The sequence below is a fragment of the Rhinopithecus roxellana genome, chromosome 16 (genome assembly GCF_007565055.1).
Source record: "Rhinopithecus roxellana isolate Shanxi Qingling chromosome 16, ASM756505v1, whole genome shotgun sequence".
Taxonomy (NCBI): domain Eukaryota; kingdom Metazoa; phylum Chordata; class Mammalia; order Primates; family Cercopithecidae; genus Rhinopithecus; species Rhinopithecus roxellana.
The window spans coordinates 19,082,676-19,135,682 of record NC_044564.1 but is presented as its reverse complement, the minus strand read 5'-3'; the positions used below and the strand labels follow the sequence as shown (position 1 = coordinate 19,135,682).

The 53,007-nt window shown below is 50.3% G+C and overlaps 1 protein-coding gene across 2 annotated transcripts; it reads left to right on the top strand.

The window, feature by feature from the left end:
- The first annotated feature begins 9,773 nt into the window (after window positions 1–9,773).
- Window positions 9,774–50,524, top strand: PTGES (prostaglandin E synthase). Of its 2 annotated transcripts, none has more exons than XM_010360931.2 (5): window positions 9,774–9,898; window positions 33,183–33,270; window positions 34,402–34,580; window positions 39,004–39,086; window positions 49,041–50,524. In XM_010360931.2, exons 2-5 carry the CDS (start codon window positions 33,264–33,266, stop codon window positions 49,288–49,290), a joined length of 519 nt encoding a protein of 172 aa, XP_010359233.2. In that variant the 5' UTR covers window positions 9,774–9,898; window positions 33,183–33,263; the 3' UTR covers window positions 49,291–50,524. The 2 variants fall into 2 exon arrangements, with proteins under 2 accessions (XP_010359233.2, XP_030776196.1); XM_030920336.1 differs by having other exon boundaries at window positions 9,774–9,905.
- Window positions 50,525–53,007: the final 2,483 nt, after the last annotated feature.

Sequence of the window (53,007 nt, the reverse complement as noted above, 5' to 3'; positions counted from 1 at the left end):
CCATTCCTAATGCAACAATGAAGAAAGACCCTCTTTTTAAGAAAATTGGTAGCACTTTATTTGGGGAATAAAAAGGAATCTACAGAACATTAGAAAGAGTACTATGATAAACAACCACATATCCGTGCCTAGATTCACCAAAAATTAATGCTTTCCCACGTTGGCCCCTCTTTCCTCTTTTTTATTGAGACAAGATCTCACTCTGTCACCCAGGCTGGACTGCAGTGGTGCTATCATGGCTTAATGCAGCCTCAAACTCCCAGGTTCAAGTGATCCTCCCACCTCAGCCTCCCAAGTAGCTAAGACTACAGGCATGCAATACCACACCCAACTAATTTTTGTATTTTTTTTAGAGTTTGGTCTCATTATGTTGACCAGGCTGGTCTTAAACTCCTGGGCTCAAGTGATCCTCCCACCTTGGCCTCCCAGAGTGCTGGTATTACAGGTGTGAGCCACCACATCAGGCCTCTCTTTTTTGTTTTTTTAACTGACCTATTTGAAAGCACTTTGCAGACATTTTAAAATGTCAACCCTACACCCTTCATCATGTATCTCCTAAGATTAAGGACAGCTCTTCCAAAACCATAATACCCATACTGTCTTACTTTGCTTTTCATTTCTTTTTCAAGACGGGGTCTCATTCTGTCGCCCTGACTGGAGTGCAGTGGCGCAATCTCGGCTCACTGCAAACTCCGCCTCCCAGGTTCAAACAATTCTCCTGCCTCAGCCTACTGAGTAGCTGGGATTACAGGCGCTTGCCACCATGTCTAGCTAATTTTTGAATTTTTAGTAGAGACAGGGTTTTGCCATGTTGGCCAGGCTGGTCTCTAACTCCTGACTTCAGATGATCTACCCACCTAGGCCTCCCAACGTGCTGGGATTACAGGCGTGAGCCATCACACCTGGCCTGTTTTGTTTTTTGAATTCAAGATCTAATCAAGGATTAAGCCTTGCATTTTGTTGTCATGGGAAGCCAGAACCCAGGCTGAATTGAATCCAGGTTAATGAATTTTGCTAGCCCGTGTGAGAACTTGCATGGGCCAGGTGCCTGGGGAAAGTGCAGTGCACCCTGAATCTCATTTAATCCTCAGAACAGTCTGCTGGGTGCCACTGCCCACATTTTATGGAGAGAGGTAGTGTCCTTGTTAGAGAGCTGAGCTATCATCATTCGGATTTAGTAGATGAGAAAAACGAGGATAGGGACCAAAAGCGAGGATAGGGACCAAAAGCGAGGATAGGGACCTGATATGTTTTGCCCAGGTCCTCCAATTCGGGAGGAGTGGCAGAGCTGAGATTTGAACCCAAACCCAGCTGATTCTGAGCACCAAGGCGCTCCTGCTCTGCAGACCCCACGCCTCCAGTCTCATCTCGGCCCCTGTCCTGTGCCTGGCCCAGCTCAATGTGCCCCAAATGGCACCCCTGCATTTAATGTCCTGTTCCCGCTAAGCCAGCTTCACTGTGGGGGAAGCACCCCCAGTCCCCAGAGGACCCCCAGCATTTGTTAACACCAGCACCCTTGTAGTGGCTGCACTCAGACTGTGCCAAGCTGTCTGAGTCTGGGAGGCCGCTAGGGGGGTGCCAGAGCTGAGCAAACAACGTGCACTCCCTGCTGGCCCCACTGCTCTGGGTGCACCACTTGTCTGGGCACCCTGCCCCAGTTCCATTTTCCTAGTTGGCTTCTCTACCCCACTGCAGACCTCACATCTGGGTGGAAGCCACGGAGCTATGGAGTGAAAGGCATAAGGGAGGGGTTGTGGGGAACCTTGGGCTGCCGCCCATTGTTTCTTTTGACTTGAGAATTAAGGGAGAACAAAAAGAAGTCCCTATAATGGGTGTGTATATTTTAAGATATATTTTTTTAAATGACAGAAACACAGGACATGTGTTGAAGAAAAGTAGAAAATACAAACAAGCAAAAATAAACAGAAACCTCACATCCCTACTAATGACACCATTTTCCTTTAAATATCAGCGCACAGCCTCCGAATCTTTTTCCAGACATTGCATATCGGGGTTTCATTTTAGTTCGGTTTTCCCAACTGAGATCTTATATGACTGGATCACTGGGTGATGGGAGCTGTGGTTTTATATAAGAATGTTATTGTTCTTAGGAGATGCTGATTAAATAATCTTTTTTTTTTTTTTTTTTTTTTTTTTTTTTTTTTTGAGACAGAGTTTTGCTCTTGTTGCCCCGGCTGGAGTGCAATGGTGCAATCTCAGCTCACTGAACTTCTGCCTCCTGGGTTCAAGAGATTCTCATTCCTCAGCCTCCTGAGTAGCTGGGATTACAGGCATGCACCATCACGCTCAGCCAGTTTTTGTATTTTTAGTAGAGATGAGGTTTCGCCATGTTGTCCAGGCTGGTCTCGAACCCCTGACCTCAGGTGATCCACCCACCTTGGCCTCCCAAAGTGCTGGGATTACAGGCCACCGCATCTGACCCTAAATAATCATTTTTAAAATTAATCAATCTTTCTTTCCTCCCTCCCTCCCTCCTCTCTCTCTTTCTTTCTTTCTCTCTCTTTTCTTCTCTCTTTCTTTTGTTTCTTCTTTCTTTCTTTCTTTCTTTCCCTCTCTCTTTCCTTCCCTCCCTCCCTCCTTCTCTCTCTCTTTCTCTTTCTTTCTTTTCTTTCTCTTTCTTTCTTTCTTTCTTTCTTTCTCTCTCTCTCTTTCTTTCTTTCTTTTTTCTTTCTCTTTCTCTTTTCCTTCCCTCCCTCCCTCCTTTCTTCCTTCCTTCTTTCCTCCCTCTCTCCCTCTCTCTTTCTTGGATGGGTTCTCATTCTATTGCCCAGGCTGGAGTGTAGTGCTTTGACAATGGCTCAGCACAGCCTTGAGCTCCTGGGTTCAAGCAATCGTCCCACTTCAGTCTCCCAAGTAGCTAGGACCACAGGTACACACCGCCACGCCTGGCTAATTTTAAAATTACTTGTAGATAGAGCATCTTTCTATGTTGCCTATCCTGGTCTTGAACTCCTGGGCTTAAGTGATCCTCCCACTTTGGGCTCCCAAAGTGCTGGGATTACAGGCAGGAGCCTGATTAAGTGATCTTCATGTGATTTCATTTGGTGGTAACAAAACAAAATGCACTGTTTTATAACCTGCTTTAGTCAACTGGTAATTTACATTTTCTAAATTTTCATCTGATCTAAAACAAGGTTTTATTAAGATGTTCTCAGTGAACCCAAAAGTATTCTTTTTTTTTTTTTTTTTTTTTTGAGATGGAGTTTTGCTCTTGTCGCCCAGGCTGCAGTGCAATGGTGTGATCTCAGCTCACCGCAACCTCCACCTCCCAGGTTCAAGCGATTCTCGTGCCTCAGCTTCCTGAGTAGCTGGGACTACAGGCGTGACCACCACGCCCAGCTAATTTTTGTATTTTTAGTAGAATGGGGTTTCACCATGTTGGCCAGGCTGGTCTGAAACTCCTGACCTCAGGTGATCCACCTGCCTCGACTTCCCAAAGTGCTGAGATTACAGACATGAGCCGCACCCAAACTTACTTACTTTCTTTCTTCTTTCTTTCTTTCTTTCTTTCTTTCTTTCTTTCTTTCTTTCTTTCTTTCTTTCTTTCTTTCTTTCTTTCTTTCTTTCTTTCTTTCTCTTTCTTTCTTTTCTTTCTTTCTCTCTCTCTCTTTCTTTCTTTCTCTCTCTCTCTCTCCCTTTCTTCCTTTCTTTCTTTTCTTTTTCTTCTTTCTCTTTCTTTCTTCTTCTTTCTCTTTCTTTCTCTCTTTTTTTTTCTCTCTCTCCTTCTCTTTCTCTCTCTCTCTCTTTCTTTCTTTTTTTTGAGACAGAGTATCCTCTGTCGCCCAGGAGTGCAGTGGCTCAATTTCGGCTCACTGCAACCTCTGCCTCCTGGGTTCAAGTGATTCTCCTGCCTCAGTCTCCTCAGTAGCTAGGATTATAGTCAAGTGCCACCTGGCTAATTTTTTTTTTTTTTTTTTGTATTTTTAGTAGAGACGGGCTTTCACCATGTTGTGGCCAGGCTCAAAATTATCTTTTTCTTTCTTTTTTTTTCTCAGAGTCTTGCTTTGTTACCCAGGCTGGAGTGCAGCGGGGCAGTCTCGGCTCATTGCAACCTCTGCCTCCCAGGTTCAAGCAATTCTCCTGTCTCAGCTTCCTGAGTAGCTGGGAATACAGGCGTGTGCCACCTGGGTAATTTTTTTTTTTAATTTTATTTTTAGTAGAGACGGGGTTTCCCCATGTTGGCCAGGCTCAAAATTATCTTTACAGCTGGTTTGTGCTGCTGGTGCAGTGTACTACGTCCGATTGCTGCGTCCTTGAGGTTCAGTCAGGTGTGCCCCTCTCTTGTGACAGTGCCCAAGAGGGAACTGGGACAGATGTCCCATGGGAAGCCCCACCCTCTGGATCTGTTGCTGCTCCTGACATTGTTCAACTCATTCCCTATCCCCTGTATTTCCTCCAAGCTGGAAGTTAAAGTGTGCTGGTGATTTTATGTGTCCACTTGACTGGGCCACGTGATGTCCACACATTTGGTCAGACGTTATTCTGAGTGTGTCCGTGAGAGCATTTCTGGATGAAATTAACATTGGAATCAGTAGGCTGAGTAAGGTGGATTGTCCTCTCTAACGTGGGTGAGCACCATCCAATCAACCCAAGACCTGAAGAGAACAAAAGGCTAGCTAGGAGGGCAGATAGCCTGCCCGAGTGCAGGAGCTGCGGCATCATCTCCTGCCCTCGTGCTGGAACTTGTGTTATCAGCTCTCCTGGTTGTCAGGCCTTCACACTTGGACTGGAACGACTCCATGGCTCTCCTGGGTCTCCAGCTTGCTGAGATCTTGGGACTTAACATGTATAACTGTGTAAGCCAATATCTTTTTTCTTCTATTTTTTTGAGATGGAGTTTCACTCTTATTGCCCAGGCTGGAGTGCAGTGGCATGATCTTGGCTCACTGCAATCTCTGCCTCCCAGGTTCAAGCGATTCTCCTGCCTCAGCCTCCCGAGTAGCTGGGATTACAGGCATGCACCACCACACCCGGCTAATTTTTTGTTTTTGGTAAAGATGGGGCTTCTCCATGTTGGTCAGACTGGTCTCAAACTCCCGACCTCCAGTGATCCGCCTGCCTCGGCCTCCCAAAGTGCTGGGATTACAGGTGTGAACCACCGTGCCCGGCTTCCAATTTCTTATGATAGATCTCTCTTTCTAATATATAGAGAGGATATGTGTATGTGTGTTTATCCTATTGGTTCTGTATTCTCTATATATACATAGAATGTGTGTGTGCATATGTGCGCGTGTGTGTGTGTGTGTGTGTGTGTCTAGGCCAGGCGCAGTGGCTCATGCCTGTAATTCAAGCACTTTGGGAGGCTGAGGTGGGTGGATCACTTGAGGTCAGGAGTTCGAGACCAGGCTGGCCAACATGGCGAAACACTGTTTCTATAAAAATTAGCCAAGTGTGATGGCTCGTGCGCCTGTAATCTCAGCTACTCGGGAGGCTGAGGCACAAGAATCGTTTGAACCCAGGAGTCAGAGGTTGTGGTAAGCCAAGACTGCACCACTGCACCCTGGCCTGGGTGTCTCAAAAAATATGTATTTATATATATATAGTTACAGTTATATATATAATATATAAACTATATATAGTTGTATATAACATATATAGTTTTATATATGGACACACACATATATTCTTTATAACTAGAATTGAAACAGAACCAATAGGAGATAGATATATATGTAGAAACACACACATTTATATATATACACATATATATACACATATATATGTGTGTGTGTGTATATATATTTTTTTTGAGATGGAGTTTCACTCTTGTTGCCCAGGCTGGAGTGCAATGGCACAATCTAGGCTCACCGCAACCTCCGCCTCCTGGGTTCAAGTGATTCTCCTGCCTCAGCCTCCCGAGTAGCTGGGATTACAGGCACCTGCCACCGTGCCCAGCTAATTTTTTATTTTTAGTAAAGATGGAGTTTCTCCATTGTTGGTCAGGCTGGTCTCAAATTCCTGACCTCCCAAAGTGTTGGGATGATAGGTGTGAGCCACCGCGCCTGGCCACATTTATATATTTTTAAATATATATATTTATATATGTGTGTAGTTATATATATAACTACCTCCTCTAGGTTCTGTTTCTATTCTCTGTATATATAAACATATATAGAGGACATATATATGTGTGTGCATGTGTTTCTATAGATAAATCTATCTCCTATTGGTCTGTTTCTATTCTACATATAAACATATATAGACTATATATGTGCGTGTATTTCTATATATCTATCTCCTACTGGTTCTGTTTCTCTGGAGAACACTAATACATAAAGCAAGGCTTCCTGGTGTGAAATGAGCCTGTGAATAGAATTTCTAGTGACACAGACATGTGTCATTGAGGGACGGGAGGTCTCCCACCCTGCCTTTGCCGGTCCTTGTCCTTGAGATGATGAACGCTGTTACTGACTGGGTTTCCTTCTTCAGACCTTTCGCTCTGCTGATATAAACGCACAGCTCTCTCTAGGCCTGGAAATTTGCTTTCGTTTTTACAAAAGAAGAAATTTATACAATAGCTCTTGTTCTTTTAAGAAATGTAACATATTGTACAAAAATTTTACAAGTTAATAAGAAATGTAAGGATGTTTTGGCCATCTGTCCATTTTGCTACATCAAGGTGAACCCTCGGACCACAGGCTAGGTCAGCAGCCCAAGTGGGGGCCTCGGAGTCTCCCATGAAGGGAGACTCCGGCCTCCACTCAATACCAGCAGGAGCAATGGGGAGGGCTAGAAGTGGTGAATTGGATAGAACACACCAATTATTAAATAATCTCAGTCTTAAGAAGTGTTTTGATAACAAAAGCGACTGAAAGCTTATGGAATTAAGTTCTGGTAACTTTAAAGGAAGCAGCTCTCTCCTCACTATCTGGGAAGGGGCTGGAAGGACATTCTGGGGCAGTCACTGGGCAGAAGAAACCTGCTTTGCCTGTGGCTCCAGCTAGTTGTGCCTCGTCCCACGGGCTTTGGGTATGTAGGAGCACAGGTGGGGAGATCCCCAGGCCAGGGACTCCAGCTGCCTTATTCCTAGCTGTTCCCACATCCAATTCCATGCCCAACACACAAGCTCATTCAATGCCTCAATAACCCTTGGAAGTGGCCGGGCACAGTGGCTCACGCCTGTAATCCCAGCAGTTTGGGAGGCTGAGGCGAGCAGATCACCTAAGGTCGGGAGTTCGAGACCAGCCTGACCAACATGGAGAAACCCCGTCTCTACTAAAAATACAAAATTAGCCAGGCACTGTGGCAGGCGACTGTAATCCCAGCTACTTGGGAGGCTGAGGCAGGCGAACTGCTTGAACCCAGGAGGTGGAGGTTGCAGTGAGCCGAGATCGTGCCATTGCACTCCAGCCCGGACAACAAGAGCAAAACTCCATCTCAATAAATAAATAAATAATAAATAAATACTATTGGAAGCTAACATGCAGGTTGCTACCCCCTTTTGCTGGTGTGGGGTTCAGTTCTGAGAGGCAGGGCAGACACCCATTGGGGCCTTTTGCTAAGGACTGAATTATGTCCTCCTAGAATTTGGGTGTCAAACTCCAAATCCCCAATGTGATGGTGTTGGAAATGGGGCCTTTCGGAGGTGATTAGGGTTTGATAAGGTCATGAGGGTGGGGCCCTCAAGATTGGATCAGTGCCCTTGTAAGAAGAGACACCGGGGAACTTGTTTCCCCTCTCTCTTGCCATGTGAGGACACAGTGAGAAGGCACCTGGATCTTGGACTTCCCAGTCTCCACAAATGTAAGAAATAAATTCCTGTTGTTTAAGCAGCCAGTCTGTGGCATTTTATTTATTTATTTATTTGTTTATTTATTTTAGAGCCAAGATCTTGTTTTGTCACCTGGGCTGGAGTGCAGTGGCACCATCATGGCTCCCTGCAGCCTCAAACGGCTGGGCTCAGGGGATCCTCCTGCTTCAGCATTCTGAGTGGCTGAGAATACAGGTGTGTGCCACCATGCTTGGCTATTTGGGTTTTTTTTAAGAGATGGGGTCTTGCTATGTTGTCCAGGCTAGTCCTGAACTCCTGGGCTCGAGCGATCCTTCTGCCTCAGGCTCCCAAAGTGCTGAGATTACAGGTGTGAGTTACCACACCTGGCGATGGCATTTTATTATGGCAGCCTGAGCTAAGGTAGACAGCAAAGAAAGAAGCTTCCATGCATTCCTCTTTGGGGAACTTTCCAAGGCCTGCCTCCCTCCCCTGCAGGACACTGGAACACGTTCAGTGATAGGTGCTCTGGGCCTGAGGCTGTGCATCCCATGTCCCCAGAGCCTCTCTGTTGCTAGAAAATGTTCTTTCTTTCCTTGTGATTAAGGAGAAATCTGCCTTCCTGGGCCTCTCCACCCCTGGGGCCCATCTCTACTACTCTATTACTCTACTATTTGGGTTTCTAGAACCGTCCCATCTCCTTTGGAGACATCCTCTTTCTTTTCTTTTCTTTCTTTCTTTCTTTTTTTTTTTTTTTTTTTTGAGACAGAGGCTCACTCTCTCTCCCAGGCTGGAGTACAGTGGTGCGATCTCGGCTTACTGCAACCTCCGCCTCTCAGGTTCAAGCGATTCTCCTGCCTCAGCCTCCCGAGTAGCTGAGATTACAGGTGCCCGCCACCATGCCCGGCTAATTTTTTGTATTTTTAGTAGAGACGGTTTCACCATGTTGGTCAGGCTGGTCTTGAACTCCTGACCTCATGTGATCTGCCCACCTCGGCCTCCCAAAGTACTGGGATTACAGGCGTGAGCCACCGCTCACAGCCTCAACGTTTCTCCTAATCATCACCTTGCCCTGGGCTGGGTCCTAACTGCTGGGAACCCCCAGCAAGCCTCATCTTAACAAGCCAGAGCCACAGCCCAGATGAGGGGATGGGTGAATGACAGGAAGTCACCAGGCCACGGTTGCAAAGGTGGCAAATGGCAGAGGAGCTGGGACACACCCACAGGGTGTCTGAATGTGATTTTTTTTTTTTTTTTTTTTTTGAGGTGGAGTCTCACTCTGTCGCCCAGGCTGGAGTGCAGTCGTGCAATCTCAGCTCACTGCAAGCTCCGCTTCCCGGGTTCACATCATTCTCCTGCCTCAGCCTCCTGAGTAGCTGGGACTACAGGCGCCCGCACCACACCTGGCTAATTTTTTTGTATTTTTATTAGAGACGGGGTTTCACCATGTTAGTCAGGATGGTCTCGATCTTCTGACCTCGTGATCTACCTGCCTTGGCCTCCCAAAGTGCTGGGATTACAGGCCTGAGCCACCGCGCCCGGCCTCTGCCCGTGATTTTAACTGCTCTTCCATGCCTCCGTGAGTGAAGGAATGAATGAATGAATGAACACCTGTTCTATTACCAGACTTTGTTTTTCAGAAATATAGCAACCCTTTGGAAAAATCATAGGTCCCATCACTAACCAGTTGAATTTAGTTATCAGGTCATTTTCTTGGTTAGAGAAGAGGAAAAGGAAGGAGGAGATGGGAAGAGGAAGAGGAGGAGGGAGGAGGGAGGACGAAGAAACTCTGAGACCCAGTAGTGCAGGGCAGAGGGTGTCCCTGGAGGAAGTTTCTCTTCACTGTGGCAATTTCCTGAGGCTTGGTCTTGGCCTCCCGCAGCAAACAGGGTCTTCATCTGCCCAGCATCTGAACCCTAACCGCAGAGAGTTGAGAGACAGAGGAGAGGGCCCCCACAGGGCCTGTGGTTTGAGTGAGGAAAGCGATTGTGTAAAAGTGGAGAGCCTTTCCGCAGCTCAGGGCCAGTCCCTGCCTGAGTCATGCTTGAGAGAGAGGGAGGAACAGGCAGGATCCCGGAGCCACCTGGATTTCAAGCTGGCCGAGGCCTCCCGAGTGACGTGGCTGCGGTCACTGCCTGATGAGCTCAGGCAGAGGCGCCTGGGGACGGGGTAAGAGGTGAGAGGGAGGGCCACGGCAGTCCTGGGTGAAGCCCAGCCTCCGGTTGGAGACTCTGCTGTGGTGAGAGGTCCACCCCACCCTCCAGCACCATCTGGGGACACTCCAACCTCCCATTCCAATGGCTGTTCTGCCAAGGCCTCACCCTGGCTCTCTGGTCTCAGGCCTGCTGTGTTTGCTTGTCTGGGTGTGTGGGTCAATCTGTGCAGAGCTGGGGAACAAGTGATCACTGGGAGCAAAAACAGCTTTCAGCCAGGAGGGAGAAGCATTTCTCCCCGCTGGGATAATGGCCAATTTAGAGGCCCTAGACCATGCTGTCCCCAGGACCTGGGTGCATTGCTGATGATGAGATCCCAGCCGGGGGTCAGGGCCTCCCAGGACTGTCAAGCTGGGCTGCGTGGGTCCCTGGCTCCAGGGTTGGGGTGGGGCTGGATGGCGAGGGACATAGCTGGTCCATTTCAGGCTCCAACCTCAGAACCCTCTGGGAGTAAGATTACCCAGCCCTGTGCTCTGGGCTGAGCAATCAACTGTCGTGCACACGCTCCTTTACTGTGGTTCTGAGATAGTTAATTGGAATCCAGATACTCTGGGTAAGGTCAGAACATCCAACTGGCCCAGCATGGGAGATCAGCTCGATGAATCTCCCGACCTACTCTGGGCATCAGCAGAGTCAGTTCTCTGAAGAGTCTTTTTCACATCTATCACATAGAGAGGTAGGCAGGTTGGTAGGTGGGTAGATAGGTCAATAGGTAGGTATGTAGGTAAATAGACATAGGGATCTATCTGTCATCTATCTATCTATCTATCTATCCATCTATCTATCTATCTATCATCAATCATCTACCTATCATCTATCTATATCTTACTGTAGTTTAGCACAGACATTGGTTGAGTCATGTCACTCCTCTGAACCTCAATTTTCTCATCTCCAAAATGGGGATATTAGGCCAGGTGAGGTAGCTCACACCTGTAATCTCAGCACTTTGGGAGGCCAAGGCAGGTGGATCACCTGAGGTCAGGAGTTCAAAGCCAGCCTGGCCAACATGGTGAAACCCCACTCTACTAAAAAATACAAAATAATTAGCCAGGTGTGGTGGCACGCACCTGTAGTCCCAGCTACGCAGGAGGCTGAGGCAGGAGAATTGCTTGAGACTGGGAGGCAGAGGTTGCAGTGAGCCAAGATCATGCCATCACACTCCAGCCTGGGTGACAAGAGCAAGACTCCACCTCTAAAAATTATAAAATACAATAAAATAGGGATAATTATAGACCCACTTCCTAGGATTGCTACATGAGGACGATGAGCTGATCCACATAAAGCCCAGTGTCTGGCAGGTAAAGTTGGCCAGTAATGTCATCAACATTGTTATATAATGACAATTATTATCATTAATTTTATTGCCTAGTTGGTGTCCCAGCCTGAGCTGAAGCTCTGTCTCTTGGCCACCCTGTCCAGGAGGTTTTCTTGGGCCAAATCTTCTGCTTGGCTTAAGCCAAACTGTGGCTTCCCAACCTCTGCATCCGGCCCCCTCGCCAGGGTGCTGGTTGGTCTCTCCTCTCAGCTGCTGCAGTAATGTGCTTCACAGTGACAACACACCCACAGCTCCAGTGGCAGTTGATGGGTCTGTGTGGCCAGAATCATGCCCGGAGAACAGCCTGGCAGGACGCACGTGGCAAAGGGCTCGTTTGGGTCAGTGCTATGCTCTCTGTGCCAGGGAAAATCCAGCTCTTGGAGGGAGTGAGAGCAGAGAGGCCTTCATGGTGGTGGAGTTAGGGGTTGGGAGAGACAGGGAAGCAATGAGGGGCTTGCACAGAAAATATCCTTTTACCCTAAGTACCCAGATGACAAGTGAGACCTGAAATGACCTTTGGCAGGGGCCGTGGCTTCTGGTAGACCCCAGCGTTCGACAGAGCAGGTGGCAGAGCCGCGGGAACCAGCTCTAGTGTGTGGCAGTTTGTCAGTTTCATTGCCATTGCTGGGCCAGACACGCACTGAGGACCCCGGGATAAAGGGGTTCACAGTGAGGATGCTGGGGCCCAAGACCTCGTGGGCACAGGACCTAGGTGAAGACCCCAGGGCCGGGGAAGGGCAGAAATGGATTTCACTATAGGGGCTTCTTGTCATCCCCAGGGGTACATATTCTTCTGGCCACTCCTGCTGCTGGTAGCCCAGTCCTTGTCCCCGAGCCCAGCCTCCTCTGGGGAGTGGGTATCAGCCCAGGTCCACATCCACCTTTCTGTCTCTTGCTTGCATCTTCAGTTCACACCTGGGGAGGGCCTGTTTGGGTGGAGCTCTGGCCGGGCTATTGACTTCATCGGCTGCTGGCTGGCCTCACCACTGGCTGCCTGCAGCCAGGTGCTCATCCCTGCCCATCAGCTCTGGCCATGGTGGTGGGAGCTGTGAGAGGAGCATGTGGCTTGCACGTGAGGAGTGGTCGAGGGCTTCTTCCCTGGGGGAGATGTGTCTACCTCAGGGCAATGCGTCTACCTGTGAATGGGGAGGGACCCCTTATAGGGGCCCAGGCAGGTCCACATTCTGGGCCTTGTCCAGTACACCTTCTGGCTTCCAACCAGCCAGCCAGGCTCCTGGGGGACCCACCAACCCTCCCCTTTCTTCTCTGTGCTTCTCTCCTCACCTGGTAGACACACAGGTCTTCATTTTGCTTCTTATGTTGAGAGACAAACCTGTCCTTCCCTTCCCTTCCCTTCCCTTCTCTTTCCTTCCCTCCCCTCCCCTCCCCTCCCCTCCCCCACTTCCTTCCTTCCTTCTTTCTTTTTTTCTCTCTCTCTTTCTTTTCTTTCTTTCTTGCACCTAGGCTGGAGTGCAATGGCATGATCATGGCTCACTGCAGCCTCGACCTCCTAGGCTCAAGCGATCCTCCCACCTCAGCCTCCCAAGTAGCGAGGACCACAGACGTACACCACCATACCTGGCTATTTTTTTTTTTTTTAAACTTTTTGTGGAGACAAGATCTCCCTGTATTGCCCAGGCTGGTCTCAGACTCCTAAGGCTCAAACAATCCTCCTGCCTCAGCCTCCCAAAGTGCTGAGATTACTGGCATGAGCCACTGCACCTGAGACAATGATTTCTCTCCCAGTCTCTACCCCATTGCACTGACAGTCAGTGGAGGGCTACAGACCTTCACATGTGAGTCTCTGGCCCTGGACCTCAGGCAGGGTTTGCTGGGTGTGTGTTTACCCAATAGTTGTGGGAAAGTGAGTGCTGACCTCACCGGGTGTGGAGGACAGGGTATTAGGTGGCTCCCACAAAACACTCCCTCCTCCTCAGGCTATGTTGGCAGGAGCACATCTAACCCTGGCGACCCAGGGTCATAAGGGGGATGAGTTAACTTCCTTGTGTGTCCTAAGTGGCTGCTGCGTATTTGTTGACTGTCTGAGTAAATGTGGTTGGTAGTGCACTCACTTCCTACCCCTTTTAGCTGGTGGGACTGGATAAAAGCTTGTCCTCTGCATAAAAGCTTTGCCTCTGGGTTTAGCCTGGCCTGGTTGAGTCTCAGTTGTTAAAATAACAACAGCAATATCAATAGCAATGAGAGCTTACATGTAACACCAGGTACGATTCCCTACCTGGACTATCTCAGTAATCCGAGAAGGAAGGTCTATTATCATGCCCATTTTAGAGATGGAAGAAGTGAGGCTCAGTATGGTGCTCAGCCAGGAAGCAGTAGTGCCTGGTGGTAACCAGGCGGGGGCTCAGGGCTTCTATCCTTCCTGCTCCTCAGGTGAGTTGGCCTCTCCAGGACTCAGTTTCCCCTTGTCTGCAAGTGGGTTAAGAAGGTTTAATGTCACTGGGTGCAGTGGCTCATGCCTCTAATCCCAGCACTTTGGGAGGCAGAGGTGGGCAAATCATGAGGTCAAGAGATGGAGACCATCCTGGCCAAAATGGTGAAACACTGTCTCTACTAAAAATACAAAAATTAGCCAGGTGTGGTGGCAGTCGCCTGTAGTCCCAGCTACTTAGGAGGCTGAGGGAGGAGAATCACTTGAACCTGGGAAGCGGAGATTGCAGTGAGCCAAGATCGTGCCACTGCACTCCAGCGTAGTGACAGAGCCAGTCTCTGCCTAAAAAAAAAAAAAAAAAAAAAAAAAAAAAAGGAAAAGAAAAATGTTTAATGTGGCCAGGTGCACTGGCTCACGCCTGTAATCCCTGCACTTTGGGAGGCCGAAGTGGGCAGATCATTTGAGGTCAGGAGTTTGAGACTGGCCTGGCCAGCACAGTGAAACCCTGTCTCTCCTGAAAATACAAAAAAGTAGCCGGGCGTGGTGGCAGGCACCTGCAATCCCAGCTACTCCGGAGACTGAGACAGGAGAATCACTTGAACCCAGGAGGCGGAGGTTTCAGTGAGCTGAGATCGCATCACTGCACTCCAGCCTGGACAACAGAGAAAGACTCCGTCTCAGAAAAAAAAAAAAAAAAAGAAAGAAAGTTTAATGCGTGAAGTGCTCACAGAAAATAAGCACTTTTCAAACAGTGAAACTCAGCCCCTGGTTTGGGATTATTATATTGGATGGAAAGGGGAGCTTTTTTATTTTTATTTTTATTTTCCTTTTTTAACATTTCCCATTTCACAGATGGAGGGAAAAGGGATTTTTGCTGCTCTTTCTGCATTAAGTTGGGGTTTGTAGAGGTGACCTTTAAGACCAGTTTGCTCAAAATCAGCCCGTGACTTGGGCACCTCCCTCAAAGGCAGCTTCATCTTGCTTTGTTTGTTTTGTTTTTGAGATGGGCTTTTGCCATGTTGCCCAGGCTGGAGTGCAGTGGCTATTCACAGGCGTGATCATAGCTCACTGCAGCTCGAGCTTCTGGGTTGGAGCAATCCTCCTGCTTCCGCCTCCCAAGAGGCTGGGACTATAGAACCGTGCCACCATGGCCGGCTAATTTTTTGTTTCTTTGTAGAGATGGGGTCTCGAACTCCTGGGTTCTTTCTGCCTCAGCCTCCCAAAGTGCTGGGATTACAGGCGTGAGTCACTATTGCACCTGGCCCTAGAACATTTTATTACATAGTAAAAAGTAAATGACACTTGCCCATCTCTTTTTATAGAACTGTGCTGTCCAGTATGGCAGCTACAAGCCAGGTGTGGTCACGGAGCACCCAAAATGTGGTGAGTCCAAATTGAGTACAACTGACACGTGCAGTGAGTGTAAAATCAACACTGGACCTTGAGACCTAATACGGGAAAAAAAGTTAAATATCTCACTAATAATTTGTCAATATTTGCAGGGCGTGGGGGCTCACACCTGTAATCCCAGCACTTTGGGAGGCTGAGGCAGACAGATTGCCTGAGCTCAGAAATTTGAGACCAGCCTGGGCAACATGGTGAAACCCCATCTTTACTAAAATACAGAAAATTAGCCAGGCATGGCAGTGAGTGCCTGTAGTCTCAGCTACTCAGGAGGCTGAGGCAGGAGAATCGCTTGAACCCAGGAGGCAGAAGTTGTAGTGAGCCAAGATCACGCCACTGCACTCCAGTCTGCGTGACGGGAACGAGGCTCCATCTCAAAACAAAACAAAACAAAACAAAAAGAGTCATGGCCCCTCCATGAATTCTCACACTTGAGACAGTTTATAGACCCAAGACCTCTTGAATGAAGAGGAGGCAAGGTCCCCTTGGCGAAGGACTTTGGTATGCTACTGAAAATTTATACTCTCAATCTTTCTCCCAACCTTCCCCCAAAGAGATCTTTACCAGGGTAACTGCACTGGGAAAGGAAATAATCAGATATCTCAGGGACTACTGGACACTGGCTCTGAACTGATACTGACACCAGGAGACCTCACCTGTCACCGTGGCCCTCTAGTCAAAGCAGGGGCTTATGAAGGTCACGTGACCCACGGGTTTTCACTCAGTTCCTTCTCACAGTGGATCCAGTGGGTCCTCGAGCCCATCCTGTGGCTATTTTCCCAGCTCCAGGTGCATAATTGGAACAGACATACCAGTAGCTGGCAGCATCCCACACTGATTTCCTGATGGTGGGAAAAGTTGAGTGGAAGCAGTGAGAACTGCCTCTACCTAGGAAATCAAAGGCAGCACTTTATTCCTGGAGGGACTGCAGAGATGAATGCCACCATCAAGGACAGGAAAGAGGCAGGGTTGAAGATTCTCCCACATCCCCGTTCAACCCTCTTATTTGTCCTGTGCAGAAAACAGAAGGATCTTGGAGAATGACAGTGGATTATGATACACTTAAACAGGTGGTAACTCCAATTGCAGCTTCTGGTACCAGCCCTGATGACATTATTCTGATTGGACCTTGTGAGCAAGAAGTATTGGTAGCAATAAGTAATCTAGGTCGGGCGCAATGGCTCACATCTGTAATCCCAACACTTTGGGTGGCCGAGGCAGGTGGATCACCTGAGGTCAGGAGTTTGAGACCAGGCTGGCCAACATGGTGAAACCCTGTCTCTACTAAAAATACAAAAATTAGCTGGGCGTGGTGGCTCGTGCCTGTAGTCCCAGCTACTTGGGAGGCCAAGGCAGGAGAATTGCTTGAACCCGGGAGGCAGAGGTTGCAGTGAGCCGAGATCACGCCATTGCACTCCAGCCTGGCAACAGAGCGAGATTCTGTCTCAAAAAAAAACCAACAAACAAAAACAAAACAAAACAAATTAGCTGGGTGTGGTGGCACACTCCTATAGTCCCAGCTACTCGGGAGGCTGAGGCAGGAGAATTGCTTGAACCTGGGAGTCAGAGGTTGTGGTGAGCCGAGATCGCGCCGCTGTACTCCTGCTTGGATGACAGAGCGAGACTACATCTCAAAAAAAAAAAAAAAAAAAAAAAAGGTAATCTAGACTTGTTGGTAAGACATCTGCATGTCAAGGTTAGAAATAAATATGAGGCCGGGCGCGGTGGCTCAAGCCTGTAATCCCAGCACTTTGGGAGGCCGAGACGGGCGGATCACGAGGTCAGGAGATTGAGACCATCCTGGCTAACACGGTGAAACCCCGTCTCTACTAAAAATACAAAAAACTAGCCGGGCGACGTGGCGGGCGCCTGTAGTCCCAGCTACTCGGGAGGCTGAGGCAGGAGAATGGCGTAAACCTGGGAGGTGGAGCTTGCAGTGAGCTGAGATCCGGCCACTGCACTCCCGCCTGGGCAACAGAGCGAGACTCTGTCTCAAAAAAAAAAAAAAAAAAAAGAAATAAATATGAGTAAAATTCAGAGGAGTTCTATATCAGTGAAATTTCTAGGAGTCCAGTGGTGTGGGGCCTGTCCAGATATCTCTTTTAAGGTGAAAGATAAATTGTTGCTTGGCCTCTCCTACAAGCAAAAGAGAGGCACAATGTCCAGTGGGCCTCCTTGGATTGTGAGGCAGCATATTCCTTATCTGGGTGTATTAGTTACTCCAGCCCATTTACCGAGTGACCTAAAAAACTACTAGTTTGGGTAAGGTTCAGAACAGGGCCTTAGTAGAGACTGAACACCTAACCGCGGACGACCAAATTACCACGTGGCGTGAGCTTCTCATCATGAACTGGGTGCGATTTGACCACCAAGCCATAAAGTTGGGTGTGCACAGCAGCACCCCATCATCATGCAGAAGCGGTAGACATATGGCCAGGCCAGAGCAGGCCCTGAAGGCACAAGTAAGTGACATGAAGTGGCCCAAATGCTAAGCGTCCCCTCTCCTGCCACCCTGCCTTCTCTCTTCAAGCATCCACGGCTCACAGGGAGTTCCCTGCTATCAGGTGGCCGAGGAAGAGGAGACTCAGGCCTGGTTTACAGATGGTTCCTCAGGATATGTGGGCATCCTCTGAAGGTGGACAACTGCAGCACTGCAGCTCCCCTCTGGGACACCCCTGAGGGACAGTGGGGAAGAGTAATCCTCCCAGCAGGCAGAAACTTGAGCAGTGTACCTAGTTGTGCACTTTTCTTTTCTTTTTCTTTTTGAGATGGAGTCTCTCTGTTGCCCAGGCTGGAGTGCAGTGGCGCGATCTCGGCTCACTGCAAGCTCTGCCTACCGGGTTCACGCCATTCTTCTGCCTCTAACTGGGACTACAGGCGCTTGCCACCACGCCCGGCTAATATGTTGTAGTTTTAGTAGAGACAGGCTTTCACAGTGTTAGCCAGGATGGTCTCAAACTCCTGACCTCGTGATCCACCCGCCTTGGCCTCCCAAAGTGCCGGGATTACGGGCGTGAGTCACTGCGCCTGGCCTCCTTAAACCATCTCTTAGTATCACCATGTCCTGTGGAAAATGACAATAACCAAATCTAGATCAGACTATGAATGGCCCAGACCCTTCAGGAATGAAAGTTTGGGTCACTCCACCCAGATAAAGAACCACGACTTGGCTGGGTGTGGTGGTTCATGCCTGAAATCCCAGCAGTTTGGAGGCTGAGGCGGGTGCATCACATGAGGTCAGGAGTTTGAGACCAGCCTGGCCAACATGGCGAAACCCTACCTCTACCAAAAATACAAAAACTGCGTGCCTGTTGTCCCAGCTACTTGGGAGACTGAGGTGGCAGGATCACTTGAGCCCAGGAGGTCGAGGCTGAATTGAGCCAAAATCGTACCACTGGCCTCCAGCTTGAGTGACAAAAAGCACCCCAAAACATAACCAGCTGAGGTGCTTGCTGAAGGCAAAGGTTGTACAGAACCGGTAGTGGAAGAAGGTGATTATAAATACCAGCTATAACCACGTGATCAGCCACAGAAACAGAGACTGTGATTGTCATTAGTTTCTCCTCCTTATTTTTCTATACATGTGTGTGTGTGTGTGTGTATATATATATATGTATATATATATATCTTTGTTTCCTTTCCTCTCTTACTCTTTTATCATGTAAAGTAAGATGTATCATAGTATTTAAGCTATGGGATGTCAAGGAGAAGCATAAACATCACTCTTCTCTTCTTCTTACCTCCTCTTCTGGGGAAGGGATGTGTGTGTTTTTGGTGTATGCAGGAGAGTTGCATCGTGTTAGGTGGAATTATGACTTTGCTTTGTCTTTACTTGGAGATTAAGTACGGTTTAGGAAATATCTACGGGGTACCTAGTTGGCAAGGGGTGAACTTGTAACGGTTAGTCTTTTGGGTCAGTTTCACTGGCCAAAGGTGCCCAGATTACACATTGTCTCTGGGTATGTCTGTGAGGCTGTGACTGGCATGTGAATCCACAGACACAATACAGTGCGCTCCCCAGTGGCAGTGGGCATCGTCTAATCTGTTACGGGCTTGAATAAAACAAAACGCAGGTTGGGTGTGGTGGCTCACGCCTGTAATCCCAGCACTTTGGGTAGCTGAGGCAGGTGGATCACTTGAGGTCAGAAGTTCAAGACCAGCGTTGCCAACATGGTGAAACCCCGCCTCTACTAAAAATACAAAAATTTGTCCGGGTGCAGTGGCTCACATCTGTAATCCCAGCACTTTGGGAGGCCGAGGCAGGCAGAGAGCCTGAGCTCAGGAGTTTGAGACCATCCTGGGCAACATGGTAAAACCCGGTCTCTCCTAAAATACAAAAAAATTAGCCAGACGTGATGGTGCACGCTTGTAGCGCCAGCTGCTCAGGAGGCTGAGGCACAAGAATTGCTTGAGCTGGGGAGGCAGAGCTTGCAATGCGCAGAGACCACACCACTGCACTCCAACTTGGGCTACAGAGTGAAACTTCGTCTCAAAAAAGATACACTAAAAAAATAAATAAATATTGGGGCCCAGCACTTTGGGAGGCCGAGATGGGTGGATCATGAGGTCAGGAGATCAAGACCATCCTGGCCAACATGGTGAAACCCCGTCTCTACTAAAAAAATACCAAAAAACTAGCCGGGCGAGGTGGCGGGCGCCTGTAGTTCCAGCTACTCGGGAGGCTGAGGCAGGAGAATGGCGTGAACCCGGGAGGCGGATCTTGCAGTGAGCCGAGATCACGCTATTGCACTCCAGCCTGGGAGACAGAGCGAGACTTCGTCTCAAATAAATAAATAAATAAATAAATAAATAAATAAATAAATAAATACAGTAAATACAATAAATAAATAAAATACAAAAATTAGCTGGGCATGGTGAAAGGCACCTGTAATCCCAGCTACTCAGGAGGCTGAGGCAGGAGAATCACTTGAACCTGGGAGGTGGAGGTTTCAGCGAGCTGAGATTGCACCAGGGCAGTCCAGCCTGGGAGACAGAGTGAGATTCTGTCTCAAATAATAATAATAATAATAAGGCAGAGGAAGAAGGAATTTACCCTTTTTCTCGCCTGCCTGCTTGAGCTGAGACATCTCCTCTCATCTTCTGCCCTTGGACTGAAATTTATACCACTGGCTTCCTGGTTCTCAGGCTTCTGGACTCTGAACTGCATCACCAGCTCTCCTGGGTCTCCAGCTCGCAGACAGCAGTTAATGGTACTTCTCAGCCTCCATAATCACATGAGCCAATTATATGGCATAGTAAATCTATCTATCTATCTATCTATCTATCTATCTAATCTATCTGCATTTCCCTGAGACAGGGAAATGCAGGAGGTTGTCACCCAGGAGGCTGGAGTGCAGCAGTGCAATCACTGCTGCACTGCAGCCTCAACCTTCTGGGCTCAAGTGATCCTCCCATCTCAGCTTCCTGAGTAGCTGGGAACACAGGTGTGAGCCACCACGCCTGGCTAATTTTAAAAAAATTGATTTTAGAAATGAGGTCTCATTATGTTGCCCAGGCTGGTCTTGAACTCCCGGTCTTTAGCAATCCTCCTCCCTCAGCCTCCCAAAGTGCTGGGATTACAGATGTGAACTGCCATGTCTGGTTCCTATTTTTATATAAAAGGATATATTTATGGTCATGTGCCTCATGATGACATTTTGGTTAACAGCTGACTGCATATACGGTGGAGATCCCATAGATGATAATGGACCTGAAGAATTCCTATCACCTAGGGATGTCTTAGCCATTGTACCACTATAAGGTTTATTAAAAAAAAAAAAAAAAAAAAAAAAAAACTTGGCATAGTGGCTCATGCACTTTGGGAGGCCAAGGCAGGAGGATCAATTGAGCCCAGGAGTTGAGGCTGCAGTGTGCCACGATCCCAGCACTGCACTCCAGCCTGCGTGACAGCGTTGTCTCAAAAAAAAAAAAAAATAAAACAAAAAAAAAAGATAACTGTAAAACAACTTCAATTAGGTCCCTCAGGGAGGTTTCCAGAAGAAACATTGTCATCATAGGAGATGACAGCTCCATGCATGTTGTTGCCCCTGAAGTCCTTCCAGTGGGACATGATGTGGAGGTGGAAGACAGTGATATTGATGATTCTACCCCTGTGTAGGCCCAGGCTAACATGTGTGTTTGTGTCTTCATTTTTAAGAAAAAAGTTTAAAAATTAAAAAACAGGCCAGGCGCGGTAACTCGTGCCTCTAATCCCAGAACTTTGGGAGGCCGAGGCGGGAGGACCGCGAGGTCAGGAGTTCGAGAACAGCCTGGCCAACATGGTGAAACCTGTCTCTACTAAAAATACAAAAATTAGCTGGGCGTGGTGGCACATGCCTGTAGTCCCAGCTACTCGGGAGGCTGAGGCAGGAGAATCACATGAACCCGGAAGGCAGAGCTTGCAGTCAGCCGCAATCACGCCACTGCATTCTAGCCTGGCGAGAGAGTGAGACTCTGTCTCAAAAAAAAAAAAAAAAAAAAAAATTGCATCCAGGCCTGGTGGCTCATGCCTGTAATCCTAGCACTTTGGGAGACCGAGGCAGGCAGATACCTTGAGGCCAGGAGTTTGAGACCAGCCTGGCCAACATGACGAAACCCCATCTCTATTAAAAATGCAAAAATTATATGGGTGTGGTGTGGGTGCCTGTAATCCCAGCTACTTGGGAGACTGAGGCATGAGAATTGCTTGAACCCTGGAGGCGGTGGCTGCAGTGAGCTGAGATTTCGCTACTGCACTCCAGCCTGGATGACAGAGCTAGATTTTGTCTCAGAAAAAAAAAAAAAAAAAAAAAATTGTATGTTGCTTGGCTGGGGTTAAGCACAAAAGAATGCTAGCTGCTATTTACTGCTCATGTTATTATTCATAATAACATGTTGGCATTCACTATATCATGAGAGGCCCTATCAAGCTGATTGTGCCTTCAGCTATCTCTGATGTTATCCTTGTGTGGGTTTTGATTAGGACGTGCCTTCCTTACTGGCCCTATGTTGAGTCATCCTGAGCTTGGAACCTGAGCCGGCTTCCTGCAGTCACACAGGGCCCTGCATGAAGAAGGACCCCCCAAGGCTCGCTTTAATGTTTTCTGTCCCTTTCTTGAAATTCTTAACAATTTTTGAACAACGGGCTTTGCATTTTCATTTTGCACTGGACTTCACAAATGATGTGGCCAGACCTGCTTGGAGTCACAATTCTTCCTGTGGTTATAGCAGTGAGGGGGGCCCCGCGAAGGACGGAGGCTCCCTCTAGTCTGAGCTGAGTCAGCAGCACATGGGGTAAGGCCCGTCTAAGAAGGACCTTTACAAACTGCAACCAACTGGTGGTTACAGGGGCTGGAAAACCTGAGATGCAAGGATGAGCTCACGGGGCAGCTCTTATTTTGCCTGGAAGACAAGATTTGGGGTGAACTGGGTGATGTCCTCCAATTTCTGAAGGGCAGTGGAGAGGAAAAGCGAGTGTGTGTGTGTGTGTGTGTGTGTACATGTGTGTGTTCTCTGTGGCCCTAAAAGGCAGATCCAGCTCACTATAAGGAAAGAATCTTGAAGAATTTTGAACAAGGAAAGTTGTGCAAGAAGGGAACAGCTGGCCTGAACTCAAACCTCAGCTCTCTCAGCTCTGCCTGGGGTTCAAGATCATGGGCTCTGGCTGGAGCCAGCCACATCTCTGTCCAGATCTGTTATCTTAGATAAGGTCATTCACTGACTTGATCCTTTATCTCCCTCTGTAACAGGGGCCTGATAATGCTGTACAGTACAAGGTGATGATGCTGGTATAAAATAGAAAGCACCTGGCTGGGTGCGGTGGCTCACGCCTGTAATCCCAGCACTTTGGGAGGCCGAAGCGGGTGGATCACCTGAGGTCAGGTGTTCGAGACCAGCTTGGCCAACATGGTGAAACCCCGTCTCTACTAAAAATGCAAAAATTAGCCAGTGTAGTGGTAGGCGCCTGTAATCCCAGCTACTTGGGGGGCTGAGGCAGGAGAATTGCTTGAACCTGGGAGGCAGAGGTTGCAATGAGCTGAGAGCGCCACTGCCCTCCAGCCTGGGCAACAGAGCAAGACTCCATCTCAAAAAAAAAAAAGAAATATATATATATATGTATATATATAGCACCTAAAGGGTGTTTGGCCATTAGGAGGTGCCTAACAAATGACACCATTGTTTGCTGATTTTTTTTTTTTTTTGGTTGTTTGTTTTGTTTTGTTTTGTTTTGACAAAGTTTCACTCTTGTCGCCCAGGCTGGAGTGCTGTGGTGCAATCTTGGCTCACTGCAATCTCCGCCTCCCAGGTTCAAGCGATTCTCCCGCCTCAGACTCCTAAGTAACTGGGATTACAGGCGCCCGCCACCACGCCCAGCTAATTTTTGTATTTTTAATAGAGATAGGGTTTCGCCATGTTAGCCAGGTTGGTCTCGAACTCCTGACCTCAGGCGAGCCGCCTGCTTTGGCCTCCCAAAGTGCTGGGGTTACAGGCGTGAGCCACCGCGCCCGGCTGTTTGCTGCTGCTATTACTATTACTATAATGAGTTCTCCGTGCCTGGCAAAGTTGCAGTTGGGATGAAACTCAGGAAGTTGCAGAGATGCCTCTCATTATCAGAAGTAAAAGAAGACGCACACATTTCCCCCTTGACAATTGCAGCATCTGGCATATTTGGATGATTAGTAAAAACCAATTGGTCAGGCGTGATGACTCACGCCTGTAATCCCAGCACTTTGGGAGGCCGAGGTGGGCGGATCACTTGCGGTCAGGAGTTCAAGACCAGCCTGGCCAACATGGTGAAACCCCCGTCTCTACTAAACATGTAAAAAAAATTAGCCTGGCATGGTGGTGCACACCTGTAATCCCAGCTACTCGGGAGGCTGAGGCAGGAGAAGTGCTTGAACCTGAGCCAAGATCGTGCCACCGCACTCCAGCCTCCAGCTGGGGCAACAGAGCAAGACTCCATCTCAAAAATAAATAAATAAACAACAAAAACAAAAACAGAAAAAAACACAAACCAGTCATAAAGTGCTGTCCCGTGAGAAAGGCCCTCAGGGAAAGGGGTGGTACTTCTTGTGGAATGGAGGTTGTTTGGGGGCTTGGAGGCTACTCAGAAAGTGGGAGTGGTTTGAAAACTCCAGCCAACTTCCCGGGAGCTAATCACTGGTGGAATCCAATCCGAGGAATGCAGAGCTCCCCACGGGGCTCCTAGGAAATGGGTCCCTGATGTGTCTGAGAGCTGCACACAGGAATTGCCCATCTCCTCTGCAACCCGTGGGAACCGGCATCCATGGGCTGTGTGTGTGTGAGCATGAGACTGTATGTGCCTAGTGAATGCATGGACAGCCAGGCATGGGAGGGTCGTGGCTCCCTCTGACCCCAGAGCCTCCGCCTCGAGCCACACTCAGGGTGACAGCAGCTTCCCTGGAAACGGAAGTGGTTTGTGTTGAGACAAATATTTCTCCTTTTCCTCCTCCCCCATCTGCCTCTCCTGTGAGTTGGGTCCTGTCCCGGAGCTGCAGCCAGGAAATGCTCCTTGTGTGTCCACAGCCCTGCACATCAGCATGGGGATCAGAGGCCCAGAGTCCAAGGAGTAGCAGATGGATTCTGTCAGGGGCTGCTGGACTGTGGTCAGAGCTCAGGCAGTCACAAGTGTGTTTGTCTCTCCAGAGACAGAAGGAGGGCATGGCATCACAATAGGCTCCAGGAATTCCCCCGCGTTTAACGCACACGTTCAGGCCGTCTGTCTTTCCACAAATATTTACTAAGCACAGCTCTGGGCGCACACCATGCTAGGCACTGTAAATTCAGCCATGAACAAGACAGAAGCTCAGTTTTACTTTTTTCTTACCATAAAACTAACCATCTTCAAGTGTGCAATTCCGTGTCATTGGTACAGTCACAATATTTTGCAACCATCTTTACCATCCATTTCCAGAACATTTTCATCATCCCAGAAGAAAACTTTATACGCATGAAGTAGTCACTCCCATTTCCCCACCCTGCCTACCCCCTGGTAACCACAAATCTGCTTTCTCTGTATACATAGATTTGCCCATTCTACACATTTTATATACGTGGAATCATCATAAAACATGTGACTGTGCACCTGTAGTCCCAGTTACTCCAGAGGCTGAGGCAAGAGAATCGCTTGAACCCGGGAAGTGAAGGTTGCAGTGAGCCAAGATGGTGCCACTGCACTCCAGCCTGGGCAACAGAGTGAGACTCCATCTCAAAAAAAAAAAAGTGACCTTTTATATCTGGTTACTCTCCCTTCACATCATGTTTTCCAGGTTCATCCACGTCACAGCATGAGTCAGGATTTCATTTCTTTTTATGGCTGAGTAATGTTCCATTGCATGGATACCCAGTCTTTTCTTTCTTTTCGGGTTTTGTTTTTTGTTTTTTGTTTTTTTTTAACACAGAGTTTCATTCTTGTCACCCAGGCTGGAGTGCAATGGTGTGAGCTCAGTTCACTGCAACCTCTGCCTTCCGGGTTCAAGTGATTCTCCTGCCTCAACCTCCTGAGTAGCTGGAATTACAGGCACCCGCCACCACACCTGGCTAATTTTTTTTGTATTTTTAGTAGAGACGGGGTTTCACCATGTTGGCCAGGCTGGTCTTGAACTCCTGACCTCGTGATCTGCCTGCCTCAGCCTCCCAAAGTGCTGGGATTTCAGGCGTAAGCCACCGCATCCGGCCCATTTTTTTGTTTTGTTTTGTTTTGTTTTTGTTTGTTTTTGAGACAGTCTTGCTCTTTCACCCAGGCAGTGGCAGAATCACAGATGGCTCATTGCAGCCTTGAACACCTGGGGTCAAGTGTAACTGGGACTACAGGTGCACCACCATGGCTGGCTACTTTTTTTTTTTTTTTTTTAGTGGAGACAGGGTCTCACTGTGTTACCCAGGCTGGTCTCACACTTCCGCACTCAAGCGACCCTCCTGCCCTGGCCTCCCAAAGTGTTGGAATGACAGGTGTGAGCTGCCATGCCTAGCCCTCCAATCTTTTCTGACCACTGGAACTTTCTTATCACTGGAGCAGTCCTGCTTTTCCACATTTCTAAGAGGGGAAGAGCTCACTTTCAGTTTTCTGACTCAGGGAAACATAAAGTTAGAGAATGGAGGAACCCTGAAATTGCACATGGAAGGCTGGGTAGTGGGCCAGGTGCGGTGGCTCACGACTGTAATCCCAGCACTTTGGGAGGCCAAGGCGAGCGGATCACAAGGTCAGGAGATTGAGACCATCCTGGCTAACATGATGAAACCCCGTCTCTACTAAAAATACAAAAAATTATGGCGGGCGCCTGTAATCCCAGCTTCTAGGGAGGCTGAGGCAGGAGAATGGCGTTAACGCGGGAGGCGGTGGAGCTTGCAGTGAGCGGAGATCGCGCCACTGCACTCCAGCCTGGGTGACAGAGCCAGACTCTGTCTCAAAAAAAAAAAAAAAAAAAAAAAAAAAAAAGAAAAGCTGAGTAGTAAAATCAGCTGTCTCTTGAGAGCTTACCAGGTACCAGGTGCTATGGGCACGAGCCCACAGCCCCACAGCTAGAACAGGGCTGCCTGTGTGACGAGAACGTCCTCCACTACCAAAGGCCAGCTGTGGGGTCACGTTAAGGACAACCTCTAAGTCAGGACTCAGGCTCCACATCTCTAAAACGGGCCTCCTAAGCATACCTCCCTGAAATCTGATGACCTCTGTGATTAGCCCAGTGTCGAGTGAGAGGACAATGCCCAGTGACCCTGTGGCCATCACCCATCTGACTGCTGTCCTTAAGCAGGGTGGCATCACTCCTGAAAGCCATCTTGGCTCTCTCAGGAATGAACTCCAGGGGCTGGGCTGGGCTTGGCAGCCAGGCAGGCAGCTCCCAATGAGTAGTTCCCTAACAGGGAGCTTCTAGTCCTAACCACTCATACTTGTCGATAAATATCAGCTTCTGCGTTCTTCACTCCTGGATGGGTGTTCATGTGTCAACGTGCAAACTAAATTTAAAATGCACGATCTTTTCCAGTCCAAACGGAATGGTTACCAAAGGTGGGTGTGTTGGGGTAATGCCTCAGTGGCCTTGTTCCAATCCCAGCCTGCCCAGCACCCAGTCCCTCTCAGAGACCAGCCTGCCCAGCACCCAGTCCCTCTCAGAGACCAGCCTGCCCAGCACCCAGGCCCTCTCGGAGACCAGCCTGCCCAGCACCCAGGCCCTCTCGGAGACCAGCCTGCCCAGCACCCAGTCCCTCTCAGGGACTAGCTGGCGCAGCACCCAGTCCCTCTCAGAGACACACAGGCCTCTCTCCTGGCTCTCTCCCCATCAGAAGACAGGCAGCCAAGCTCCCCTGGAGCGTTCTGGGAAGCAGGCGGGCAGGAGTCAGGACCCAGGGCCAAGCTTCAGGACGCAGAGCCAAGCTCCTGGAAGAGAAGTGGAGGTTTTCACTCATGTCAGTGTAGACTTTTTTGTTTATAAGGGAGAGAAATCCAAAACAAATTATTAGCTTAGTTCAATTTAACAAATTGTGGTTGTGGCTGTATATCAGGCACGATACTGGTGCCTGTAGTTCATTAATGAACCAAGAGTCCTGCCTCAGGAGGACAGATGTTAGGCAGTAGGGATAATAAGTTAGATGGTATGAGGCTGGGCATGGAGGCTCATGCCTGTAATCCCAGCACTTTGTGAGGTCAAGGCAGGCAGATCACCGGAGGTCAGGAGTTTAAGACCAGCCTGACCAACATGGCGAAAGCCCGTCTCTACTAAAAAGTACAAAAATTAGCCGGGCATGGCCAGGCACGATGGTTCACACCTGTAATCCCAGAGTTTTGGGAGGCCGAGGCAGGTGGATCACCTGATGTCAGGAGTTTGAGACCAGCCTGGCCAATATGGTGAAACTCCGTCTCTACTAAAAAATACAAAATTGGCTGGGCATAGTGGTGCGTGCCTGTAATCCCAACTACTTGGGAGGCTGAGGCAGGAGAATCACTTAAATCCAGAAGGCGGAGGTTGCAGTGAGTCGAGATCAGGCCACCATACTCCAGCCTGGGTGACAGACCAAGACTGAAGAAAGAAAAGAAAAGAAAAGAAAAGGAAAGGAAAGGAAAGAAAGAAGGAAAGAAGGAAGGAAGGAAGGAAGGAAGGAAGGAAGGAAGGAAGGAAGGAAGGAAGGAAGGAAGGAAGGAAGGAAGGAAAGAAAGAAAACCAGGCTATGGTGGTGGGTGCTACTCAGGAGGCTGAAGCAGGAGAATCGCTTGACCCCAGGAAGCGGAGGTTGCAGTGAGCCTAGATGATCGTGCCACTGTACTCCAGCCTGAGCGACAGAGCAAGACTCCATCTCAAAAAAAAAAAAAAAAAAAGTTAGATGGTGTGTTACCGGGTGATATACGCTATGGAAAGAAAAGTAGAGGCAGGGAAGTGGCCTCAGGAGTGGGGAAGGCAGGGCAGACTGCAGGACAGATAAGGTGTCGGGGGAGCCTTATGGAGAAGGTAAGATTCAAACCACGATTTGAAGGAGATGAGATGTCAGCCTCGTGGAAACCTAGGGGAGAATTCCAGGCAGAGAGATCCGCCATAGCAAGGGCCCAGAGGCAGGGCTGTGTCTGACAGATTCGAGACCAGGACGGAAGGCAGTGTGGCTGGGCTGAGTGAGGGGGGCAGAAGAAAATAGGAGTTCCAAGAGAAATGGGGAGCAGACAGGACAGGACCATGAGATGTTGTCCAGACGTTGGCTATTATTTATTTATTTATTTATTTATTTATTTATTTATTTATTTATTTATTTTGAGACGGCAGAGTCTCACTCTGTCACCAGGCTGGAGTGCAGTGGCGTGATCTCAGCTCACTGCAACCTCCGCCTCCCAGGTTCCAGAGATTTTCCTGCCTTAGTCTCCCAAGTAGCTGGGACTACAGGCTGGCACCACCACACCCAGCTAATTTTTTGTATTTTTAGTAGAGACAGAGTTTCACCATGTTAGCTAGGATGGTCTCAATCTCTTGACCTCATGCTCCTCCCGCCTCAGCCTCCCAAAGTGCTGGGATTACAGGATTGAGCCACTGTGCCCGTCCCAGACAGCTTTACTCTGAGTAAGATTGGGGGCCACTGCGGTATTTGCTGAAAAGGAAGGAAATGATTTGACTTTTTTTTTTTTTTTAAGCAAAAATGAAAAATCCCAGATTTCTAGGTTTAGCTGAGTCAGAGGCAGGTGGATCACCTGAGGTCATGAGTTTAACACCAGCCTGACCAACATGGTGAAACCCCATCTCTACTAAAAATACAAAAATTAGCTGGGCGTGGTGGCGCATGCCTGTAATCCCAGCTACTCTGGAGGCTGAGGCAGGAGAATCACTTGAACCCAGGAGGCGGAGTTTTCCATGAGCCAAGATCACGCCACTGCACTCCAGCCTGGGCAACAAGAGCGAACCTCTGTCTCAAAAAAATAAAATAAAATAGAATAAAAATCACCGTGCATTTATTTCCCCATCACTGGCTACAGAAAGCCTAGCAATACTCCCAAAGGTCAGGAACCAGCAGCCGAGGTGGGGCCACTTCCTCCTCTCTCTAAGCCTCCTCTGATGTTAGGGACAATCAGCCAGCATGAAGAGCTTAGTTTCTGATCCTCAGGAAATGCCAAGGAGGGCGATGGACTAAGTCACAGGATGGCTTTCAGCAGGGCAGTGCCTCTGAGCAGGGTTTCGAGTGGGGATAGGAACAACTTTCACTTTCATGGGTGAAAAAATATATAGTAAAGTAAAAAGGTTTGAAGATACATTCAGTGATTTTTTTCTCTTTTTGAGACAGAGTCTTCCTCTGTCGCCCGGGCTGGAGTGCAGTGGTGCAGTCCTGGCTCAGTGCAACCTCTGCCTCCCAGGTTCAAGTGATTTTCCTGCCTCAGCCTCTTGAGTAGCTGGGATTATAGGCACACGCCACCACACCCAGCTAATTTTTGTATTTTTAGTAGGGATAGGGTTTCACTGTGTTGGCAAGGCTGTTCTCAAACTCTTGACCTCAAGTGATCCGCCTGCCTCAGCCTTGCAAAGTGCTGGAATTACAGACATGAGCCACCGGGCCCAGCCCATCTCATGACTTTTAACATATGCATTCACCTGGGTAATCACCACCCAGGACAAGATGTAAAATATTTCCAGGGGCTGCTGGGCGCGGTGGCTCAAGCCTGTAATCCCAGTACTTTGGGAGGCCGAGACGGGCGGATCATGAGGTCAGGAGATCGAGACCATCCTGGCTAACATAGTGAAACCCCATCTCTACTAAAAAATACAAATAAACTAGCCGGGCAAGGTGGCGGGCGCCTGTAGTCCCAGCTACTCGGGAGGCTGAGGCAGGAGAATGGCGTGAACCCGGGAGGCGGAGCTTGCAGTGAGCTGAGATCCCGCCACTGCACTCCAGCCTGGGCGACAGAGCAAGACTCCATCTCAAAAAAAAAAAAAAAAAAAAATATTTCCAGGGGTTTCTCTTGTCCTCATTGTTGTGAGCACACTGCTGTAGTTCCCGTGGGCCTCAGGACCAGGCCACAGAGAGTGTCCCTCAGCCCCCAGCACTGTGCACACACCATCTCCTGTCCCCCACCCTCTGCAAGGCAGGGGACACCAAGCCCATCTTACAGGCAAAGAAATGGAAGCTCAGAGAGAAGTGACACCACCATCACTGTCACCCCCAACAGCCACCACAGCAGCTTCCATTGGCCAAGGGCAGCTTCAGGGAGAGTCTTGGGGAAAGATCAGAGATTTTGTCCTCCTTGGCAGGCCCTGGCTTAGCGGGTCCATTTCAGCAGACAGTGAGGAAAAGATTCCTGTGTTGAGATCATGTCCATCAGTCATACGAATTCCCCTACACAGTCTCTCTTATTTTCGGCTCAGGGTAGCAGGAAGTGATCATCTGTTCTTTGCCCCAAGCTGGTTTTCCCAGCCTCTGCTTTCTATCTTGTTATTTCTTTTTTTTTTTTTTTTTTTTTTCTGAGACAGAGTTTCCCTCTGTCACCCAGGCTGGAGTGCGATGGCTGGATCTCAGCTCACTGCAAGCTCCGCCTCCCGGGTTTACACCGTTCTCCTGCCTCAACCTCCCGAGTAGCTGGGACTACAGGCGCCCGCCACCTCGCCCGGCTAGCTTTTTTTGTATATTTTTTAGTAGAGATGGGGTTTCACCATGTTAGCCAGGATGGTCTCGATCTCCTGACCTCGTGATCCGCCCGTCTCGGCCTCCCAAAGTGCTGGGATTACAGGCTTGAGCCACCGTGCCCGGCCTCTATCTTGTTATTTCAGAAGACCAGTCAGGGAAGAGCCACTGTCCCCAGTCCAAGGAGGAGAACCCAAGGGCCCCTCCTGGGCTGCGTCTGGTCCACGATTCTGGGGGGTGGTACAGCCACCAGACCCCAACCTCAAAACTGAGCTTTTTGACAAGGAAGGTAGCTGCCTGCAGGGGTTCCCACGGGCTGGAGGCAAGACAGTCAGGCATTCTCTCTTCTCCGACAGAAATATCAGCCAGAAGCGAGCTTGCACAGCTCCTTCGACAACCAAAGATAAAACGTGTCTCAGGACATCTCGTACTTTCCATGATCTGTCCCTGACGGTATGGTGACCTATCATTTATCTTGTGGGGCCAGGACAGCCTGGCCTGGCAGCTCCCCACAGGAGTCAGTTTATCAAGCACATCTTTTGTTCGGATAAAGGACTGCTTGGCACACAGCAAATGGGCAAGGCACCACCCCCACCTTGCTCCCACCCACCTCCCCCAGCAGCAAGGGCAGGGTTTTCTATGAGTCTTCCTCCTGACAACCCTACTAGGTAGGGATCATTATTCCCTTTAAGCAGGAGGAAACGGAAGCTCAGAGGCTGATACTAAATGGAGGGCCTACCGTGTTCCAGGGGCTTAATAATTATTTAACTCCCACAACTGCACTGGGGGGTGACTTAGGGTCAGCTGCATTTTACAGTTGAAGAAACTGGTTCAGAGAGGGAACCTGCCTGCCCAAGGCCACACAACTACAGCCGAGGGCTGGCTTTGGGATTGGAAGTGGCTAAATCTGTCTCTGGCAAATCTTCTCTTTGGTCTCTGCTGCTTTGGGGCATAGGTTAGACTGACACAGCTGTCCCTCTGGGCAGGTGCTTTCCCAAAGCACCTGGTCAAGCCCATAAGTGGAGTAGGCATGGGAGACTGGTTTTTCCCTTTCTCCTTTGCCCCACTTCCCCAGGGCACCTCATAGCAAAGCCAAACATGTTGGCAAAAATAAATGAGCAAGAACTTTGTACAAGATCCCTGCCCTTGGCCAGGTGGAGTGGTGTAATCCCAGCACTTTGGGAGGCCGAGGCGGGTGGATCACAAGGTCAAGAGATTGAGACCATCTTGGCCAATATGGTGAAACTCCGTCTCTACTAAAAATACAAAAATTAGCTGGGCGTGGTGGCGCACCTGTAGTCCTAGCTACTTGGGAGGCAGAGGCAGGAGAATTGATTGAACCTGGGAGGTAGAGGTTGCAGTGAGCCAAGATTGCACCATCGCACTCCAGCCTCAGTGACAGACCAGGAGTCCATCTCAAAAAAATAAAAATAAAAAATAAATAAATAAAACCCCTGTTCTTGTGGAGGTCCTGCCAGAACCCAGAGAAGGTGACAGGATGCAGCAAGGTGAGGATTTTTTTTGAGAGGGAGTCTTGGTCTGTCACCCAGGCTGGAGTATAGTGGTGCGATCTTGGCTCACTGCAACATCCACCTCCCAGGTTGAAGCGATTCTCCAGCCTCAGCCTCCCAAGTAGCTGTGATTACAGGTGCGTGCCACCATGCCTGGCTAATTTTTGTATTTTTAGTACGGGGGGGGTTTCACCATGTTGGCCAGGCTGGTCTCGAACTTCTGACCTCAGGTAATCTGCCCCCCTCAGCTTCCCAAAGTGCTGGGATTACAGGTATGAGCCACCTGGCCAAGGTGAGGATTTTGAGGTGAGGGATTCAAAGAATCTTAGGAAACAAACGTTGATGCTTGCTTTCTTTTTTTGAGACAGGGTCTTGCTCTGTCACCCAGGCTAGAGTGCAGTGGTGAGATCACTGCTCGCTGCAGCCTCAGCCTCCTGGGTTCAGGTGATCCTCCCACTTCAGTCTCCTGAGTAGCTGGGACTACAGGTGAGCGCCACCGTGCCCAGCTAATTTAATTTTTTTTTTTTTTTTGTAGAGACAGAGTCTCCCTATGTTGCCCAGGCTGGTCTCAAGCTCCTGAGTTCAAGCAATCTGCCCGGCCTCCCAAAGTGCTGGGATGACAGGTGAGAGCCACCACACCTGGCCCAGTGATGCTTTCTACTGAAGAGTCCGTTGATGGGTCTTTTGGGGAGATGTGTGATGAAGAATCAAAGCATGTGCCTGGGAAAAGAGTCCCAGAGTAGTCAAGTGATGCTCAGGAAGTCAGTGGAGCCACGTGCTGGTTCCCCATTCCTGCTATAGCAAATTACCACAGACTTAGTGGCTTAAAGCAACACAACTTCATTCTCTGACAGTTCTGGTGGATGCAGCCTGAAGTGGGTCTCACAGGGCTAAAATCAAAGTGTCGGGAGGGCTGCGTTCTGTCTGGAGGCTGAGGGGAGAGTTTGTTTCGTCCCCTTTTCCAGTTTCTAAAGGCCTCTGGTATTTCCTTGGACCGTGATCTCTCCTTTATCTTCAAGGCCAGCAGGGTAGCATCTCTCCTGTCTGACTCTTGCTCTGTCTTTTCATCTCCTCTCTTAATTCTGCATCTGTTTTTATATCTTTTCTCTAATTCTACTGCCTCCCTCTTGGAAGGGCCCCTCTGATTACACTGGGCTCATTCAGATAAATTAGGATAATCTCTCCCATCTCAAGATCCTTACTAAATCCCTTGTGAAAAGTCTCTTTTGCCACACAGTCACAGTCATGGGTTCTAGGGATTGGGACATGGATGTCTTTGAGGGTGGAGGGCATCCTTCAGCCTGCCACAGATGGCAAAGTCATGTCCTTGTGGCTGCAGCTCCAGTGTCCAGGCTGAGCATGGGGGCGCATGGCGTGGTCCTCATGCCCACTACCTACCCTGACCCTGTGGAGGTGGGCAGGAAGCAGCAATACTCACTACCTGCAGAGGTCCCGCCAGGTGCCCGGCCTCGTCATTCCCTAGAAGGCAGGCATCACCACACGCTCCCACACTACAGATAAGGAAACAGCTCTGAAACAGATTTGAAAGTATTTCAAGGTTTGCCAGGGAAGAGGGATCCAGAGCCAGGGACAGGGTCTGGGACACCCCGAGACTCTGTTTCTCGGAACTCCAGGGGCTGCTTATCTTTCTCTTCACAGGAGAAGGGGACCCCGCTGCCGCGGGCGTGGGGCGGGGCGTGGGCGGCGCTGGCCGCAGAAAGGCTCTCCCCGCCCCCTTTGTGCTTTCCCCGCAGGCTGCTCCTCCGTCGAGCTGATCACACCCACAGTTGAGCTGTGCTGGCCAGAGATGCCTGCCCACAGCCTGGCAATGAGCAGCCCGGCCCTCCCGGCCTTCCTGCTCTGCAGCACGCTGCTGGTCATCAAGATGTACGTGGTGGCCATCATCACGGGCCAAGTGAGGCTGCGGAAGAAGGTACGTGCCTCCCTGGGAGTCCCTGGCCTGGGTTGTACTTGCTTCTCTCCATGTCCTGTCAGGAAAGCCCTGGGATAGGGAAATGTGGCCAAGGTGTGTGCAGGGCTGGGAGCTGGGCACCCCCTGCAGCCCCATCGGGTGGCTCCCTGCCAGCCCCACTTGTCAGCAAGGCCCGCACCTTCTCCTCTCTGGCTTAAGAGCACTTACTCGCTTGCTGTGCCACCGGGCTGAGTTCTTGGCATGGAGAGAGCTAGCGAGTGTCTGTGAGAGAAGCAGGTTCTGGAGGGTGGAGTGTGGGAGGGTGACAGCACAAAGCCTCTGTCTAACCTGGTGGCTTCCCGGCACGGGAGGTCTGATATCTGGGTGGAGTGGGAACCGGCAAAACAGGAGTCCGAGAAATGTTGAAGTGGAAATTCCCAACTCTCGGCAAATGTCACTAACAAGCCCACTGCAGCCTCCAGAGGCCAGCTCCCAGCCAGGGCACCACCGGGGTGCTCAGGGAGGAATTTCCCCACTAATCTGAGCCCCTGAACCAAAACAACATTAACGAGTCCCAGAGCTGGGCCGGGGCAAGTTCCAGCAGCGTCCGTCACACTGGACGGCGAGTCTGCAAAGTCATAGGCTGATCTCGTCGGCTGTCCTGGCAGCAGAATGCAAAAAGACCCCGGGTACCTGTTGCTTCCTCCCCAGGTATTTTAATAGAGGAATCTTTTCCTGAAACTGCCTCTGTCTTCCCCTGTGTCCAGTTCAAAGGCAATGTGAGGCTGGCTCTGGCACTGCATGCGGGTGGATCCTGGGGAGTGAGGATCTTGGCCATGAGCCAGGCTCAGGCCCTGCTGCAGGTACAGGCAGGATTAAAGGCAGGGCAGCTGCCCAAGTGATAGGATGTCTGGAGGCTACAGCATGCTGATGGCTTCTGACTTCTCCCTGTATTGGCTGGGTCCTGGGATATGGGATCTGTGCATCAAGCAGAACAGCTGCATTCACTCATTGAATCCTTCCCAGAGGACTGAATGTGGCCTGGAGCTGAGCATGAGATCCCCACCACAGCCCTGGGGAGCAGGGGAGGCCCCACAGTCATCCCATTTTCTAGGTGAGGAACCTGGGCTCAGAGAGGAGACATCACTTGTGAAGGTCACACAGCCCAGTTTGAACTCCAGTGTCCAGCTTCAGAGCCCACATCCTGTCTTGGAGGCTGGGATTCCTTTTTTGTTTTTTTTTTTCTGCTGTCCAGGCTGGAGTGCAGTGGCGTGATCTCTGCTCAATGCAACCTCCACCTCCTGGGTTCAAGCAATTCTACTGCCTCAGCCTCCCCAGTAGCTGGCATTACAGACACGCACCACCATGCATGGCTAATTTTTGTGTTTTTGGTAGAGATGGGGTTTCACCATGTTGTCCAGGCTGGTCTTGAACTCCCAACCTCAGGTGATCCACCCACCTCGGCCTCTCAAAGTGCTGGAATTACAGACGTGAGCCACCACACCTGGCCGAGGCTTGGGTTCTTAACAGCAGGCCAACGATTCCTTTTTTTTTTTTTAAATTATTATTTATTTATTTTACAGACAGGGTCTTGCTCTGTGGCCCAGGATGGAGTGCAATGGTGCAATCATAGCTCACTGTAGCCTTGACTTCCCAGGCTCAGGTGATCCTCCCACTTCAGCCTCCCAAGGAGCTGGGAGGTGTGTGTTGCCAAGCCTCATTTTTTATGTTTTAGGCAGAGATGGGGTTTGCCATGTTGCCCAGGCTGGTCTCAAACTCTTAGGCTCAAGTGATCATCCCATCTTGGCCTCCCAGAGTTCTGGGGTTACAGGTGTGAGACACTGTGCCCAGCCATGATTTTCTTTTAACATGAATTCAGGGAGGGGAGGAGGCGAACCTGTCCCAGAGCCTTTCTGCCTGATTGGCAGGGACACCGCAGAAGGAAAACCTCACTCCTTGGGCTGCTCGTGAGGTGTTCCTCATGACAACGTGGTCCCCTCTTATCTCTGCTCTGGACACTCAGTGTCATCCAGGAAGGACTTGCTGGAGGTGACAGTCACAGGCCCTGGCTCCACCACCCACCAGCCTGGGGACCTGGACAAGTCTGGGAGCTCAGCGTCCTCATCTGTAAGTGGGGGTCGTGACAGCAGTGCCAGGAGAATGCAACGCCCCACCAATGTTTGTCCTTAAGACTTGTAAGTGGCCGGGCGCGGTGGCTCAAGCCTGTAATCCTAGCACTTTGGGAGGCCGAGACGGGTGGATCACGAGGTCAGGAGATCAAGACCATCCTGGCTAACATGGTGAAACTCCGTCTCTACTAAAAAAATACAAAATATTAGCCGGGCGAGGTGGCGGGCGCCTGTAGTCCCAGCTACTGGGGAGGCTGAGGTAGGAGAATGAACCCGGGAGGTGGACCTTGCAGTGAGCTGAGTTCCGGCCACTGCACTCCAGCCTGGGCGACTGAGCGGGACTCCGTCTCAAAAAAAAAAAAAAAAGACTCATAAGTAACTGAAATTAATGTGAGCACAGCAGCCTTAGGTCGCTTTCAAGGGAGAGCAACCAAAGGCTGGCCTCCACGCCAGCTAAGGTGGCACCTTGGCTGCTGACGCTGGGGGCTTCCTGGTCTTCACTGCAGCTGGCTCTGGCCTGGCTGGCTTGTATTTGAGTTGTATCTCCAGGGGGAGCAACCTGATGGGCAGTGGACTCCTAAGGCAGTGCTCACTGTATGCTGAGGCCCCTTGAAAGGTATCACGGATCCACGGACGGGGCCTTCGGTGATTCACTGATTTAAGGGCCAGCAGAGAGGAATTTGGAGTACGAAGGTTCCAGTCTTGGAGATCTGAGCTGCATTCTTCTCTGGGGTAGGGTAGGGCAGGCCCACCAGGGAGGACAAACCAGCTTTCGGGGACAGTCATGAGTCAGAAGCACAGGATTTGCTGTCATCTGAACAACGTAGAAAACCTGCTGCTGCGATTCAGGCTCTGCTGTGGGGCTGGTGGGGTTTGACTGTCTGGATGCCGGCAGGGAACAGTGGAGCAGGGTCATGGGCCTCCGATGATCTCAGTGTGACTTTATGTCTCTGCTTTCCAATGAGAGAAAGTGACAATTCACTGAGCACCTCTTTGTGCTGGGCATTGTCCTAGTGGCTTCTCCAGGTCTCCCTCTCACTCGGCACACGGCACATGAGCTGTGATTTCTCCTGCGTTTACAGAGTTCAGGATCCTGTGGTTAATCAGTGTGGAGCCGGGTTTTCAGCCTGGGGCTCTCAAGACCCTCTCATGGCTTGTAGTGCAAAGTCCAAATTCTTCACGTGCCGCCAGGACCCTGATGACCCCTGTACCTTTATCGTGGGCCCCTGTCCCTTGCCCTCTGTGCTCCAGTGTGCTGGTTTTCTGTTCTTCACACATGCCCAACTTCTTCCAGCCTCAGGGCCTTTGCATGTGCTGTCCCTTCTGCCTTGAACGTTGTTGCTCCAGCCCTCCCTTCATCTGGTTAATGTCAATGCTATTATTATTATTATTATTATTTTTGAAGACAGAGTCTGGCTCTGTTGCCCAGGCTGGAGTGCAGTGGCGAGATCATGGCTCACTGTATCCTCGACCTCCTGGGCTCAAGCAATCCTCCTGCCTCAGCCCCCCTGCCAAGTACCTGGGACCACAGGTGTGTACCACCACACACAGCTAATTTTTGCATTTTTTGTAGAGATGGGGTTTCATCATGTTGCCCAGGCTGGTCTTGAACTCCTGAGCTCAAGTGATTCACCTGCCTCGGCCTCCCAAAGTGCTGAGATTACAGACATGAGCCACCGTACCCAGCTTGTTTGTTTGTTTTAGAGATTGGCCTTGCTATGTTGCCCAGATTGGTCTCAAACTCCTGGAAGCTCAAGCAATCCTCCTACCTTGGCTTCCCAAAGTGCTGGGATTACAAGCATAAGCCACTGCAACTGGCTTGCTTTAGAGGTGGGGTCTTGCTATGCTGGCCAGGCTGGTCTTGAAGTCCTGGGCTCAAGTGATCCCCCTGCCTTGGCCTCCCAAAGTGCTGGGATTACTGGTGTGAGCCACCTCATCCAGCCCTACGCCTCAGCTTTCATGTCACTGCCTCAGAGAAGCCTTCTCAGACCCTCAGACTGGGTCAGGTCCCACGTAAACGTTCTCAAGGCCAGCCGTGTCTTCTCCTTAACAGGTGAGACACCCTGGCCTTCCCTGGTTCATAGGCAACTCCCCCAGCAGACTGTGAGCTTCATAAAAGCAGAGACAGGGGGGCCTTTTCATGGTGAGCTCCCAGCCCCCAGCACAGGGTAGGAATCATGGACAATGGTTGGATGGGCGTGTGTGTAACTGTACCTCTGTTCTGCCACTGTGAACTCTGGTCATGGACAAAACACAGGCCCAGTCAACTAGGCTGTTTGTCTCACTACCAGTGACTCTCAACTGGTGTATTTCAGGCCTTTGCCAATCCCGAGGATGCCCTGAGACACGGAGGCCCCCAGTATTGCCGGAGCGACCCCGATGTGGAGCGCTGCCTCAGGCAAGTACTTCGGGCCCCTAGCCTGGCCACACCTGGCCACGGCCTGCCCTTTCAGACCTTCTTCTGCACACGGGGGGTGGCTTGGAGGACTCTCAGGCACCGAGGTTTTCTGTGTTCCTGATCTTCTCTGACTGTTTTACTTTATTCAGTGATTTAATTTCTAATGAACTTTGGAAAAGTAAGACGTGGTCATGACTCACAATTACAAAGTGAGAAAGGTGTCTTCAGTGAAAATTCAGTCTCCCTCCTGCCTCTGACTTCCAGGCACTACACAGTTCTACTGGCCAGGGGCAAACACTCCTGCCAGTGGTCGTGCATCTTCCCATAGAGACTTTCTGCATTTACAAACACGCATGCCACACTTTTCCCTTTGTGCCCCATACATAGAATCACCCTTTATCCACTGGTCTGTACGTGCTTTTTTTTTTTTTTTTTTTTGAGACGGAGTCTCGTTCTATCACCCAGACTGGAGTGCAGTGGTGCGATCTCCACTCACTGCAAGCTCTGCCTCCCGGGTTCACGCCATTCTCCTGCCTCAGCCTCCTGAGTAGCTGAGACTACAGGCACCCGCCACCATGCCTGGCTATTTTTTTGTATTTTTAGTAGAGACGGGGTTTCACCATGTTAGCCAGGATGGTCTCAATCTCCTGACCTCATGATCTGCCCGCCTTGGCCTCCGAAAGTGCTGGGATTATAGGCATGAGCCACTGCACCCGGCCTTTTATTTTTTTTTTTAATATGACAACAGAGATTGTTCCATATTGGCTTACAGAGGAGTCCCATTCACTGTATTGGTGCTCCAGCATTTATGCTGCCACTCTGTTGAATGTACGGCCCATAACTTCCCTAACCGATTCCCCTGTGATGGGCATTTGGGCTCTTTCTGTGTTATGAACAGAAGGCCCCAACACCTCTTTTTTTTTTTTTTTTTTTTTTTTGAGACAGAGTCTCACTCTGTTGCCCAGGCTGGAGTGCAGTGGTGCCATCTCGGCTCACTGCAACCTCTGCCACCTGAGTTCAAGCGATTTTCCTGCCTCAGCCTCCCAAGTAGCTGGGGCTACAGGCGTGCACCACCATGACTGGCTAATTTTTGTATTTTTAGTAGAGATGGGGCTTCACTATGTTGGCCAGGCTGGTCTGGAACTCCTGACCTCAGATGATCTGTCTGCCTCGGCCTCCCAAACTGCTGGGATTATAGGCGTGAGCCCCCGCACCCAGCCTCAACACTTTTTTCATTTGCCTTTATGGGTATGTGTGAGCAAAACCGCAGGGTGCAACACAGTAATAAGACATTTTGCCAAGTGTGCACGAGTCTTTTCCCACTACTGGTGTGGGAGCCATTTTTCCATCCCTCTGACAACTCAACTGACAACTCATTGTATTGGCATATTTGGGTGGATCCCCACCAAGGTGACAGGTGAAAATGTATATCACATTTTCATTTTGCTTTGCACTTCTTATTTATTTATTTATTTATTTATCTATTTATTTTTGAGATGGAGTCTCGCTCTGTCGCCCAAGCTGGAGTGCAGTGGCGTGATCTCGGCTCACTGCAAACTCCGCCTCCCGGGTCCACACCATTCTCCTGCCTCAGCCTCCTGAGTAGCTGGGACTACAGGCGCTCACCACCATGCCCAGCTAATTTTTTGTGTTTTTAGTAGAGACAGGGTGTCACCATTTTAGCCAGATCGTCTTGATCTCCTGACCTTGTGATCCACCCGTCTTGGCCTCCCAAAGTGCTGGGATTACAGGCATGAGCCACCGCACCTGGCCTTTATTATTATTTTTTTTTTTGGATATGGAGTCTCACTCTGTCACCCAGGCTGGAGTGCAGTGGCACGATCTTGGCTCGCTGCAGCCTCCACCTCTCGGGTTCAAGCAATTCTCCTGCCTCAGCTTCCTGAGTAGCTAGGACCACAGGCGCCCACCACCACACCTGGCTAATTTTTTGTATTTTTAGTAGAGATGGGGTTTCACCATGCTAGCCAGGATGGTCTCGATCTCTTGGCCTCCCAAAGTGCTGGGATTACAGGTGTGAGCCACCGCGCCCGGCCTGCACTTCTTTATTCTTAGTGAAGTTGAACATCTTTTCATATGCTTAACATCCCCCTGGTCAATTAAAATGAATTTCCTCATTATAAAAATCAGAACTCATTACAGACAATTTGGGTAATATTGAGAAAGCACAGAGACAGAAAGGAGAACCACTCATAGTCCTAGTCACGGTTCACACTTGTGTCTCTCTCCTCTTTGTCTTCTATATCTAAATATTTTTCATAAAATTAGGCATGCATTAGGTACACCCAGTTTGGAGTTCTGATTTTCTTTTGTTAACATTAGTTTGCAAACACTTTCCTTGTTGGTAAATGTTACTCAAACAATGATTCTTGGCCAGGTGCGGTGGCTCATGCCTATAATCCCAACACTTTTGAGAGCTGGCAGATCACTTGCGGTCAGGAGTTCTAGGCCAGCCTGGCCAATATGGCAAAACGCTGTCTCCACTAAAAATACAAAAATTAGCTGGGCATGGTGGCACGGGCTCGTAGTCCCAGCTACTTGGGAGGCTGAGGCAGGAGAATTGCTTGAACCTGGGAGGCAGAGGTTGCAGTGAGCCGAGACTGTGCCACTGTGCTCCATCTTGGGGTATAGAGCAAGACTCCATCTCCAAAAAAAAAAAAAAAAAAAGATTCTTAAAAAACTGGCCTTGTGCAGCACACCAACATGGCATAAGTATACATATGTAACAAACCTGCACGTTATGCACATGTACCCTAGAACTTAAAGTATAATAAAAAAAATAAAAAATAATAAAAAAAAAAAACTGGCCTTGTAAAATCCCATCAGAGACCAAATGTTAATTTCACATAATTACAGTCAATATTAAATTTTTTTTGGCAGTTTCTGCTCTGCCATTTTTCACCAGTGACCTGGAGAGTGAGGCGGTGGCACTTCAGGGGTTGAGGGTCATCAGAGGAGCTTGAAGGGGAAGTGGGGAGGACGGGGAGCTGGACAGGCTGAGGCCGGAGACAAACTGTCACACAGGTCTCAACACATTCCCCTGCATCACAGGCGGAAATGGGTGGGACACTGTCATTTAAATAATACACATTTCTTTCACTTGAAAGAAAGTCTGTGGGTTTTTTTCTTATGTTTTTCTTGGCCATTGACGATAATATGTCCACTTGAGGTTTTAAAAAAATTACAGACCTGTGTCATGTAGGAAGTTAAATTCTTTGCTATTTAACCCTTTCAAATCCTTCATAGGAGGTCCGTCTCTCCATCAATGCACACCTACTATGTCCAAGACACTGTGCTAAGCACTGGCTGTACTTTCATGAACAAAAGCCTTCTCCGTACATGACTTCCATTGGTGACTCTTGCCCCTGGCTGTCTCGGCCCTCCTGGACAGTGGAGAAGGATGGAATGAGCTGTCCAGGCAGCAGGAGGCCAGGATGGTGGGTCACCCGGGGCCAGCTCACAGAAGCCACCAAGAGGATGCGTTTTGGCTCCTCCCAGGCTGCAGAAGTTTCATGTAGCAACACTTTCATGTGGCACAGGAGTGGCCAAGTGGCCTTACAGATACTTGGTTTATTTTTACTGGCTGAAACCAGGCCCCATGGAGAGACAATAGACCCGGGGGGTGCCGAGACATTTCCACCCAACCAATCTTTTTCTTTTTTTCTTTTTTTTGAGACAGAGTTTTGCTCTTGTCGCCCAGGCTGAAATGCTGTGGCACGATCTTGGCTCACTGCAACCTCCGCCTCCCAGGTTCGAGCAATTCCCCTGCCTCAACCTCCTGAGTAGCTGGGATGACAGGCACCTGTGACCATGCCAGCTAATTTTTGTATTTTTTTTTTAGTAGAGACAGGGTTTCACCATGTTGGCCAGGCTGGTCTCAAACTCCTGACTGCAGGTGATCCACCTGCCTTGGCTTTCCAAAGTACTGGGATTACAGGCATAAGCCATTGCGCCCAGCCCAAAATAACCCATCATCTATAGTACTGGGGCTTAAGTGGTTGAAATTCATTTCAGCACTTTCTGAGTGCCTCTTATCTAATAATACTTTATAGCCATTTGGTGAGGACTTACTGGAGGCCGACTGTATACTGGGTCCATGTCAGACCTGGGCAGTGCCTGGGTCCCCTGGGCCCTTCCTCCACCACCTGATTTCACAGAACATCATGGAAACTTGAGCGTGCAGAACTAAGAGAATTCTATATCCTGCCGTCTGCTACTGGAGAACTGGCTGGAACCCGAAGGGGGAGACCACCTGGAAGCAAAAGTTGGTTAAATATTAGACCAGGGTTTATGGTATGATTCGAGTCACTCTTCTGTCAAACAGGAAAGCACTTCAATCTTGGTTCTTGGAGCATAAATCTGCCTTGCAGTTTAGCACAGGCTGGAGTCCAAATGTGAGCCTAGCTCTGGGAGAAGCCAAGGACCAGCCACCTTTTCAGGATACCTATCTGGAGTTCCTGGCAATGTGTGTTTGGGCCAGAATCTGAGGTTGGGTGTATGGAACTGCACGGAGGGGTTATCTGTGTGGTCCCAAGGAAGGGAGGCAAATGCATAACCTAAGCCTGGAGCATTTCTGTTTGGAGCATATAGACTTAAACGGAGTGAACAGGTTTGTCAGGAAATTGGGTCCCAAAATGTTAGCCCTGGAAGTCCCTTAGATGTCATCCAGCATGTACATTTTGTACATAGTGAATGCAGGCCCAGAGAGTGAGAGAGATTTGCCTGAGGCCATGGAGCTAATGAGCACCACAGCAGAACTGGAGGTTTCCAACCTAACACTCCCTTCCCACTACACCATGAAGTGCTTAAAAAAAAATTTTTTTTTTTTTTTTTTTTTTTGAGATGGACTTTCACTCTTGTTGCCAAGGCTGGAGTGCAATGGCGTGGTTTTGGCTCAATGCAACCTCCACCTCCCAGGTTCAAGCAATTCTTCTGCCTCAGTCTCCCGAGTAGCTGGGATTACAGGCACCTGCCACCACGCCTGCCTAATTTTTGTATTTTTAGTAGAGACAGGATTTCACCATGTTGGCTAGGCTGATCTCGAATTCCTGACCCCAAGTGATCCGCCTGCATCGGCCTCCCAAAGTGTTGGGATTACAGGCGTGAGCCACCTCGCCCGGTCTTTTTTTTCTATTTTTTTATTTTTTATTTTTTGTGACAGGGTCTTGCTCTGTCACCCAGACTGGAGTGCAATGGAATCCCAGCTCACTGATGTCTTGACCTCCTGGGCTCAAACGATCTTCTCACCTCAGCCTCCTGAGTATCTGGAACCACAGGCACGTGCCACCATGCCTGGCTAATTTTTAAATTTTTATTGTTGTAGAGATGGGATCTTGCTATATTGCTCAGACTGATTCCAAACTCCAGGGCTGAAGTGATCCTCCCACCTCAGCCTGAGATCACAGGTGTGTGCCACCACACCCAGCCCCATAACGTGCTTTTTATTTATTTGGCCTGAGCATCTGAGGGCAGTCAGAAAATCTGGCAAAGCCAAGAGGATAAAGTGAGCTTTAATGACGGTGTCCAGGACAGGGCTGGTGATGGCGATGGAGGAGATGGCGGCTTGCTTAAAATCTCCCTACTCAGCCGAGCACAGTGGCTCGCACTTGTAATCCCTGCACTTTGGGAGGCTGAGGCGGGTGGATCACCTGAGCTCAGGAGTTTGAGAACAGCCTGGTCAACATGGCAAAACCCCATGTCTACCAAAAATACAAAAATTAGCCAGGCATGGTGGGGCTCGCCTGTAGTCCCAGCTACTTGGAAGGCTGAAGCATGAGAATTGCTTGAACCCAGGAGGTGGAGGTTGCAGTGAGCCAAGATCGCGCCATGCACTCCAGCCTGGGCAACAGAGACTCCGTTTCAAAAGAAAAAAAAAAAAAAGATCTCCCTACTCAGTGTCCAGGAGTGTTGTAAGCACTTTCCAGGAATCCACTCACTTGGCACTCTGAGGAGGGGCCTGGCACTCTCGGCTCTGCTCCTGAGGCTGTCCCTCTATGGGAAGGCGATTTCACTGTTTTGTATACCTGTCTTTGAAACGAAGCAGGCACTGCATTGTATCAATCCTGATACAAATTCAAGGAAATTGCCACCGTGGATGCCAGCAGGTGGTGGAGAGAAGAGGAGACCCTGTAGAACGACCAGCAACTGTCCCTGTCCTGGTCTTCTGGGGGTCACTGTCCTCACCGCTGTCACCTAGTGCCGGAAAATGCAGTTGGTATGGAAAAGTCTGTGGAGGGTGAGGGCAGGCCTGATGCTGCAGGAGGCGATACAAGTCCAGTCTAGTAGGAATTTGCTTTGGGTGGCTTTTACCTTAAACAAGTGGTTATTATTTGAATGATGCATTTCACCCGAGCATGTCCGTGGTACGTGCCTGCCTCCATGTCTCTCGGTTTGGAGCCTGGAGGTGGGAGGAGGGAGGTGAGCTTTCTTCCATCATTCTTTGGTGCCTCCATTGCTCCCTGTCCCTGGCCACTGCAGCCTCAGAGGGGCCCCTCTGCGGTTTGAGACAGACCAGACGAGGGAGGGAGGGCTGGGCCAGCCCCAGGGGCTGACAGTCAGAGCTCCTGACCACCTCTCCTCCCACGCTGGTGACTGCTGAATTGCTGCCTAATGGCTGGAAATAGAAGGTGGGGCTCAGTCCCCGCTTTTTCTGCAAGGCCTGCTCCTCCCCAGCCTGCAGATGTGCCAGGCAGAGCAGGGTCCACTTCTGCCACGAACTTCTCCCTGTTTTGTTCCTCCTTCCCACCCCGTCTTCCCCAACCTCTTTCCTTCACCCACTCTTCAGGGTTTAGCTATGTTTGTGAACTATCTGTACTGTGATTCTCTTAACAGCTTTCTAAACATTGACTTACTCTTTTTTTTTTTTTTTTTTTTTTTTTTTTTTTTGAGATGGAGTCTCACTCTGTCGCCCAGGCTGAAGTGCAGTGGCTCAGTGGTGCGATCTCGGCTCACTGCAACCTCTGCTTCCCGGGTTCAAGCAATTCCCCTGCCTCAGCCTCCTGAGTAGGGATTACAGGCGCCTGCCACCACGCCTGACTGATTTTGGTATTTTTAGTAGAGACAGGGTTTCACCATATTAGACAGAATGGTCTGGATCTCCTGCGTGATCCAACCACCTCAGCCTCCAGAAGGACTTATTCTTAAAATATCAACACAAACTTTAAGGAATGGCTGAGTGAACAGATTGCATATGCTGGTTGTGCTTTTCCTGAAACTTTCAAATAAACATTACAAAGTCCTCATCCAGGTGGTATTCCCTTGGAATCACTTGTGACAGGCCAACCTCCTTTTGGGACATAATCAAAAATGGGTTTTCCAAGGGTGTCCCTCTAATCAGCCTGTATCGGGATGTGGGTACCCACAGCTCCATTGCCAGAGGACGGAGTGATTTTTGTTTTGTTTTGTTTTTTGTTTTTGAGACAGAGTCTCACTCACTCTGTCGCCCAGGCTGGAGTGCAGTGGCATGATCTTGGCTCACTGCAACCTCCACCTCCCGAGTTCAAGTGACTCCCTGCCTCAGCCTCCCGAGTAGCTGGGATTACAAGCACATGCCACCATGTCCAGCTAATTTTTTTGTTTGTTTTTTTGTACTTTTACTAGAGACCGGATTTTGCCATATTGGCCAGGTAGGTCTCAAACTCCTGTGCTCACATGATCCACCCGCCTCAGCCTCCCGAAGTGCTGGGATTACAGGTATGAGCCACTGCACCTGGCCAAGGATGGAGTGATTTTGGAGGAACACCTATTACCTTTCCTCATGAGTCCTGGTAAGGGACTTACTTGACTGGGAGGTGCCCCCAGTCTTTGGTTTCTCCCTCTCTTTTATTTGATTGATTGATTGATTGATTGATTGATTTGAGAGAGAGTTCCCCTCTTTTTGCCCAGGCTGGAGTGCAATGGCATGATCTCAGCTCACTGCAACCTCCGCCTCCCCGGTTCAAGCGATTCTCCTGCCTCAGCCTCCCGAGTAGCTGGGATTACAGGCATGCACCACCACGGCCGGCTAATTTTGTATTTTTAGTAGAGACAGGGTTTCACCATGTTGGCCAGGCTGGTCTCAAACTCCTGACCTCAGGTGATCTGCCCACCTTGGCCTCCCAAAGTGCTGGGATTACAGGCGTGGGTCTGTAATCTCCCTCTCATGTCTTCCCTGAAGGGAGTACCCCAGAATCTATCCAGAGCCAGCCTCTCTGACGCAGGCAGGCCACAGTGTTCCCCACTGCTGGGTGAGACCTGCCCTGCCACAGACTTGCTTTCCTTGTGTCTGGGTTGCAAGGTCAGGATCTGGGGGAAGAGGAGAAGAGGGGTTCATGTCAGTCTCGGGATATGGGGACCCAGATGCCAGGTGCTGTGTCCTGAATTTGGCCTGAGAAAGATCTAGGCCCTGCTGGGTTTACAGGAGTTCTGTACACTCAGATTGAATTCCTCTCCCACTCTTATTCTGCCTCACTCCCTCATGTGCACCACACTGTAGCCATGGGCTCGCTTTTCTGCACATTGAACATGCTGTGCTTATTCTGACCTCAGGACCTTTGCACACACTGGTCTTCCTTCCTGGAAAGCTTTTCCCCTGCAGGGTCAGCTTCTCATCATTCAGGCTTCTGCACAGATGTCTCCTTCCCTGCCCATCCCCACCCCAGACAAGGTGCAGAGCTTCCTACAGTGTGGAGTGGCCAAGCACTCCAGGCTCCCTCCCTGTCCTGCCCTCTTTCTTTTGGTCAGGCCCACACACCATCGCCCTGGCCCAAGAATCGTCTTGCCAGTGGGAGGGAAGAGAAGCACCCTGCAGCGGGTCCCCACACAGGTGCTGCTAGTCTGGGCCTGGCCCGAGGATACGGCATTATGGGTGGAATGCATGGCAGCAGGAAGGCCTGGAGAACACGCTTCTGTTCCTGCACCTCACACGCGTGGCCTGTCCTTGGGGGAGGTCACGCCCTGGGCACTGAATTCCTGTTTATTTGAGCTTCCAATGTGGCCATCTACGGGTTTAGTTGCTCATTCAGTCTCTAATTTATGGGACTCACCCTCCTCACCTTTCACAAAGGAAGCAGGGCATTAGTAGGAGTCTGGAAAATGTGAACCAGCTCTTAGCAGAAGAGGGTGAGTTTTCTGAGTTTTCTTTCTTGGTCATTTATTTATGGTGGGGTTATACAGAGCTCCCCCACTCCTGTCACATAAATGCACATGCTTGATGACTTTCAACAAAAAAGGAGGCAGGAAATGATGTGTAAAATGAAGAGCTTCACCGGGGGCTGGCCATCGGTTGACGCCAGTGAGTGGAAGCGGATCTTGTTATGATTGTCCCTGAAAGGATGGGTGGTACTTAGATTTAGGGGCAGGGGACATAGCCCGGCATGCACGTCAAAGGCCTGCTCTTGGGCTCTAGCCCCTTCTGTTCGGGAGGGGCCCAGGAGGCTGCATTCAGAAGGAGGATGACCTCAAGCCTGACTCAGAGAAGTCCTGCTCTGGAGGTAAAGAGCACAAACTCGAGTCAGAACTCGGTTCTAATCCCAGCTCCTCCACTCGTTGGCTCTGTAAAGCACTCAGCACCTCTGAGTCCCACTTTTCCTGCCTGGTGTCCAAGGGCTAGAGAGGAAGGTGGGGGATAGCATGGCAGGAGTGGGGTCCTGGCAAGCCCTAGAGGTATGGTAAGAGCATCCTAGACCAGTAGCCCTCTGTGACTCCCAGCCCATGATGTGGCCTCGCGGCCTCAGCTGCTTGCAAGCATAAGCTTGGAGCTGCTCTTCTTCTGGACTCCGGGGTATCCATCTCCTTGACCTGGCCATTAATGGATTTGAGTGTCTAGTATGCCTGAAATGACCCCCAGTGGGTCAAAGCCTTGTCAGGGCAGAGCACCCCAGCTTCCATGACACTCTCAGAAGGGCCTATGGCCCCAAAGCTAACACCTGACTGACTACACCCCTCTTGTCTCCCCAGGGCCCACCGGAATGACATGGAGACCATCTACCCCTTCCTTTTTCTGGGCTTCGTCTACTCCTTTCTGGGTCCTAACCCTTTTGTCGCCTGGATGCACTTCCTGGTCTTCCTCCTGGGCCGTGTGGTGCACACCGTGGCCTACCTGGGGAAGCTGCGGGCACCCATCCGCTCTGTGACCTACACCCTGGCCCAGCTCCCCTGTGCCTCCATGGCTCTGCAGATCCTCTGGGAAGCGGCCCGCCACCTGTGACCAGCAGCTGACACCTCCTTGGCCACCAGACCGTGGGCCAAGAGCCGCCGCGGCTGTACCTGGGGACTTGGTCTTCCTTCCAGATTGTGGTGGGCCCTGAGTCCTGATTTCCAGGCGACCTGCTGCGCATATGGGTCTCTGGGCCCAGTGGGCCTGTGTGTGTGCGCGTGTGTGTATATGTATGTGTGTGTGTATGTTTCTTAGCCCCTTGGATTCCCACATGAAGTGACTGACGGGAACCATTTCAAGACAGATTGTTAAGATTGACAGAAAATCCTTCAGCTAAAGAAACAGAATATCAAAAACACCACTCCCTCTCCCTCCCTAACAGTGAAAAGAGAGAAGGGAAACTCTAAGATTCCCAAACCTAATGATCATCTGAATCCCAGGCTAAGAATGCAGACTTTTCAGACTCACCCCAGAGATTCTGGCCCAGCCAATCTAGAGGCAAGACTGGCCTGGTATTTTTTTTTTTTTTTTCCAAGACAGAGTCTTGCTCTGCTGCCCAGGCTGGAGTGAAGTGGTATGATCTGGCTTACTGCAGCCTCCACCTCCCAGGTTCAAGCGATCCTCCTGCCTCAGCCTCCTGAGTAGCTGGGATGACAGGCGTGTGTCACCATACCCGGCTAATTTTTGTATTTTTAGTAGAGACAGGGTTTCACCATGTTGCCCAGGAGGGTCTCAAACTCCTGGCCTCAAGTGATCCACCCACCTCGGCCTCCCAAAGTGCTGGGATTACAGGCGTGAGTCACTAGTGCTCAGCCACCATCTGGAGTTTTAAAAGGCTCCATGTGAGTCCCTGTGATGGCCAGGCCAGGGAACCCCTGCCAGTTCTCTGTGGAAGCGAGGCTGGAGTCTTGGGTTCCTGTATGGTGGAAGCTGGGTGAGCTGAGGACAGGACTGGCTCCTCTGCCCTGGCAGACGCTTCCCTTGCCGTTGGCTTTGGATGTCTTTGCTGGAGTCTTCTCTCTGGCTCAGGTGTGGGTGGGAGGGGCCCACAGGAAGCTCAGCCTTCTCCTCCCAAAGTTGGAGTGCCTCCAAAGGGCGGAGGAGCGGGAGCTTTGGGTGACCAGTCACTCAAAGGAACTTTCTGGTCCCTTCAGTTATCTTCAAGGTTTGGAAACTGCAAATGTCTCCTCGATGTGGAATCCTTATGTATGAGTGTGTGTGGTTTCTCCTAGACCTGTGACCTGAGATATGTGATTTTTAGTCATTAAATGGAAGTGTCTGACCAGCTCCGCCCAGCACCTCGTCTTGGGTTGCGCGTTCTTGGTGTTCCCTGCTGCCCAAGTGGGACTGATGCTCCAGCGCGCTGGGCGTTCTTGCTGGTGACTGTCTAGAGCCAGTGTGGCGGGACAGGGTCTCTGGCGCAGACACCAACGCGCCCTGACTGGGTGTTAATCACACAGCAAGCAGCAGCCTCCTGCTTCCCGTTGGGGCGGGCAAGGTGACATCTGGCGAGGGGAGCCAGGAGCACCCAAATCCTGCCCCGGTCAAGTCACCCCTCCCTACGGGGCTGCCCCGCCCGCGGGTTGCCATCAGCTCCGTCAGCGAGGACACCGAGACTCCAGGAGGCCACCGCCCTGAAGTGCTGGGCCAGGTCTGAAAGGCGGGACTGCCAGGCTCCCAAAGCCCCTGTGCGGAGCGCCTGTGCTGCACGGCCTCACTTTCCCTGAACGCCCCCTCCCAGCACCCCGATGCCGGTGCCCCTCTGACGGACGTGACCTGCCGTGCCGGGGTGGGGTTCTCCGGCAGCGCAGGGACCCCAGGCCCCGCCAGAAAGCGCCGTGAGTTCCCGGCTCCCGTTCGGAGCTGCGAGAGGAAACACTGCCCCCTGGTGGTAAGGAGACGCCTCTGTTTGGGGCCGCAGCGGCCCCAGGAGAGAAACGGAGAGGGCGCCATCCAGATTGAGCACCTACTGTTTGCTAAGCGTTGGACTGGGCATACTAGTTGGATTTTTTCACCTAATCCTTAAAACAGGCTGGGTGGGTTGGCTTATGTCTGTAATTCAAGCACTTTGGGAGGCTGAGGTGGAAAGATCTGAGCCCAGGGGTTTGAGACTAGCCTGGGCAACAGAGCCAGACTCCCTTTCTACCAAAAAAAAAAAAAAAAGAATTAGCTGGGTGTAATGGTGCCTGCCCGTGTTCCCAGCTACTCGGGAGGCTGAGGTGGGAGGATCGCTTGAGCCTGGGAGGTTGAGGCTGCAGTAAGCCGAGATCCCACCGCTGCACTCCAGCCTGGGCAACAGAGGGAAACTGTCTCAAAAAAAAAAAACCCCTAAAACAATCCTAGGTGGGAGGGATTTCTGTTTTTTAGATGAGGAAGGTGAGGCTTTTAAGATGACAGAGGCGAGGTTCACAGGAAGGAGGCTTGTAGGGGGGTCTCCTCACAGGGGAGAGGTGACTTGCCTGCTGTCCCTGGGCTGGGACACTGTAAGGCCAGAGGGAGGGCAGACCCCAGGGCAGGGGCCATCCAGGAGGCGAACCCAACGTGCAGTTTTGTTGCTGTTTGTTGTCGTTATTGTTTTAGACTGAGTCTCACTCTGTCACCCAGGCTGGAGTGCAGTGGCACCATCTCGGCTCACTGCAACCTCTGCTTCCCAGGTTCAAGCGATTCTCCTGCCTCCACCTCCCAAGTAACTGGGATTACAGGCATGTGCCACCACACCCGGCTAATTTTTGTAGTTTTAGTAGAGACGGGGTTTCACCATGTTGGCCAGGCTGGTCTCGAACTCCTGACCTCAAGTGATCTGCCCGCCTCAGCCTCCCAAAGTGCTGGGATTACAGGCATGAGCCACTGTGTCCGGCCACACCAGCGTGCATTTTTATGTTTATATTTTCCTTCCTGGGGAAAGAGGGGCTCTGTGGGCAAAATAACCTGCTGGGAACCCACAGGACCCAGGTGAGCAGGGGCATCGGATGCCCATGGCAATAACGTGAACCTGGGGCGTGGGTGATGGAGGCGGCGCCTGCCATACTGGAGCTGCAGAGACCACAAGACCATGAGGTCCCCTCCCCAGCACCGCCCCTGTTCTGTCAGCTTGCGAGTGCCTCCTCAGGGTGGGGTGGTGCCCGATGCTGGGGTGACAACCTCATCCTGTCCCCAGCCCCATGCTGCTTCAGCCTAGGGTGGGCAGGCTCCGCAGGACAGGGTCTGGCACAACCCCAAGTGCTCAGCACCCTGATGGAGGCAGATGGGGCCTTCTAACCCCTGCTGGGGAGCGGCTGCCTGGGGAGTGGGCAACTCACCTGCGGTGGGGGCTGAAAGACCGGTTTTAAGGGGACCATCCAAGCCAAGAAAGTGAGGAACAAAGAGAAGAGCTCAGCAGCTCTCCCCAGACCCCTCCACCTTGAGCCTGGGAAGCGGAGGGTGGTGGGGAGAGTGGGGGAGAGGAAGTGTGAGGGTTGATGGTGTGGAGGGGAGATGTACGGAGGGGTGTGGGGGTAGGGAGGGAGTGGGGGGGAAGGATGGGATATGAAAGGGAAGCGTGGGTGGTGTGGAGAAGGGGTGGGTATGGAACGGAGAGGTAGGGGTGGGGTGGGTGTTGGGGGTGAGTGTGGGGGAGGATTGGGGTATGAAAGGGAGACTTAGGGTGGGGTGGGGTGGGTGTGGGTGTTGCGGGAGTGGTGGGTATGGAAAGGAGGCTTGGGTTGGGCTGGGTTGGGGGTAGGTGTGCGGGAGGGTTGGGTATGGAAGGGAGGTGGGGGTGGGGGACAG

What these genes read in the sequence shown, in the direction of transcription:
- PTGES (XM_010360931.2), top strand. An exon ending in AAGTGAGGCTGCGGAAGAAG is followed by an intron (nt 34,581 to 39,003) that starts GTACGTGCCTCC and finishes GGTGTATTTCAG; the next exon opens with GCCTTTGCCAATCCCGAGGA. An exon ending in GATGTGGAGCGCTGCCTCAG is followed by an intron (nt 39,087 to 49,040) that starts GCAAGTACTTCG and finishes TTGTCTCCCCAG; the next exon opens with GGCCCACCGGAATGACATGG.